The 50,600-nt window shown below is 35.8% G+C and overlaps 2 protein-coding genes and 1 long non-coding RNA gene across 5 annotated transcripts; all 3 read right to left on the bottom strand.

Moving 5' to 3' along the window:
* Positions 1-13,545: 13,545 nt before the first annotated feature.
* On the bottom strand, positions 13,546-19,555 carry LOC122036812 (probable RNA helicase SDE3). Its single transcript, XM_042596235.1, has 3 exons — positions 18,353-19,555; positions 14,896-15,120; positions 13,546-14,657 (listed from the first exon to the last, which is right to left on the bottom strand). Exons 1-3 carry the CDS (start codon positions 19,457-19,459, stop codon positions 13,725-13,727), a joined length of 2,265 nt encoding a protein of 754 aa, XP_042452169.1. The 5' UTR covers positions 19,460-19,555; the 3' UTR covers positions 13,546-13,724.
* A 4,267-nt stretch (positions 19,556-23,822) lies between these two features.
* Positions 23,823-26,166, bottom strand: LOC122036809. Of its 3 annotated transcripts, none has more exons than XM_042596232.1 (7): positions 25,879-26,166; positions 25,530-25,749; positions 25,025-25,242; positions 24,805-24,925; positions 24,640-24,725; positions 24,393-24,484; positions 23,823-24,248 (listed from the first exon to the last, which is right to left on the bottom strand). In XM_042596232.1, the coding sequence occupies exons 2-7, from the start codon at positions 25,614-25,616 to the stop codon at positions 23,989-23,991; spliced, it is 864 nt and encodes a 287-aa protein (XP_042452166.1). In that variant the 5' UTR covers positions 25,617-25,749; positions 25,879-26,166; the 3' UTR covers positions 23,823-23,988. The 3 variants fall into 3 exon arrangements, with proteins under 3 accessions (XP_042452166.1, XP_042452167.1, XP_042452168.1); XM_042596233.1 differs by having other exon boundaries at positions 25,660-25,749; XM_042596234.1 differs by lacking the exon at positions 25,879-26,166 and having other exon boundaries at positions 25,660-25,863.
* A 13,405-nt stretch (positions 26,167-39,571) lies between these two features.
* Positions 39,572-50,591, bottom strand: LOC122036811. Its single transcript, XR_006127441.1, has 2 exons — positions 50,290-50,591; positions 39,572-39,973 (listed from the first exon to the last, which is right to left on the bottom strand). It is a non-coding gene; the product is annotated as an uncharacterized LOC122036811 (long non-coding RNA).
* Between the last annotated feature and the right edge of the window lie 9 nt (positions 50,592-50,600).

The raw sequence follows: 50,600 nt of genomic DNA, 5'->3' as shown, positions 1-50,600 counted from the left end.
GGGATCAATGCTCTACTAGGGGTTTCAATTAGAGTTTTAGGAGTTTTCCTCAAGTTAATGTTAGGAAGTGGATGTGTAATTTAGGAACGTATGACCATAGACTCTCCGGTGCAACCTACATAGGAGTGCTAGGATTTAGTTAGAATTCCTACACGAGTGTAAGCTTAGAGTTAGGTAGATGAACAATGCATAGGGGCATTAACTAGCATCATAACAAAACTAAAATCTTAGCATCTATCATCCATCCCCTTCCAAGATCATCTCTTATTCCTTCTCTTTAATCTTTCTCTCACTCTCTCTTTTCCAACCAACCTTTCATTTGTCTAGGGAATTCACTGTACGAAATCAACTCGTGCTTAATCAACAGTTCCTGTGAGATTGATATTTTTATTACTAGCGATGTAGTCGTACACTTGCGGCTTTATAACAAGGTGCAGAGTACTTGATAGATGTTAAAGTCCTAGTTATGAACTATAGTAATTAAGTCCTAGTGGAGACAAGCTACGTCTTGATTGGGACAAGTAGAAAAAATGTCTAGTTGTAGGCTAGGTGAATCAAGTCTAAGTGATTAAAGTTTAATGGACAAATTCCTAATTGGAGGCTAGTGACCAAGTCCATGTGTGGAATCACTGGAGGATGATTGCTTGGTAAAAAGTCTAGTGTGTGAAATCATATGGATGTTATAGGATCAAATTAAGAAGCGTTAGAGGGGTGAATAGCGTGTGTTACTTTTTTACATTTTTTAAAAAATCAAGAGATAGTAGAAATAGAAATCAAATACAACGCTAACACAATTTCTTTTTTACTTGGTTCACAACATATGTTGCTAGTCCAAGGGCAACAATTATTGATTGCTTCCGATAGACAATCCATTAAAGATTCGATGTTTACAAAAATCTAAGTATGAAAAATAATTAAAGACAATAATAATAATATTGATAATAAAAGGAATGAAGCTTGATCATCTAACATGACAGTCTTGGGACTATCTGGTCTTGACTTTTGAATGTTTAATGAAACCTAGGTTAGACTGATGTCTACCATTCCCATTAAGGAAACACATCCTCACCTACTTCTCTTGCCTTATCAAACATCCGATCCTTCAGACCTATTTGGACGTCTTGCTCAACATTCGATCCTCCGACCTCCACGACGTCCTCTCGATTTTCAATCCTCTAGACCTATCGACCTGCTAGACCTTTGGTTCTCCGACCCGTCTAGACATTTCTCTTGGGGTACTCGATATGCCAAGTCTTCTATCTAGTATGCGGTCCATCCGACCTAGTAGGGCTTTCCCTTGCTTAGTATCCAGTCAACTTAACTTAATAGGACTTTTGTCTTTGCCTAGTATCCACTATGACTTTTGTAATACCTAGTATCTAATTAACTTGACCTACTAGGACTTTTTAGTTGAGCTACCTGAACACTTAATCAACATGATTAGATCACAATATAACTTAACTTTGAACTCTTTGCCAACATCAAAATCAGATTCAATTATCTAGTACTTCTTTCACCAACAGAGATTTTATCTTTTCAATTCCTATGAAACTTATATTCGAAATATTTCTACTTGGAAATAAAATTTTAACCAAAGAAAACTCTAACAGAACTAACCAACTATGATAAAAATTAATATTCAGTCGACCGTATACCCCCCCCCCCCTCCCCTTGGGTTGTCAATCGTATTCCCTTTATAAAATCAACATCGGGCAACCACCAAGGTTCAATCCAAAACCTATCTTTTGATTTGTTTCATGTTCAAGACTGGATTTGTATTCCTTTATCAAGTTCTAGTTCTCCTCCCTTCCAATCACCATGCCTAGTTAAGTCTTCTTTATTTAATTTTGCAAATCATTTTTTTCTCTCACTTTGATTATTTCTCTTATTAGATCTAGATGTCAATCAACTCAAGCCAACACATCAACAAATTTCGACTCTAGATTAGGCTTAGGTATAAACAAACCACCTATATTCTCATACCTCCTAAATTCCTAAGTCGATAATTCTTTTCAGATTATTGTTCAGACATTCTTGAAATTATTTCACACTTTGGTTTATATAAACTCATCTATTGCAACCAGACAATCAATCTTGATTTGTACTCTGAAATCTATAACAACTTGACTAGAATAACAATCTTTCTTACATATCTCTAGATGGTGGTATTGATATTACATTTCCACCCAATCTATCAAGGACGGACTTGAGCTTCATCCATCTTCCTCCACAATCATTTGTTTTCCGACTATGACATTACCCTTTCCTAGTCCTTTCTCTCATAAACATTAAGTCTAATTTATATATACTTCTTTGACGATAATCAAAATTCGACTGTCATTAACTTTCGATATGGTAAACTTCAAGCTAAAGATTATACTTTGTATAAAGTCCTTGTCTCATGTATCTTATCAATTCACGCTCAAAGTCTAGTTGTAATATGGTTCTTTCACTCATTTCTCTTATATGCACTTAGACAAAAATTGGATATTAACTTAACCTTACACATTTTCAAAGCCATCATTCATCATGGAACAACCAAGTCCTTATGCCATACTATCACATCTTGACCATCTTCAAATCTTTCGATATCCATGTTAACATAGGAAATATCTAACCCTTAAATAATTCCAACACGATAGGTTATCCAGTTTAACCTAGACAAAATGGCCCTCAGAGGAAATATATTAGTCTGGAAGAATAATAGACAGACCTATATAGAGATTGATGAGATCCCAACTGAGCTCATTATTGATACAGATTAGCTACCCACATCTCCAGCACCACAGGCACCTACCACAAGTTCATCATCTTTAACCTTAGAGGAACTCATGACTCAACTCGAGACAAACATCACTCGTAGATTTCAACTTATGGAAAAATAGATGATCTCAACCTACAAGCCAGCAAACCCTGCCTTCTGACTAGACCAACTTGTCTTAGATCATTTTGGAAGTTATCATTAATTATGTTTGACTTTATCTTGACATGGATTGAAGAAAATTTTAATAAATTGTTGGATTTATTTATTCATTACACTTGATCTTATTTTACCTTGATTTACTTATTTCTTCTTTCCTATTTAGCTCATTTTTATATAAAAAAAGGGGGAAAGAAATAAAATAAGTATTAAATATCAAGTAAATTTATTGTTTACAAATTTAAACAAACCTTATATGATTAAGGGGGAGCAATATTTAAGGAGGAGAAAATAAATTAAATATTCATGTATTATTGCATTTTCTTTCAATTATTTTATCATACATTGAATATACAACTCACAATTATTTATTATTAGCTATTATTTACTAACTTTAACTTAGTTTTTATACTATCAAAAGAAAGATATTATTGATGTTGAGTGTATGACATTTAACCTAGAATTTTGTTACATAACTAAGGTTAAACTTAGATTTGTTAGTGATCTAACAACTTGGTGCCAAGTATACATGTGTAGGTTACTTGATGGTTGCAAAGTCTAGGTGAGTGAAGCTAACTAATGATGAACTCATGATTGAGAGTTAAGTAGGAGCTAAGTCTTAATTGGGAACTGAGCAAAAAAGTCCTAGCTGGGAGCTAGGTGAATCAAGTCCAAGTGTATGAAATTGGCTAGGAGCTGATTGCTTGGCACAAGTCCAAGTGTGTGGAATCAGTTGGGAGATGATTGCTTGGAAAATAAGTCTAGTGTGTGAAATTAGCAGGGAGCTAATTACTTGGATACCCAAACTAGATGAGTTCAAATCTAGTCAAGTAAGTGTGAGTAACTTTAGATTTTATATCCTACTCATTACATGTAATAATTGTAGGGAATCGGTTCGACGGTTCCAGACAACCGAAGGAAGTTCGGGGTGACTAGCTGGTGGTGATAATTCTTGATGAAAGATTTAGGAATGTCTAGGAGATTGTAGTTAGGTGGGGGCAACTGGAGCGTATGGGCGACCGGAGCAGCTTCCAGGCCACCAGAAAGATGGCACTTATTAATAATCCAAGTAAGTCAGGTCAAGATCAAATTTAACCTCTAGGCAACCGGAGGATTATGGGAGACCAGAGCCCAGAGAAGCTTCAGTAATGTTATCTCATGAATAGAAGTTGTAGCCACATCAGCATGAATACAGATGCCTGGAGAGCTTTAAGCGACCGAGAGAGTGCTATAAAAGGAGATTCGAGACAAAGCTCGAAAAACACCAATCTATCATCATTCTTCTCTATTCTTGTGCTCTTTTGTAATTTTTGTGTTGCTACATGCCACAACTCTGCACTAAAATTCTAATCAACAACACCTGGAGTACATTTTCAATTTTTTTTTATGTTGCCTCATTTTATAATTATGTTTAATTTTTTAGATTTTTTTCTATAATATTTCTCCATTTATTAGAAATTACAAATAAGAATCACATTTTTATTATTATTGTATGTGTCTATTTCTTCTTTGTTTTAACTATGCATAATTTGTATTCCTGATTTAAAATTGATAAATTGTTAGATTAATATTTATTTCTTCTATGCTATTACTTTGTTTATCTATTATTTATTTAATTATTAGTTCATAAAATTTGTAATATTATTCACCCCCTTTATTTCTCAACCAAAGTTATGCTACTCAAATTTTGTTTTGCCTAAATTCATGCAAGCTTTGAGGCAAGAACAATGAGATGTTATAATACATACTTTATGATATCTAAACAAGAATAGGGAATAGGGAATCTTGCTCTAAAAGCTTTTCTTCCCAACTCATCATGCATTGTAACTCAAACTAGGCAAGTAGTCCATTGACTTAGTGCATCTTGTTAGATATTTTTTATTATTCTAGAAGGATTTCCTTTGTCTAACAAAACTAAAAAATAGATGATTGTCTCAATATCCTCTACGGAAGCATAGTGCAAGTTAATGACAATAGCAACAAGTGAATTGTAGCAACACTTGGAGTAGATTGCTCACAGCTAATGCACTTTTCATCGAGGTATTTGAGGGAATTATCCAGTCTGAGATCAAGGATGGGATGACTCAGCAAAGTAACTACAGCCGAGTACTTTTGGCCGACTGGATATCATCGGGTTGATTTTCTTTAGGTCAAGCTTCAATCAGGCTGGCTCTCCTCGACAAGCTAGCAGGATGGTAAATCTACAGATCAAGAGATTAGTCTAGAGATCGACAGGTCAGGAGACTGACAAGTCGGGAGATCGATAAGTCTAAAGATCGGCAACTCGAGAGGTTGGCAACTCGGGAGGTCGACTTCCAATTGCTGAGCACTAAAGGAATCTTTAGACAGAAGTATAGAAAGACTCAAGGGAAATGTTAGAAGGAGCCAAGGCGAACTTACACTCAAGTTAGACCTCAGAGAAAAGATGGAGAAAATGAATGGAGAAAATGAATAGTAAAGAGAGTAGAAAATAATTGAATTGTCTCCCTTGATGTCGCAACCCATTACCTTTAAATAGAGAGTGCAGGATAGTCTTAATTCTCAAAGGACATACCTCTTCCTCTCGATCAAGAAGACACCTCTTCCCTCTTGACTGAAACACACCTCTTGATGGTCAGTGAAATATCGTGTCGAATTAGAATTCCAAATTGTGGCAGGCCAAACTCTAATGTGACTTGAATGAATTTGATTTGAGGTCTTCTAGCGAGGGCCAACTCAACCCAAGCTCGGTTTGACTGAACTCGAGCTAACTCATCTTGACTTTTGACTTGACTATGTCACGTGGTGTTAACTTTCTCCACCACATTACAAGTCTATTGCCAAATCTAATTGGAGATAGTAATTCGACTAACTGGATGTTTGTGTTGAGTCAGCTTCGTCTGCAAGATGAATGATAGCAAGGCCTATGTGGTCACCTATTGTTGTCGAGCCACCTAATGTTGCCTCAGGAACCTGAAAATGGCGACTATGCTCGATGCAGAGGAGATAACAAGCAGTGGCATGGTTCCGAATAGTGGAATGTTGGAGGCGACCTCGTGCCAGATGGAGAAAAATTCAAAGTTACTTTGTCCCTAAGACCACTGTTGATAGTAAACAAAAATATAACTTCATTAGAAATGAGATGACATATTAAACTTGGAGATGACAACTCTGACAGAGGGAAGACAAAGGGAAATGTCGATGGACAATACATCTGTCAAGAGGATAAACTGAAGGAGGCCTCTATACTACACAAGAGGGAATATGTTGATGAATACCTCTATCTCAGATAGAAGGAATGTTTATGGACGCCTCTATCCTAGATAGAGGGAATTATCGATGGCGACTCTATCCCTAACAAAGAAAAAGTTGATGGATGTATCTATCCCAAATAGAGGGAATTATCGATAGTCGACTTTGTCCCTTACAAAGGAAAAGTCAGTTTGGAGGTAACTTGCTTGAAGAGATTTACATAGACTAACAATTCTCTTAAAGAAATATTTAGGGTAATAAAGCATTGCAGCATAAATATTTTGAGAGAACATATAAAAAATCAAAATAAATAACTTAACCCAAGAGATCCTTCTAAAATGCGGTAAGGTCGGGGATGGAAAGCATTCCATGAATGACCGAGTATAACAGAAGTGAGGGGCGATTGATTCTAGCCATGCGATAGGACTCCTTCCTTCGGTAACAGGTCCTCTTTTTTCGTGACCTTTTGAGGTGTCTCCCATCTCAACATTTTAGCTTAGATTTTTCACAAATGACACCAATTTAATTCAATTTGAGATAAAGGATAGGATGACTCAGCAAAGTAACTATAGCCGAGTACTATCAGCTAGCTAGATACCAGTCAGGTAGACTTTCTTCAGTTTCAAGTTAGGCTTCAGTTAGGTCAGCTCTCCTTGGCAAGTTGGTAGGATGGTAGATCAACATGTCGAGAGATTGGCATGTATGGAGCTTGACAACTCTAGAGGTCAGCAACTCGGGAAATTGGCTTCCAACTACCAAGCACCAAAGGAATATTTGGACAGAGGTCTAAAAAGATTCAAGGGAGACATTAAAGGGGAGCCAAGGCAAACCTTGGCAAGGTCCCTCCGATTCTCAAGTTTGACCTCATAGAAAAGATGGAGAAATGAACGGAGAAGATGAATAGTAAAGAGAGTAGAAAACAATTGAATTCTCTCCCTTATGATGCAACAAGCTACTTTAAATAGAATGAAAGGATGGTCTAGGTTCCTAAAGGACATACTTCTTCCCTCTTGATCGAGAAGACACATCTCTTCCCTCTTGACCGAGAGACACACTTCTTGATGATCAGTACACTAATAATTGTCGTGTCGAATCAGAATTCTAAATTATGATTGACGAAACTTGAATGTGACTCAAATGAATTTGACTTGAGGTCTTCTAACTTGACTTGACTTTCAACTCAGCTTCACTTTTGACTTACTCTGGCATATGGTGTTGACTTGCTCCACCACATCAGGGAAAATGATTTTTTTTCTACTAGGCAAAAGTTAAGTGGTGCTGACTTGCTCCACCACATCTAAACATTAAACAATATTAAGTATTGATTAAATATTTCAGTAAATATTTATATAAAGAGATGCAAGATAGCCTTTAGACAACTATTTATGTCTGACAAAATGTCATATCAGAATAGATGCTCAACGAGCTATATACATGTACTTGTATCTTCTTAAAAGTCAAACTGACATCAAAATAAAATTCTCTGATCACTCGGCCTGTCTTCTTGTCCGATCGACTTCTCGTCCAATTTACTCTCTGTCTGATCGAACTTGTTCGGTCTTACTGTCCGGTCGGTCAATCTACTGCTTGCTCGCTCGTCCATTAAGTCTGCTCGGACTTTGCTGCTAGGACTCGAAGCTCGGTCTGCACTCAGCAATTAGTAGAAACTAGCCTCTGCTGGCAGTCTGAGATTATCCGCTCAGGTCATCTCGACTGTAAGTTGAATTTAATTCAGTGTAGTCTAAATTCAGCTAATATCCCATAAATCTCCGGCAACAAATTGTTTAATCCAACAATCTTAAAATAGACTCGATTCTGTTGAGATGACCATAGAACAGATATTGAGGTGCAACAGACTCAACACCTGAAGGCTCCCTCCGCCCCGATTGAAACTATGTCAATCAATCATGGGGAAAAGCCAGAGAAATCAGTAGATTAAACTTTAAGAGGTGGCAGCAGAAGATGCTCTTCTACTTGACCATACTCAACCTGGCTTGGTTTTTGATCGATGACCCTCCCAAGCGTGCTGAGGATGCTGATGCACAAACCATCAGTGCAGTAAAGGCATGGACTCATTCTGAATTCCTTTGTCGAAACTACATCCTCAACTGCCTTGTCAACTCGTTGTACGCTGTGTATAGCTTGAAAAGAACGGCTAAGGAGCTGTGGGAATCCCTAGACAAAAAGTACAAGACGAAGGATGCAGGGGCCAAGAAGTTCATCATGGGTCGATTCCTAGATTACAAGATGGTTGACTCTAAGGCGGTGATCAGCCAAGTCCAAGAGCTTCAGGTGATCTTACATGAGATCCACTCAGAAGGGATGGTTCTAAGTGAAACCTTTCAGGTAGCTGCTATCATTGAGAAGTTGTCTCCCAGGTGGAAGGACTTCAAGAACTACCTAAAGCACAATCGGAAGGAGATGAATGTGGAGGAACTCATTGATAAACTTCGCATCAAAGAAGACAATAAGAGTTCAGAGATGGAACTGTTCTCTCAAGCTACTGTGAAAGCCAACGTGGTCAAGCACGGTCAAAGCTTGAAACGGAAGAACCCCAAGTCTTCCAAGATAGGACCCAGAGGAGGCATCAGCAAGAAGAAGTTCTCTAGGAAGTGCTTCAACTGTGACATAGTGGGTCACAAATCTTCGAAGTACAGGAAGTCAAAGAAGAAGCAGGAGGTCAACCTGAATGAGGGACCAGAAATGGACGACCTCTGCGCAGTGGTCTCAGAGCTAAACCTGGTCGGTTCAAACCCGCAGCAATGGTGGATCGATACTGTAGCCACCAGGCATATGTGCTGCAACAAGGAGCTGCTCCACAACTTTGAAGAAGTTACTAAAGACAAACTGTTCATGGGGAACTCAACAACCTCGGACATTATAGGCCAAGGAAAGGTGGTGCTGAAGATGACCTCGGGCAAGGACCTTACTCTAAACAATGTGTTGTATGTTCCGGAGATTCGGAAGAATCTAGTGTCCGGATCACTGTTAAGCAAGCATAGCTTTCACATTATTTTTGAGTCAGACAGAGTTGTATTATTGATGAATGGAATGTTTGTAGGAATGGGTTATGTATCTGATAGGCTATTCAAGCTCAATGTAATGGTCATTAGGCTCAAAATAAATAAGAATGAAAGCTCTTCCACTTATATGCTTGAGTCTTCGTGTTTGTGGCATGGTAGACTAGGACATGTTAACTATGATGTATTACGTAGATTAATAAATATACAAAGCATACCTATATTCCACCTTGACCCAAAACACAAGTATGAGATTTGTGTTGAAGCGAAAATGACAATGTCATCCTTTCAACATATTGAAAAAAGTAACGAACCACTTGACCTAATCCACACTGATGTGTACGACCTAAAAAGTATGTCAACATGTGGTGGTAATAAATACTTCATTACTTTTGTAGATGATAACACAAAATACTATTATGTGTATCTTCTTAAAAGTAAGGATGAAGCTATAGAGAAATTTGCTCTCTATAATAATGAGGTTGAAAACCAGCTTAATAGAAAGATTAAGGTGGTTCGAAGTGACCGAGGCAATGAATATGTATCACCGTTTGTTGAGTTGTGTGTTGAACATGTGATCAGACACGAAACAACAGCTCCTTATACTCCTCAGTAAAATAAAGTTGTTGAGCAAAAGAATCGAACTCTAAAGGAGATGATGAATACTTTTCTATTGAGCTCTGGATTGCCAAAGTTCATGTGGGGGGAAGCTGTATTAACAGCTAATTACCTTTTAAATAAGGTGCCCCAAAAGAAAATAGATAAGAGCCCTTATGAGTTATGGAATGGAAGGCAACCGTCCTACAAATACTTACGAATGTAGGGATGTCTTCCTAAAGTGTTGGTGCCTGATCCGAAAAGGATTAAGATAGGATCAAAAACTGTTAATTGCATATTTATTGAATATGCACAAAACAGCAGTGCTTATCGATTTGTTGTGTATGAATCATAAATACCGGAGATACACAAGAACTCGATAATATAGTCGAGAAACGTCTCATTCTTCGAGCATGTGTTTCCGTATAAGACCCGAGAGGATGCTAGCTCTTCAAAGTAGACATATAAAACACAAGGTGAAGATGATGATGAGGAACTAGTGGAGGTTGAGAGCTTAGACGGAGTAAAAGAGCTCGGATAGAAAAATCTTATGGATCGGATTTTATCACCTTCATGTTGGAAAGTGAGCCCCGAAGTTACTCAGAAGCTGTAGGCTCTTCTAATAGACCTCACTGGCGAGAGACAATTGCATCTGAGATAGACTCTATCTTACAAAATCACACTTGAGAACTTGTAGATCTTCCTCTGAGAAGTAAACCACTAGGTTGCAAGTGGATCTTCAAGAAGAAAATGAAATCAAATGGCATAATTAATAAGTATAAGATCAGAATGGTAATCAAAGGATACCGACAACAAGAAGGTCTTGATTACTTTGATACGTATTCTCCGGTATCGAGAATAACTTCCATTAGAGTATTGTTGGCTATTGTCGCTCTATGGAATCTTGAAATACATCATATGGATATAAAGACTGCCTTTCTAAACGGGGATTTAGAAGAGAAAATCTACATGGAGCAACCTGAGGGATTTTCTGTACCAGGACAAAAGAACAAAGTTTGTAGATTGGTGAAGTCATTATATAGCTTAAAACAAGCACCAAGGTAGTGGCATGAGAAATTTGACAATGTCATGAGGAATGTAGATTCAAAATTAATGAATATGATAAATGTGTCTACATGAAAGCTACAGAGAATGACTATGTCATCTTGTGCATATATGTAGATGACATACTTATGATTGAGAGTAATGATAAGATAATCAAATTTACTAAAGATATGTTAAACTCAAGATTTGACATGAAAGATATGGGCCTAGCTGATGTGATTCTAAGAATCAAAATTCTTAAAATGACAGAAGGACTTGTTCTTAGTCAGTCATATTACGTGGACAAGATTCTTGAAAAATTCACCAACGATGATACTGCATTGGCACAAATGACGATAGATACGAGTCAACATCTATCGAAAAATCAAAGTAAAAGTATCTCACAGATAGAGTACTCTTGAGTGATTGGAAATCTGATATACCTGATGAGTTGTACACGACCAGACTTAGCCTACGCAGTAAGTAAACTGAGTAGATACACGAGTAATCTCGGTGTTGCGCACTAGAAAGGGATAACAAGAGTACTAAGATACTTGAGGTATACTGGTGAATATGGACTGCGCAATACGAAACATCCTGCTGTGATAAAAGGATATAACAATGCGAGTTGGATATCTGACATAAAAGACTCCAAGTATACGAGTGGATATGTATTCACTCTTGGCGGTGCAACCATTCTTAGAAATCTTCTAAGCAAACCGTAATAACTAGATCCATGATAAAATCTGAGTTTATAACTCTTGACAAATGTGGTGAAGAGACTGAATGGCTACATCAATTCTTAGAAGATATTCCACGATAGTCGAAACTTGTGCCGACAATTTGCATACATTGCGATAGTCAATCAATAATTGGTTAGGCACAGAACCATCTATATAATGACAAGTCTAGACATATACGTCGTACACATAATGTCATTAGACAACTACTCTCAACGGGAGTTATCACTGTTGACTATGTGAAGCTAAAGACCTAGTGGATCTGCTAACCAAAGGGTTAAATCGAGAGTTAGTTGCAAGTTCATCACGAGGAATGAGCTTGATGCCGTTATCAGCGATCAGTGCAGAGGACACCCGACCTATGTTGACTGGAGATCCCAAGAACTAGATTTAAAGGGGTAACTAATCTGCACTGACTAGACACATTGTGGGGGATAGCCCAATGAAACAGTGACTAGACCAGGGTAAGCCGATGGGCTTTTAATGATCAAGAAGAGTATATGACAACTCTTGAGGGATCACCTATGTAAGAAAGAGGTGGGACCACTTCGAAGAGAATTGGAGGTACAATTCTTAGAGCTTCTCACAGAATCAGGCGTGTTCATGACCAAGAACAAACACACTTATGAGAATTGAGTTGTATCAGGATTAGTCTTGGGTGAGATTTGCCACTGCTTATATAGACGGCATTATAGTTCAAGGACATCGTGTCTACTATCAGCCAGTAAGCAACCAAATCTTCACAAGGAAAGGTTCAAATGGAAAAACCTACCTATCCTATACTTGACTCAACTGTTGAATGTTATCACATACCCTATCTCCATTCGTATGGGGGATTGTTGAATACGTGTGAATGGAGAAGATGTGGAAGAGGATAGATGCTCCATTGTGAATGGAACTTTAGTCCCACATTGGGAGTTTTATGGCATGTTGGTTAGTTTTATATTGATTCACATGCATTAAGGATGTGAACAAATATGGGGAGAGGCTCTCTCTCACGCGTGGGTGCGCAATGGGTGCAAATCCAGGGTCCGTATTGCACTGAACCATGTTGACTCGTGTGCGGGCACGACCTGCGCGCCGAATGCCCAAGTGGAACAACTAACATTTTGCCACGTAAACCTTTTGTTGTTGTGTAACGGATGCATTAAATTCAAGATTAATGCAGAATCAAAACGGTCGAGTGATAATAAGTGAAACGGTGAACGTTTCATTGCTCGGCGAGTAATGGTCATTAATCGACCATTAACGCTGTCGTTGATCTGAGCTCCTATATAAGGAGGTTCTGATCACAGACAGAGGACACTCAGCAACACAAGCAGAAGCTCTCCACCTTCATTCCCTCCTCCTCTGTCGTGCAACTCCTGCTCGGCAGAGTGCCCGTGATAGCAATCGAGTGTCACTCAGTTCGCCGTCACTACCAGTGCTTGGTGGGAATCACGGTCAACCGTTGTATCCTGAGAAACAGACGACCCTAGTGAGCCTCGAAGTACAGCCGGAGGTGGGTGAATCTGTTTCAAGGAAATTGCGACTCTCGCAAGCCTCAGTCCTTTTTCCCGCTCGGGAGGTTGTTCGCCCGCTTGAGCTCCTCTGCTCCTTCAGCCGCTTGACCTGCTTCGCCCGACCGGCCTCTCTGATCGCTCGGCCTGTCTTCTTGTCCGACCGGCCTCTCACCCAGTCTGCTCTCTGTCTGACCGAACTTGCTCGGCCTTACTGCCCGGTCGGCCAATCTACTACTTGCCCGCCCGTCCATTAAGTCCGCTCGGACTCGAAGCTTGGTCTGCACTCAACAATTAACAGAAATCAACCCCTGCTAACAGCCTGAGATTATCCGCTCATGTCATTTCAACTATAAGTTAAATTTAATTCAGTGTAATTTAAATTCAACTAATACCCCATAAATCTCCGATAAAATATTGTTTATTCCAACATTTCTAACCGGTAATACTTACTAAAAATGCTGATAAATTTGCACACATTGCATGAAAACAAATAAAGAAAAAACAACCTCAATGGAAGACTTGTCTTGAGGTTTGCTTATAGTGTGCAAAAACATGTACAATTGTCGTGATTATGCCATGACATAGTTTCAGTTCTCATCTGAGGATCAATATACACATACAACTTATTTTATATATGAAATGACACTATAATTTTACTATATACATTCTGCTAGCCAGATCTAATACTGGCTGCATGCTTAGAATCTATAGAAGAGTAGGGTTCAATCTCCATAAGCCTATGGAACAATGATCTCCTCAGTCCATTCCTTCTCCTCCCAATTTCTGATCTCACCCAACGTGGAAAATCATTCATCGAGCCTGTAATTACGATGACAGTCTTCTCACAAACTAGATTTGCAAGAGCCACAATCGCTTCAGGCTCCATCGAAGAAGATGCATCCACCAAGAAAATGTGACTAAAATGGTTGGCTTCAATTCCCGCATTGTGAAGTCTGAAACTACTCATGTAGGTGGAAGAAACAATGTTGAATTCTCTGAGCCTATCAACAGGAGGGCAAGTGAAGCACTCCCCTTTAAACAGGCATGTTGGCATAATGTCATCTGGCACAAGTTCCATGTCTCGGAAGGTAGCATTAGCTCGGAACAACTTGGTCTTTGGAATCTCGTCGAGTAAACTCCTCATCAATGCATCGCACGTCATGTTCCTCGGAGTGCATATTAGTATTTTGGAGCTAACAACATTCCTGTGTATTTGGATGACTGCTTCTTGAATAAATTTCCCAGTGGCAGTGAGTTCTCCAAACTCGTAGGCGAGGGGTCCTTCTATGAGATAGGGGACAAGACCTTTACGGTTTAGGATTCTTCGAATTACATGATAATGCTTAATGGAAGACTGGATGGTTGGAGAAACCATGTTCCCATCCGAGCTTGCATAATCAGTAATGCCTTTGGGATTTGGGAAGAGGATCTTACACAGCAAAGGATTTGTTGCAGCTGAGATTGCAATATGAGATCTTTTCAAGCAAACTCTATTGAAGGAGAAGCTAACATTATACTTTTTCGTTGATGAATGTTGTTTGTGAAAATCGCGTCCAAACTCTACTAAAACAGTTCTGCTCTTTACCACACAAACAATGACTCCCTGTTTTTTTTGGATAAAATGGAAAAAAGAGAGCAAGAGATCTAAATGTTAGATGATAAACCAAGACTACACAAGTATGTCGCAGGTGAAAAGATAAAATTGTCTCGAATGTTGTGTTAAAGCATAGCACCTTCAAGACTATCTTTAGGGCACATAAAATATCTAAATATCATGATGCAATGCTGGAAGTATAGCTCAACATTTCCATTGCACATTAAGAAGAATCTGAGAAACAAACCTTGAAACGTTCAGCAGATATCTGGTCTGAGGGCTGCACAAAGACAAAATCTCTTGATAAAAGATAAGGTCTTTCACGAACAGCTTCAATCTCGAATGCTACAAAAGAGTGTTGATCATTCCGACGGTTTTTTGTCTTAGAAGTCTCTCTCAAATTATGAATTTTAGAGTCTTTCTTTTCTCGCAACTCGAGAGTAACTCCTTCCAGTAAATATTCGCTCCATTTCTATGTAAAAAGATCAGCGTGGTAAATTGAGACCAATAGCATGAAAGAAACTGAATTAAACAATACATCCAAGATAGAAACTGATTTGAAATTTTTGAGGTAATAAGCTATATAGAAATGCAATACTACAGTAATGAAAAGAATGTGCAAGAGTTCTGTGTTGACAATATTTCAGTTTGGTAAGAATAAAAGAATACCACTTGACAACATTAAAAAAAATTTGCTTGGATTTAGCAAATTATACAACAAACCCCAGGTTTGCTATTCAGCATTCCCAATCTTTGGAAATAATGTTCTAAGGTGTATAGATCAAAGAGAAAATGGAGGAATAGAAAGAGAGGTGGGTGATCGCTGATAGCAAACATAAGTATAGATAATATGGATCAATATATGCACCTTCTGACCAGACCATGTTAATGAACATATGCATCTTTTGATTGATGCAGACCAAAATTTGTAAAAGAAATTGCAAAAGGCTACAAGATAATTCTTTTTGACTACATCCTCTTGGGTTGAAGAATATCTCTATATGTGCTTAGCTGTATGGGAAAAAACATCAAAATTGTAAAAGAGTCCAAAACACAACCACACAAATTATTTTTACAATTTGGTTTGCGAAAAAATAAACCCCCCCCCCCCCCTTATAATGGTGAACAAATAACTTAAAGTGGACTTCCACCCATCCTCTTTCCCTTTCATGTTTAAATCTGAAGAGTATACTATCATCCTCAAAGCATAGTGCTAACCTATCATACCTTTAAAACACTTGAAGATCCACTTAGTTTACTACCATAGTATACATGCGTGATCCAATTGAAAAGGACTACAGAATCTTTGCCATCTCTACTTCTGAGATCTCCCTAGTACCTTTAGTCAACTTAAAATGACTGGATAAGAGAGTTGTGACTGCCTCAGCATCTATATGTTGAACCTTTCTAAAACTTGTTCAACATATTTCTCTTATAAGAGCCACAACTGTCTAGCTTTTCTATCTTGAGGAATTTCTATACCTAGAATGCATATGGTTAGCACCAAATTCTATATATTATATGATCTACTAACTCTTCTTCAACTAATCAATCATAATACTATCATACCATATAATTAACATATCATCCACATAGAGGAATAGGATATCAAGATTACCATGTGAGTATAATCTAAAATTTACACATGAATCAAAATCTTCTCTTTAGTAGCCTAAGCTAGTAAATGGGAGTCTACCTTTTCATATCAGTTTCTAGTTGTATACTATAACAAGCTCTTCTTCAACCGTATGTTTCTTCCTCTTATCTTAAAATTCAGATGGCTTCTCCATATATATCTCCTACTCAAAGTCCATGCAAGAAAGCGAACTTGGCATCACACTGTCCAAGCTCATGATTCAAGCTAGTTTCCCGACCCAACACAACTTGAATAGATGTTATCTTCATAAGTGGAAAAAAGCTCTGAACAAAGACAATACCCTTCTTTCGACCGAACCCTTTTACCATTGGATGAGCTTGTATTGAAACAACTTATTGTGACCTTTCTTCAACTCAATCACCCATTTGTTCTTTATAGATTATATATCATGTGGCAACTCAACAAAGAGATTTCATCTCTTCTTGCATAATTTTTATCCAAAGATCTTTATTTGCATAGCATTGTACCTCTTGCATTCAATTTGGCTCCATTTGTTCTATTCAACCTCTTTACTATAAGGTTAACAATTGGTGGAAGTTGCTCCCCAGAGCTACATCTTTTTCTGACTATATTGTCACATTTTATTCCACACCTAGCCACTTATATATAAAAACTCCAGGTCAGTTATTGATTCAGGAGTAGACTATAAATGAGTAGAAACTGCTGGGAGATCTACAATTTTACTTTAGGTAAATTGCAAGTCTTCTTTGACCTCTCTATATCACTATAGCCTCATGCTAATGGAGGTCTATTTCTCTACTTCTTATTATCTTCTTCTATTCAGGATCATAAATGTACAACTACACACTACATTTCTATATAGAATGAATATCAAGGTCCTCATGGCACAGTGAATAAAAGCCCTACAACCAACTATTCTCATATGATTATAACATATATTATTTTCATTGTAAGCTCACTCTAACAAACTAATAGAATTGATGGAGGAACTATTCAATTGATGGGGGAACTAGTCAATAAATATGCTATTTCATTGTCTCCCTTCAAAGAAACTCAGGTGATTGTGTCATCATAACATGCTCCTCATTTTCTCCACAATGGCCATTCATCCGCTCGACAACTTTATTGTATTGAGGTGTCTTAAATATTATCAGCTCTTCGCCTTTTGACCTGAGCACGTGATGATTACATGGGACTCCAATTTTTTTTCCTTCTATTTTGAACATCCATATCCTATTAATGACACATTCATCAATTTTTCTTTGTATAATCTATCCAACATTTCTAAGACTCCTTTAATTGCCATATGCATACATATTCCCTGCCTTTCCTTTTCTTATAATCAAAACTATAATTCATATATATATGTATATATATCTTAGCTCCACTTAATTTAAATTTTTACTTCCAAAATTTCTCTCCACATTTTCAGCTTTTAACTTTATTCTATCTATACTCTTATCAAATGAGACAACATAATTTCTAAGTAAAATACATCAAAATTGCTTATCTTCTTTAGGAATAGCAAGTCAATCTAATATTACTGAAACATAATCTGTGTTAAGCTAAATCTTTCTGTAAACCTATAATTATAGGAAACTAATTTATTTTCAATATCCCTCACACTAATAATTATATTATTATTCTTATAGCATTCATTACATTGATATAATTGCTATATATTTCATCTAAAATCCACCATAATAACTATGTAGAAAGTCCATCACAAACCTTTTTGTCAATGAAAAGTTATGTGCGAATGAGCATACATACACATATTCCTTTCTCAATATTTCTCCATTAGTAATCTCTTTTAGAAAGAATCTATAGTTGATCTGTTCAGCATATAGTCAAATTATGTTTCAATAGTTCATTTTCCATATCTTATTCTTCTCACGCTTTCTAAGAGTTTCTCATGATTTGATTCATCAACTTATTCCCCCTATAATTTGAACAAAATTATAGATCACCTTTGCATATTTGATTCAGAAGTGACAACCTCAAAAGCTTAAACTGTTAGAAAAGTGATCAGCCTTAGTAATATTACTGCCAAGAAATGAGGATTCGCTTTGTGACAAGAGAGTACCTCGAGTTCATAATCTTCTGCGTAAAGCAAAATACGGAAATAATCAGCATAACCGTGTGGGTTTAATGGCATCATTGCAGGCAACTTATCGATCTTGATCAGCTCCTCGATATCCTCAGGGATCTCGTATCTTTCAGCAAGTGTACGTTTTTTGGAAAATGGAGAAGCCTCGGATGAGTGGGGAGTAGTAGATGATGAAGAGTCGGAAGAGTAGTCCTTAAATATCATAGTAAAATCATGACGACTAATCTCAGGTTTCCGTGTCTGTTGCTTTTGGAAAGAAGATTCAAACGTATCTGTGAAGTTGGAGGTATTTGATGGAAGAGTAGTCGATGACAAAAGCGAAGATTTGTCATGGTAATTCCAGGTCGATTGACGCTTTTTCCAGACTAGAGTGGAAGGCCCATGCGATGATGAGGCAGGATGTTTGGATGAGACTGAAGAGGTCAAGGGAGAAGCAGAAGCATTTAAGGAGGGTTTAGAGGGCTTCGTCGTGGCCTGATGCGTAACCCAAATGTGAGTGGAATCAGGCACCTTGGCAGAAATCTTCCCATTCAGTTCAGGATTTCCGTCTCTTGCGTCAGGCGTGTGCTTTTGCTTGCTCGTGGTTGTTCCCGGCGATCTCCAACTGGCATCAGCCTGTTGGAACTGTGAACTGAAAGGTAAAGTCTTCGATTCCGATGGGCGAGATGAAGACAGTGGACTGAAAGGCAAAGTCTTCGATTTCGGTGGGGAAGAAGAAGCTCGGGAAGCTCCGGAAGAAACTTTTGGGGCAGAATCGTTAGGCTGCTTCGATGGGAGAGGACCGGAGGCGGTGGAAAACCTAGATAGCAAAGAGGGGGACGGAGAAACAGAAGCATTTAACGGCGGAGAAGTCACTGAAGGCTTGCACGGATACAGTAAGGTGGTAGTTGAAGGATACGACACCGACGATGAGGAATTTCTAGATAGCAACGGCGATCGTATCGGAAAATCCTCGACGCGATGGTAGTTTCCCCAGTGGTTGGCGCTACTGCTGCTCCTCCTACTCACGTTTAATCGATCGAAAGCGTCGTCGTCATCTATGCAGCAGAAGATGCAGCGCAACACATCGAGGAAGCACCCCATGCTCGATCTCGATCTCGATCTCGATCTCTATTCTCTAGTCTGGAGAGACGAACAAAGGAGCAGAGAGTGGAGACAGTCACTGCTTTTTCTCATATATGAGAATGCTTCCGCGGACTTGAAACAGTAAGTCTTTGTAGCGAAGGAAGAACAGATCGCCTGTTATAATTCGATTGCCAAACAAACAATAATGATTTCTGATTGCTCAACTTTTCAATGATTAGATTCAGTTGCATTGCTGTCTGTGTTCGCTGTTGTAGATGTAGGAGAGAATCATTGTAGACTTTGACTGAGCGCGCGTCATGAATTCTTTTTTAAAAAAAAAAATTATTAAAGGCGGAGTTTGTTTTGATTTATCTTCGAAACTATGTTCGGTTTGATTTTTTCGAGTATATTTACTCTTCTAATCTTGCACTCTCACCTGCGCATAACGATAATAGAAAACAACAATAACAGGTCGGTCACCTTTTATTGTTAGAGCTTCCGCAATAAAAATTTCATTGTCTACGCGGCTCCCGTGAAGAAGCCTCCTCTTGTAGTGAGAGGAAGCTTCCTTATTTTTGACCAGAAGCGGCTCTTTATTTAAGGAGCCGCTTCTTCACTTTTTTTTTTTTTTTTTTTTTTTTAATTTTTTAATTTTTATTTTAAGTTTGTTTTTTAAAATAATAAAATATTAAAAGCAATAATTTATAAGAAAATGTGGAACCCATCCAAATATTGTTGGAAGATTTTAGTTTTTTAGCGGAGAGATATATTTTTTACTTCTAACGTAATATGAATGGGTCAATGAAGAAACTTATGAAGAAGTTTCACAACTATCGATACTTTTATACACACAATTTTCCCTTCCCTTTTTTTCGAACTCTTACTTTCAGTTCTCCTATTTTTTCCGCCAAGAGTTCATATGTAAATAAGTGCAAAAAGAATTAGTATAAAGAAATTCAATAGCGAATATTATTTCACCTAGGCCACACATTCGATCTGACATATGTCAAGATATAGGATCCGAAATGTTAACTGCACAAGAAATGTGTTGTCCAAAAAGCACGTCACACAGGCCACACATTCGACCTGACATATGTCAAGATAGCTCGATAGCATATTGCATAGGATTTTAACTATGCACTTACTTTAGGAACATCTCTGACTGGTAATTAGTGATACTCAGAATATCATATTAAATCTATGTTTTGATGCATGACTAAGTTTAAAGTTAGTCTATGTGTATACTAATGGAGTGTCTGAAGATTGAAGGTACAGGTTACTTGACAAGGCGCGAAGTACTTGTTGGGAATAAGGTAATGGCAATGACAATTAGGGTTGTAAATGAACCAAGTGTTCGTGAATAAGCTTGGTGTTCGGCTTAATAAAAGTTTGTTTATGTTCATTCAATATACACAAAATTAATTAAACAAACAAGTTTAAACAGCTTGTTAAGCTAAACAAACAAGTTTAAACACATATGTAGTTAGCTTGTTAACGTTTGTGAACAAGAACAATGTTCACAATCCATATTCATTAATAAAACTCTTTTTAATATGCTAAATAAATAAATTTAAATTATCAAGCTCAATAACTAATTAAACAACTAAAAATTTTAAACAATCAAACAAGCTTGAATTGAGAACTCGATAACATCTAAATAAACCAAGCTCGAACCAAGCTCAAGCCAAGCTTGAATTGAGAACTCGATAACATCTAAATAAATCAAACTCGAACTAAGCTCAAGCCAAGCTTCAAACAAGCTCAAGCTCATACAAATAAACTAAGTCAAGCTTGAACAATCATTTCAAAAACTTGGTTTATTTTAAACTCGACTCGGTTACCTTATCAAACAAGCTTGAACACCCCCAAAGCTCGGCTCGACTCGGCTTGTTTACAGTCCTAATGGCAATGGCAAAGCCCTAGTGGAACTAGACAAGGAAGTTCTTGTTGGGAACCAAACAGTGGAAGTTCTAGCGGGACTAGATAGTAGAAGACCTAGTTGAGAACCATGCAAAGAATATCTAGTTGAAAACTAGGTAAACCAAGTCCAAAGGAGTCAGCTAAGAGTTAAAGTCTTGACAGCAAGTCAGTTGGAAGTTGAGTCTTAGCAACTAAGTTTAGATGGGTTAACTGAGAGCTGAATATTTAGCTAAGTTATGTGAACCTAATCATAATATATTTTATCATAAGGATGAAGAAATTGAGAAAGATGTCTTAAATAGAATACATACAATATTATTGAAATAGAGGAAAATGTCAGATTTTTTTTTTATCGTAAAATTCTTTTAAAACTCAAATGAAAGTTTTACAAAGCGATAGTTAAACTAGTTATGTTAAAGTTGCAGAGATAAAGATGTTAAAGTAGATGTGCAAATATATAAGAATAAACAAGAAAATAAATGAAAATATTACAGAGAACGTCAGGATTACACCTATTAAAGGAAAACTCCGAGAGACATAAGAGAAAACTCCGAGAAACACATTTAAAAGAGTATGAACATATACTTAAATGATTAATAAATGCTCAATTAGGCAATGTGAAATTATAATAAATGTGCACATCAAACAAGAAAGACCCAAAAAATACTTAGTTAATAAAAATCAAATAAAATAAAATTTATGTAAATATAAATTATGATATAATAAGGGATGAAACCTAATAGTATAATATAGAATGATCTATATAACTGACCTCATTTAATAGGATAAAATTTAATTGTTATGGGAGCTTATCCATGACCGCTAAGAAGGTGAGGCAAGAGGAACTCAAAATAACATTGATACAACAATTCTCTTCTTGCTCTTGTTCTTCCACTATAATTATTGTATTTCTTTTTATCTTGCTTTTAGTTTTTTAGCTTAAAGTTTTTACCTACCAAATCCATATTTTTATAAATTCTTTCAATGCACTTTATTTCATATTCATTGTAAACAAAAATGGTAAAAGGTTAGATACGCTATCTTAGCAGCCCCTTACTATTGACTTCACAGATATAGAATGAGATACATACAGGTACATAGACTATTGACGTATGATGGGATAAACCTCATGTCGTCAATTCCTGATAATCGATCCATGACTATTACGCTAGAAATATCATACATCCGCAGTCTACGCTACGCTCTGGGACGTTTTTTTTTTCTTACTAAAGAAGGTTTTTAAGAAAGTGGTTTCTATGAGTTTGACTCACCACACAAGTTCATCTGCAGCAAGGGGTACCAAACTACGTAAATATATGTGTTCCTTGTATTTATATTTCCACTACATTTATTATTTTACTTCTAAATTTCTCCTATTGCACTATTCACCCTTCCTATATCATCACACTCGATCTTGCTTTTGGCAGCAAACTAAATTCTCCAAAATATCAAATCGGCATCACATCGAAATGGCCAACTACTTTTATCTTCCACCTCTACCATATGAAGAAGTCTCTATTATTAGTAAAAGATGATAGCGCACTACTTCTACATTCACTTTGAATGTTAGATAAGCATAAAAAAAGATTTCAAGCACCAAAAGTCAAAGAAGGGAAAGCGCTCGAGAAGAAGAAGATGAATGAGCAACAAATCCAAAAGTTCAAGGTAAAAGGTAATGAAACTATTAGGCTGTACTTTGCTTAATGAAGATTTGTTCACGATTGGTATGTGGACACAAAGAAGTTGTAGGACAAATTAGTTATGATTCATGAAAATCCCACATTAGTGCATGAATCACCAAAAGAGTGCTACAACAGAAGAACCACTTGTTACTGATGGAGTAGTCGAAGACGAAAGACCATTGACTCCCACCTCCACCTCTAAAGAGGAAAGCCAGAACTTTAAATCTCATCGAACCAGTAGTAAAGGAAAGCACCATAGTTCCTTCAAATCTCAGTCTCAACTATGGAAGGTACTCTAAATTTCAAAAACATATTATAGGCTTTGCTTACAGGGAAAAAGGTCACTATCAAGATCGATGTCCTCAAGTAAAAAAGCCAAATTAAACAAGACGTCAAAAAAAGGGAAACTCCGAACCACTACAAGTATCAAGGAAGATAAAGTAACCAAATCACAGAAAAAAAAAACAAGAAAGAAATGTGTACTCGAGAAGATGTACAATTTTAATTTTATACAAAAAATGAATGACTTAGTTAGATCTAGAAATATGATTCAAGGTTTGGAAGATCAATTGAAAGGACTAACTATCATGGGTTTGTTTGTGTTACGAACCAATACCCAAAAGGAAAGTTTATGCACACTCCTTCCATAGAATGTTATATAAGTGCAACAGATCTCAGTTCATTGGATTTGTCCAAGGAAGTCATTCCTAGACTATCTAATAAATTCAGTTGGGACCAAAAAAACCCAAATGTTTTTTGATCCCAAAGAACCACATCTGTTGAAAAGAATAAATGAGCCTCTACTTCAGAAACTACTTTAAGATTTAGTTCAGAATAGCTGCAATGGAGAAAATCTATAAACATATCTAGTCTAGAATTTTCTGTTTCCTGTAATTCAAACACTCAATTATAATCTAATAGATTCCTTTCACTAATTCTATATGCTCAAAGAAAGTGTGTGGTAAAGTAAGTGAAGTCATGGTGTTGGACTTTGAGCTTCTTCAGCCATGAATCTGCAGCAGTAAATAGAGAGGTGATTCTTTCCTGGTCTCCTGATTCTGGCATTGTCCAAAGGTTCCCCTGAAGCTTGTAAGTTGCCAATCCAAATGGAGGAAGATAGATGCGGCTGCACTTTTCCTTAGATCTGAATTCATTCTTCCCAGATTGGATAAAATTCAAATCAGTTATGCTTCCATGAACCTCATCTGTAAGATTCCAGTAATTCAGTTGATAATCTCATACACATTACTAGTTATAAACTAGAATGTTAGTTGATAGAAGGCTTTCCGAGATAAATACTTACACTACTTTTACTAAGTACACACCTTGACCTCAAAACAAAGACATACCTTGAAAGAAAGAGGACAAGGTATGATAAGTCAAGAAACACACAGACAACTCCTTTACGCTACGTCTTGTTGGGATATGATAAATAGGATACCTGTTCGACAAAAGTAATTGAACCTTGAAATAAAATAATGCTCATTTATAACTTTCAGATCAAAGCATTTCCTTTGTTATACTTCCAAACATAATCAACGATAAAAGTGAAAAGTTGTAGGTAACATTCAGTGAAAAATTGTAGGTATGGCATACCAGGCTACAGACATCCAACTGGCTGGTGAGAGTTCTGTACTCTTGAAAGAAAACAAACCTGGGTGTGACTGAGACAACTCGAGTACCTAACCCGAATAAGAGAAGAATTAGAAAGCAAGAAATTGAAAATGTTTTAGAGGAACAAACCTCATAAGCACAACTTACCTTGTCTAGAAGAGGAACTCTTCCATAAGGGGAAGTACTTTCAGAAAACTCTAAGTATAAGTGTCCAACTTGCTCACCATTCCAACTAACAGTATTATTCCCACCATTCTGCTTAACATGCCTAATCCATAACAACAACCAGTCCAACTAAATTGCAGCCTTCCATTGAATCTGAAATTATAACTACTCAGTAATCAATGAATAGGTACAGATGGAGAACCTGGCATCCGCAGGAGCTTTGTTAGTGTAAATCTGAACACTAGATAGGTATGGCACATAATATTGCACAACCATCTCCTCACTTTGTAGGCAGACCGGGACGCCGGCGCCATAAGCACTCCATTCACAGTACTGCTCCCATAAGTCTCCAAGGTTGAAGAACTCGACACTGTCCTTTCCGACCATTTGCCAAAGATTGTTCAGGTCTCGACACCATGACTGTGAAGAGTTGTAACTCAGATAACTAAAAGCACATGAATTGTGTGTAGTAGAAGTAACAAGTGAGCATCAATCAGATAGTTTCAAATGTTATTCTTAACTACTAAAACTATGCGTTCTTACACACACACACACGCGCACACAATAAAAATAAAATGATAGATTTCATCATAAATTTGTGTAGATATGCGAAGCGTCTTAGCAAAACCAAAAATATCTTAGGAAAAAGATCAAACAGTGCGGAGGCATGTTTATGAGATACCAGCAGGTCAAGAAAAGAGTGAGACCTTGGGGAGTTTGTGGGACGGTATCGAAGGAGTGGTGGAGTCGAGGAAACTCTGGAGATTGGAGCGGCCTTGCCATTTCTCCGTCATTATGAGAGGGAAAGAAATAGACTAGCGTTACAGGAGCGCAAACCTTACGCAAGATTCAACCTTGACAAGCTCGTCGCCTCCCAGCGTCATTCTCGTCTCCCCTTGCGAGCAAAAATTAATTCTTTCGCTCCCACTAACGAGAAAAAGAAGAATTAGAACAAAAAAGAAAGCTTTTTTTTCCTCCGTTTTAGGGATTGAGGAATAAGATCTCCTCTCTCCTATTATTCTTGCAAAGTTGGGAGCGAGATTTAAGCTGCTTGACCTTGTCTCCGATATTGCTCCCAAAAGTCAAATTTTGGAGGAAACAGATTGGTGTTCGGCGATTGGTCATTCGCTCAACATGGGGAGAAAGCCAGAAAAGCTTACGAGGCAGTCAAATCTTTTCTTTTCTCCGTCTTAAACTGGAAGATAGGAGATGGAGGTTGCAGGAATCACCGAGTGTAAACGTTTGACTTTGGCTCAGCATATGAAACTGATAGGTTTCAGGAACTGCTGTTGGAGAGGAAACAGAGACAGAATTGGAGTTATTAATGGCATCAACAAGTTGGTGGAAAAGGTGAAGAGCATGGAGTTGAAAAACAATTAATTAATGCTGGTATTTGAATTCAGAGTGATCGATCAGGTCAGGATAAGATCTTCAACCATGTCTTTTTTCTCCAAATTATCCGATGATTTGGATTAGTTTCTTAGAGAAGTATGATAACTTTTTTGAAATGTATATATATCCTAGAAAATTTCATGAAAAAGTCAATAAACTCGGCAAGAGTTGATATCTATTGAGTTGGCATAGCGTATCAGGTAATCCAGGAAGGGCAAAAAAAAACAGGGAGAGAATGGGATTTGCTCTTGCTTAGTATTAATAAATCTTTTTGAAATAATAATAATTCTTTGCTTTTTTGTTAGAGTGAGAAATGATTATTTGCCCCGGAGTGGCACAATTGGTATTTGTAGTGATTGTTGTTCTAATATATCTTAGAAGTTAATAAATCTTTTTGAAATAATAATAATTCTTTATTTTTTATAGTGAGAAATGATTATTTGTCCAGTATATGAGTTAGGGCAGTTGATATTTATGTTGATGTTTGCCCTGGTAGAACTTTAGTTAATTCTAAAATAGACCTATAAAAGGTTATTGTACTATAATAAATGTCCCTCTTATTTAACCATTCTAGAAAATATGGACCATCCTAAGAGCAACGGTTTCACCTTTTATTCTAATAAATAATAAGCACATTTTTCATGCACTCAAGATTCAAAATATAGAGAATACAAAATATTTAGATTAATAATAATAATAATAATTCATTAGGATCGATTTTAATGACATGTTGACTTTGATCCGGCTGTTTTAAAAAATTCATTTTCGATATGGGTTGATATTTAAATTTTTACAATTTTTTAAATACAATGTTTCAGAGTTGCATGGGGCATCAGATCTATTTAATAAATTATAAAAGGATTAAATTCTGATGACCGCAAGAGATTTAAGCTTTAAAATTTAATAAATTTTGGAGGCAGAAAGCATATATTTTTATCCATATAGTTAAAAAAAAAAGCTTTTCTTTTTTAAATAATTATTAAATCAGCACTCTATCTATAATTTAATATTTAAAATAGTCCTCTATACTCTTATCTTAAAATAATTTTTGATTAAAATTTCATCATCTTAAAATAACTTTAACTAAAGTTGCATCACCTTAAAAGAACTTTGAGTAAAATTACACAACTTTAGAACAATTTTGATCAGTTTTAAAAAGTTACGCCGCTTGAAGTAATTTTGATCAAAGTTGTTGTTCCATGATGATGCAATTTTAATCAACTTGATCAAAGATGTTGTTCGAAAATGCTGCAATTTTGGTCCAAATTATTCCACGAAGATATATTATTCTAACGGCATGGATAACTTCAATTAAAACTGTACCACTTTACAGTAGTTATGATGAAATATTTTTTAAAATGAGCACAAGGATATTTCAAATAAATAATAATACCCTTTTACGATATAAATAGAGCATGCTCTTTTTTTAAAAATAAAAAAGATCAATTTGGAATGGGTGTAATAATTTGTTTTAATATTATTAATATAACCCTAAAATTTTATCAACTCATGCTAAAAATTGTAATTAATCTTCTAGCCTAAAATACAATGAGCTGTCTGAAAAAGGTCAAACGTCACTTTCAACATCTCACACGGTCAATTTTACAATCATCTATGAAGAGATTGATGGTTTACGGTCAATCTCACAATCATCTATAAAAAGATTGATGATAATCAGATTATTTCCGAATTAAGTATTTTTAAATATATTTTTTATCATATTTCATTCAACTTTGATCTTAAATCCGACTTGAAAGAGGGGCATATGATGATAACTAGATTTATCTCCAAATCATGGGATTATCTTTTCTCAAATTTAGAATTATTTCCATCCAAATATTTGAGGCAAGATCTGCCGAGTAATATAGTCAAAATCTACCGAGCAATAGGGTTAAGTTCCTCCGATCAATATGACGAGGATCCTCTAGGCAACCTAGATCAACAAGCAATAGGATAAAATTTTACCCAAGCAACCAAAATGCTTGGAGCTAGAGTAACTATCAATTATTATCCGAGCAATAACTGCTACCAATTCCTCCAAATATTATCCGGGGAATCGCTGCTACAGTACGTCCAATTATTATCTGAGAGATAATTGCTACGGTAACCTTAGTTGCTATAGAAACCTCCAATTGTAATTCGAGGAATCATTGCTATAGCAACCTCTAAGTATTATCCGAACAATCATTGCTACAATACCCTCCAATTATTATCCAAGCAATCACTATTATAGTATCTCCAATTATTATCTGAGCAATCACATTCTCTATGATACATGATAACCTCCCGTTATTATCCGAGCAACCATATTCTCTATGTTACAGGATCACATTTAGGGATGTTCATGAATCGGATTGATATAATTATTGAAGTAAAAAATTATTCGACCCTGTTAGATCAGATAATGTAATATTAGGACTTTACATCTAACCTTATATTTGACGATTCTTATGTATTAGATATCCGACAGTTTGTCAGTTATTTAGATATCCGGCTCTATATCCAATGAAATATAAAATATAAATATAATAAAAAAAATATTTTAAAATGATAATAGACATTACTCATTACACGTTGTAGCAGCTAATTAGTAATAGCTGCTACAACATGTAGCAGTTTATCGACAGTAGCTGCTATAAATAGGAGTGATCACGAATCGGATTGATTCGATTATTGGGATAAAAAATTATCCAACCCTACTAGATCAGATAATGTAATATCATGACCCTACATCTAACCCTATATCCAGTAGTTTTTTTCGGTTCGATTTGGATCGATATGAGCGAGTTGGTCGGTTTGACGAATTTACTGCTCACCCTAACACACTGCTACCGTAAAGCTATAGTAGAATAAAGTTATGATGCTATTGAAATCAATCTATTCTGCCAAGCAATATAATTAAGTCCTTCCGAGCATCAAAAGCTCAGAAGTTTTTGGTTAACAATACATAACGATTAGAGAGTCGAGAAGTAGACAATAGGTGTCATAGGTGATTTCTTTGATTCCTTATTCTTCACCAACTCATGAGAAAAAGTGGGAAGAAAGAATAACGTGAAGATCCCTTTATGATAGTTATATAAGCACTAAAAGAGATTACACTGATCTTCTTATTCTTGCAAATAGAAGTAACTTTTCTCTACCAAGCTCTTCTTTTTGTCTTTCTTCTTCATCTTCTTCTTGACTGACTTAAGCATTAGAGAACAATAAACCGGCCTAAATTTTAATATATGTTACATCTCAGGATACAGGATCTGATCACGAGTTGAAAGGTGGATCCAAACTTTGGACAAAAAAAACTATAAGATATAAATTAGAAAATCGAGCAGAAGGATAGACTAGAATGAGCATATTCCTTATGGAAGAAGCATCATTTCCCTCATTTTATTCGTTATCCAATTAGTGCTTGGCCGAGTTCTACTCCGTACCAATAACGAATTATTTAGCATTACATATCGCTATCATGGGAATAGACAGTGACTCGAAACCTAATCAACTGTGAAAATCCATATATAATAATTAGGTTATTTTGTTTCTTTTCCTCATATAATAATTAATTTATCGGACGCGAAACAAGAACAGCAAGTCAATACATGTGCATATTGGAGCACTTTGTCAGTGTTTTAGATCTAGCATGAGTAGGAATTGGTGTATTTCTTTATACTTATTTTGAAAATACAATAATGACGAAATGGAATAATATAATAATAAGGAGAAAAGGAAGAACAAAATGGCTTTGTAGCTGTAGCAATCTTTAGAAACGGTTGATAGTAATTTTTGTTTGAATATTCTTATAGATCGATTTTATAGGCTTATTCACGCACATACATACACACACAAAAACACATTTACGGCTTTAGAGTCGGTAAGCATTTAGCATTGTGATAGAGTTGAGACGAACCTGAGAATCTTGAAGAAGACTTGACTATATCCTCCTTGAACAAAGTCAGTATCAAGCTATATATATGTTTCTCTACCAAAGCTATCCAGTAACAAATTGTAATGAGTATCAATTTTTGTGCCAGCTCGACTAGTCCATAGTCTGCAGGAGATTGCCTTGCTTCATTAAAAAAGATAGATGCGCTTTAACGGCTTGCCTTGCTTCATTAAAGATATTGCTATTTGTGTATGCCTCCAGACGTGCCAAAAGGCCAAGCTTGGCACATGAGATCGAGGTAGCATTTTATGATGCTTGACAAATCTGAAATCCATGAAGAAGTAGGGTTACTGACATTAATGAATATCAAGGCATGATTTACCACCCTTACTGAGTGATCAGTATAGAGTGTTGGGATTGTCATGGCAAAAGAAGCTACACCGTTGAGGTGGAAGGAGTATAGCAATTTCAAATTTTACACCTTAATCTCCCTCCTACGAGATTAGATAAAACACAAAGAAATGCATGGAAAATGTTTCAGTTAGATTATATATATATTTATTTATTATAATTTTTAGGATAATTTAATCTTTTATATTTAAAGTTTAGGGTTTCTTAACTGAACTATATAAGACCTTATACTCTGTATTTTTATACATCAATTTTTAGATTCAATAATATGACTAGTTTTTTCTTTTCTTAATTTCTACATTGTATCAAAGCAGTTCTCCTTCTCTGACCTAATTTTTTTACCGCCCCTTGTTATTGTTTCCTGTTGCCGCTGTTGTCTCCTACTACCGCTATTAATTTCGATGCAACATCTTTTTCTGCTGATTTCGGCACCAACACCTTGTGCTGCCAATTTCGATGTCACACTCTATCCTGCCGATTTCGGTGCCGACGCTCTTTTCTGTCGATTTCAGCAACGAAGCTCTTTTCTGTCGATTTTGATGTCGACCCTCTTTTCTGGCGATTTCGGCACCGACATCCTATGCTACCGATTTCAGTGTCAACGCTCTTTTCTATCAATTTCGGTGTCGACACCCTGTGCTACCGATTTTGGTATTGACGTCCTTTTCTACTGATTTTGACACCAACACCCTATGCTACCGATTTCTACGTTTGACATCCTTTTTTGTCTCGAATTCTTTATGTGACCACAGGTTGTCTTGACACTAGGTTTTACGAATCGTACATATATATATCCTTATTGTTTGGTTATTCTGAGCATTATTCGTTCTGTCATCATGCCTGGTCACACAAATGTTTCATGGAAATCTAATCCGTATATGTTGGAGTAGTTTCAACAGTTCCTTTCTTCACAGCCCTCTGCCATGCCAGCTTCCTCTTATAGAGGTTTGTCATCGTCTAGTATTTTAGGTATATCTTCATCCTTATGCAGGATTTTGGACTCTGGTGTCTCTCATCATATGTTATCTAATTTATCATCTTTTGTTTCTTTTTCTCGTCGTCCATTTATATCTATTATGACTGCTGATGGTACTCCTATGTTATTAGTAGGTGTCGATTCAATTGTTACATCTTGTTTATCTCTTACTGATGTTTATTATATTCCGAGTCTTACTTTAAAATTACTTTTGTTAGTCAATTATATGAGTCTAGATATCTAGTTTCTTTTTCTTCATCCAATTGTTATAGTCAGGACCCGCAATCTGAAAGGTTGATTGGGATAGGTCGTAGGCAAGGAGGACTCTATGTTTTAGATCAACTCAATGTAACAGAAGTTGTAGCTTCGAGTGTGGTTTATCATCTTTTCATCTGACTCGTTCATCTTCTAATTTTTATTTGTAGCACTCTCGTTTAGGTCATATTTCACAATCTCTTTTGTAGTTTTTAGCTTCTATAGGAGTATTAGGACCTTTAAAAAGTTCTAATATTTCTGATTGTAGTGGTTATAAACTGACCAAAGTTTCTGCCTTACCATTTTCTAAAAGTCTTTTTTTCTTCTGTTCCATTTGATCTTATCCATTCTGATGCGTGGGGACCCTCTCCTATTCCTACAAAAAGAGGGGGTCAAGGTATTATGTTTCATTTATTGATGATTGCACTCATTATATTTGGGTCTATCTTATGAAACACAGGTCTGATTATCTTATCATTTTCAACAACTTTAGAGCTCTTGTGAAAACTCAACATTCCAGTGTCATAAAGTGTTTTCGTTGTGATTTGGGGAGTGAATACACTTCAAATCATTTTTTATAATTACTTGCTTTTGATGGTGCTATTAATCAAACATCTTGTACAAATACTCCTGAACAGAATGGTGTGGCTGAACGAAAACATATGCATCTTGTTAAAATAGCTCATTCATTTTTATTGTTTGTCAGTGTTCTTAGTACATTTTTGGGGGGAAGCAATCATTACCGCTGCTCATGTGATTAATAAAATTCCAACCTCACACAATTTAAGCTTGTCACCTTTTGAAAATTGTATGGGCATGCTCCTCTTTATTCCTTTTTGCGTGTTTTTTTGTTGTACTTGCTTTGTCCTTTGTTCACGTGTTGAGTGTAATAAATTAGCCTCTCAGTCTGCTCTTTATGTATTTTTGGGTTACAGTGTTACTCAAAAAGGATATCATTGCTTTGATCCCGTTAGTCAAAAAATATATGTCTCTCATCATGTTGTATTTTTTAGCATATTCCATTCTTTTCTATTCTAGCTAGTTCACATAATATGACAAAGTCAGATTTTCTTTACATTGATCCTTTCAATATCAACACTGAGAAAACTTCACTCACAGTTCCTACTGATATCTCAACTGAATCTGATACTTTGATTCCTGAGATATCCACTCCACATGCTCCTCCTTCTTCCACTACTCAATCACCTCCTGAGGTTGTAGATGATACTTCTCTCCACCGTTGTCAATCCACTCATGTTTGTAAGTCTACTAAACTACCAGATTTTGCTTACTCTTGTTATTCTCATTCTTTTGCTTCATTTGTTACATATATTCATTGTCTTTCTGAGCTTGTATCTTATAGAGAAGCTATTTGTAATTTCGCTTTGGCAGAGTGCTATGGTTGATGAACTAACTGCTTTGCATCATACTCATACATGGGATTTGGTTCCGTTGCCATCAAAAAAATACACTATTGGTTCTCGTTGGGTGTATAAGATCAAAACTAAATCTGATAGATCTATCAAATGATATAAAGCTCGTCTTATTGCTAAAGGTTATTTTCAGGAGTATGACATGGATTATGAGGAAACATTTTCTCCTGTTGTAAAAATGACGATTGTTCGTACTCTAATTGTTGTTGCTTCTGTGTGTCGATGGAGAATATCTCAGATATATGTCAAGAATGCATTTCTAAATGGTGATCTTCATGAAAAAATTTATATGACACCTCCTCCTGGTATTTCACACCAACCTGGTGAAGTTTGCAAACTTCATCAAACGTTTTATGGTCTTAAACAAGCACATCATGCTTGGTTTGAGAAGTTCACTATAGTGATTACTTCACTTGATTTTCATCCTAGTAATCATGATTCAACATTATTTGTTAGATGTATGAGTGCAAATCATATTCTTTATCATTATATGTTAATGACATAATTATTATTGATGATGATTCTAATGAAATTGCTTCCCTGAAGTCTAAGTTAGCTCGTTGTTTTGCTATGAAAGACTTAGGTATACTGTGCTACTTTCTGGACATTGAGGTTGCTTATTCCTCGAAATATTATTTTTTATCCCAGTCAAAGTATATATCTAATTTGTTCGAGCATGCTCGTCTTACTGATAATAGAGTCATTGATACTCCTATTGAGACTAATGCTAGATATTCTCCATCTTATGGCTCACCTTTGTCGGATCCTAGTTTGTACAGAACTATTGTTGGAAGCTTGGTTTATCTCAATGTGACTCATCCAGATATTGCATATGTTGTTCATGTGGTTAGTCAATTTGTCGCTGCACCAACTACAGTTCATTGGGCTGCTGTTCTTCGTATTCTCAGGTATCTTAAGGGCACTTAATTTCAAAGCCTTTTATTTCCTTCTACTTCATCTCTTGAATTCAGTGCATACTCTGATGTGGATTGGGCTGGTGATCCTACGGATCGTAAATCTACTACTGATTTTTACATTTTTCTTGGTGACTCCCTCATTTCTTGGAAGAGTAAGAAACAAGATATTATTTCAAGATCTTCCACAGAAGCTGAGTATCGTACCATGATCTCAACTACTTGTGAGATAGTTTGGTTGTATTGGTTGCTTGCGGATATGGGTGTCTCTCTTCATCAACCTACTCCATTATATTGTGATAATCAAAGTGTTATTCAAATTACACGCAATTCAGTTTTTCATGAGCGAACGAAACATATTGAAATTGATTGTCACATTACTCGTCACCATCTTTAGATTGGCATCATCATATTGTCTTTTGTTCTTTCAAAGCTACAGATTGTTGATATATTTTTCAAGTCACATTCCACTTCACACTTCCATTTCCTATCTGACAAACTCTCAATGCTTTTAGCTGTAGCATCGTGAGTTTGAGGAGGATGTTAGGTTATATATATTTATTTGTTTATAATTTTTTGGCCAATTTGGTCTTTTTTTTCTTTTTATATTTAGAGTTTAGGATTCTTAACTGAACTATATGAGACCTTATACTTTGTATTTCTATGGATCAATTTTTGGATTCAATAATATGGCTAATTTTTTCTTTTTCCTAATTTCTACATCAACATGAAAGTGTGATTAATATTTTTAATATATTTTGATATTACAAGGATGATGATAAAACCATTGTAATACGTCAAGTGGCTAGCAGGTGAGAGGACAAAAATTGATCTATGTCCCATTATAATAAATATGTCACCCTCTAACCAAATGATCATTAACACCTCTGTGGGCACAACTAATTATTATTATTATTATTATTATTATTATTATTATTATTATTATTATTATTATTAGCATTAGTATTTATGTAGATGGATAAGTAATTTTATTTTTAATAACTTTTATTTATGAAGTTACTTACAATTATTCATTTTTGATAAGCAAGTTAGTTATCAAAATGGCAACTATCTAATATTCTCTCACTCAGCCTAAATGAATTTTAACTCTTGTTTTATTACATTAATCTATTTTTTAACTCAAAATCTTTTATATTTGTGGAAATAAAATGGATCTTTAGATCTAATTCATGCAAATAAATTCCATAACCGTTTGAAATAGTTGTTTTTTTCTTTGGGATCTTCTCAATAACATTTCTTTGTAATAGTTCACAAATTAAACAACTCACAGTTTAATTAACACCAAGAACAAAGATAAATTAATAATAAATTAATATCATAAGAATATGCAAATGAAATCATATTAAAAGGCTCATTATGAGATACAAATTCAACCTTCAATTTTACTCTTTGGCCTAATTTATTAGTAGTATTCTCTAATATAGCTCAAATTTTAATTTACTACATAATGTGTCTTCCTTTGAGCCGCCCCATTATGAGCATAATAAGGCACTTTATATGAGTTATATAATAGTTCATAGATTACAATAATTTTAATCAGTCATGCAATATGTCTTCTTTTGGTCCGACATATTTTGTGCATGATCTGAAAAATAATATTTTATTCCTTAGTTGTAAGCTATTTTTTGTATTAAAAGGTGATTATACTCACTCTAAACGTCCCTCACAGTCGTCTTCAGATTAATGTAAAGAAATATAAATCATGGGGTCCACTTATAGCTGACCGTCAAGTGATTAGGAGGTAGGAGAAATTTTTTTCGAGGGCATGTGTCAACCGAGAATTGATCTTTATCCTATTGCAATAAATCTATCACCCTATAGCCAACTAGGCACCCCTGTAGAAACAATTGTAAGCTATTCTTAAACATATATCTGGCATAAAAAAAAATTCATTTGGGTCAAATACTTTTAGCATATATATACACCTATTTACATAAAAGACACTAAACATACCTAAGGTGTCTTCCTTTAGGTCAACACAATAGTTCAATTAGTAGTACATTTACAAATAGACTTACGAAATCCCTAGGAACCTTAATCGAACATATAATCACTTGATCGGCCTTAATAGCTCAAATTTAGGCTTATCAATCGATTAATGCTATATGGAAATCGATTGGTTGTTGTCAGTCAATTACCTCAATCGATTTGAAAGCCCATTATATCCGACTTTACCACCATTAATTGATTGATGATGTGTATCAATCGATTAATATCACTCGATCGATCTTGCTAGTTGATCACAGAACTTACTGTATTCAACAACACAAGTATCAATCAATTGTTGAATCATGGCAATCGATTGGTGATCACGAATCGATCCACTAGTTGATCCTAGAGCTTCTATACTCAATCTCAAGTCCATCAATTGATTGATGAAAATCACCAATCAATTGGTGACTTCAATCAATTTGGTTGATCGAGTAAAATCAATTCTGTATTGATTTCAAGGCTATCAATCGATTGCCAAAATGGTCAATCGATTGGTAGCTACAGTCAATCTAGCTAATTAATCAAAATTGATTTTGTGCCCAACCCTTCAAATGGCAATTGATTGGTGCTTGACACAAATCAATTACTAGAAACAATTGAACCTCAATTCAATCATATAACAATCGATTGGCTTCAACTTATTGACTTGGTCAATCGACTCCAAACAATTCTGTTTGTAAATTTTGGCTTGGTAATCGATTGGCTGACCATGGCAATCGATTATGTCATCGCGATTTGACCTAAAAATAGATCAAACGCGTTTCACTGTTCTTCGTGTTCTTCATAAAAATACAAAAAATGTGGAAAAATAAGGCTATCCTAGGTTTTCTTTTATAAGATTTTCGACGATCAAATACTAGTAAAACTTAATCTAACATGAAAACAATAATTCAATGAAAAACCCTAACTTTATTGCCATAAAAACGATGAAACAATAAGGCTCTAATACCACTTATTAGATATGGAGTTTTCTCTTAAGCCACATGAATTCTACAAACAAAAAGAACTTGAACAAAAGAAAACAACCTAATCTAGTTTCATAGGAAGCATGGCATAGAAAAGAAAATACTAAAATTGTATACGACAATGGAATCTAAATGCAACAGAAGAGCTATCATCGTAGAGAGCCATCCTAGAGATCCCGAAATCCCTGCAAAAGAAGAAGAGGAAGGAGAGGTCTTCCGAAGGAGCTAAGGTGACGGCGTTGAAAACTCTCGTCAATGGGAAATGAGGAGTTCCGATCCTTAATTCAAAGGGGACCAATCCAATATATAGAGGATCCACACCATTATTATCCTATTATTAATGATGAATTATATGTTCTACACGTACAAATCCAAATCCAATAGCTAAAATCCGAGTTAAATTAAGTTGATCATTTATTGGGTTTGGATTTTTAACAGCATAAATCTGTACGCTAACAAATAGCATGTGAGCCCAGCTAAAGAAAATAAAATCCAACTGGTGGAGTCTAGCAATCGATTGTTAGGCGATTTTTACCTAGAAAGTGACCCTATAAAAGAGGATTTCGTGAAGATTTGAAGGTGTCAGGTTTTGAGAGATTGGAGATGAAGTGTTGCTGCATTCCTATCATTAAGAAGCAATCCCAAGTGACAAAGAAGCCAAAGTAAAGTTTTCACATTGAAAGTTTGTTTATTTTGATTTCATCTGCATCTTTGTATTTGGTTGTATTGTTTGTGTTTGTTACAAGAATCATGTTGTAAAGCCTTTTTCGCCTCCAGAACATATCTGAGAAGAAGGTTACTGGTGATAATTCGCTAGGACTAGGACTAAGATTTAACGCCCTTGGTAGGCGGTGAACAAGTAAAATCTGTTTGTCTTTGTATATTTTCTGTTGTGTTGTATTATTTTGTTTCCACTACGTATTAATAAATTGTAGATGAGCACACGAAATTGAATCAAAGCGATTGAAACTATTCAAGTGCTCTCCTAACACCTATTCAACTCTCTTATTTAGACACACGATAGCCTGGTTAGCCTTCTTAGAAAGCAATCCATTGAAAGCTTAATTTGAAGCCCACTCATGGCCTCTAGTGGTTAATCCTTATATCAGGTCGTTGAACCTTCAGAGTAATCCGATTTCATCTTGTGCAATACGATCATTTGCGCATTTATAAGTTAGCGCACACATATGCAAGTCTATGGAATATACTAATATATAAGTTAGTACCTCTGCTCATTACATATGAACCCAATTCAAAATTTACTTGTGCTTTTCTCCATTGCTCGAGTAACTTGGAATCAAACATTAATTTTTCATTCACTCTAAAAATTTAATTTGTAATAATTTAGTTATAAAATAGATCATTCATGTTCTTAATGAACTTCATTAGTTATTAACATTTTAGTCTCAGTGAATGGCTTAGACTTGCATGTCTTCCCTTTTGCCTCTTCTTCCTTCCCTTTCAAGAGTATTGCCAAAGCTTCGTATCCAAAGAGGAAGCACGCAAAAGGCTTGCACATCATTCTCCAAATATGAAGCAGGCAAATACTCGCACAGGTAATAATTGGACTCATGACTTATCAAAGTAGTCAATCATCATCAGTAGTTGGGACTCATGACTTATCCTTGTTGTTATTGCGATGATTGCTAATATAACTGGCTAGTGATCCGAGCTAGATGAAATAGAACAAGCCAGAATTGCAACTTGTGGCATCATCTGAGAAAAAGCAAAAGGTCTGGAGAAGATGAAGAAGTCTATTACCGCAATCTTCGTTGATATAGTAGTTTAGGGATCTGAACTTGACAAAGTTGGTGGTGCACTAGAGCTGCAACTGCATCTCGGCATCATTTAAAGATCAATTGTCCGAAGAATTAGTTATCGGAGAGAAGGCAATGGAGTTGTGAGAAGAAAGTGAGAAGTTGCTAGTAAAAAATTTGATAAATGGTGTAGGGGAATTATCGTCGTTTGAGTTGTTCAAAGATTCCCATTTCCAGATTGATGTCAATAGATTTCTAAAAAGTCAGGGAAGATATTTGTTATTATTGAGACGGTAAAGAAATATGCAGACATAAGTCGCAATCTTTGCTCCCTATCAAAGCAAACAAGAAAATAAAAGGCTGAATACGAAAAGAATTAACTATTCACATAAGCTTGTTACTCCCACTGTAAACGGAGAACAATTTCATTCAATTACAACAACAATAGGCCATTCAGATACAACTCTTACACCTACAAATTTCATTTCATCTCAATTCACAACTCATACAACTAAAACTTCATCTCGTCTCAATTGATCAGGTTGCTCCTAAAGCATTCTGTGCGAGATCTTCATAATCCAAAAGTGCATTTGGAGCTGTAAAATTGCATATGATACAATGGATGGACATTTAGGATTTCATCCAAACCATACCTAATTGAGCTTGCCACCAGACTTAGACTGGAAGACAACTTAGAAATGCTGGAATTATGAAGGCAAAACTAGCACAATCCTAAAAGTAGAAAATGAGAAATCTCTCAAGGGTCCCCTGCCGTAACTCTTTTTTTTTTTTGGTAAACAGACAGCATAGTAAAACAAAGACGTTGTTACCCTGGTTCAAGTAGAAACTGATCCCAAACATGATGGCTGCAAACTAAAACAACACTCGCGTGAGATGTATATACATGGTTCCTAATTATATATATTCCACCTACGTTGGTCAAGAATGGGCAAGATTCAGCTCTTTTGGCATCCCCGATTAGTCAGTTCACTATGCCTCTGCCTAAGCTTCCTAGGCAGTGGATAGGCTGGGAAATGACCAAAGGTGTAGCTTAGTCATGGGACAGGAGTTTCATTTCTGGAATATCTTCAAGATGGAAGTTGGTGAAATGACAGTGAAATTCCTTGCCTGAAGCGCTTATGTGGAATTGTAGATAGTGACCTAAAATTAAAATGCAGTAAAAAAAGATGAGGAAGTTAATCATTGGAAGTATGTACATAAGACAGAAAACATTTCGAAAGTAACATAGAAAAGGAAGGAAAGCACAATTACTAGCAATTGAACCTGTATTTGTTTCTATGAGAAGTAGGGGTATAAACCAGCTGAGCTGAACTAAACTGTGTTTTTATTTACTTATCGAGTTTGTTCAAGCTCGTTTATTAGAAATTTTATCGAACTCAGCCAGAGAGCTCCAGTTTTTTATCGAGCTCAACAATGAGCATTATTATCCTTATAAGTTGGGTTAAATGTTTATTTAAGACATGAAACTTACATTATTTTCTTATTTTGAAATCTTATTGAGCTCAGGTCGAGCTCAAGCTCTTTATCGAGCTCAGCTAACAACTTTAGTATCCTTATAAATTAGGTTAATGTTTATCTAATATATGAAACTTATATCATTTTCTTATTTTTAACATATCATAATTAATTTACAATTATAAAAAAATTATAAATTACTATACTTTTATATATTGGAATAAAAAATTTAAAAATAATTTTTGCAAAAGTTAATAAATAAGTTTATTCATAAATTATTAATGAATTTTAAGCTTGTTTATTTTATATTTTTTTTATTATTGAATGAACAAAACCAAGTTTTATCGAATTAAATATTAAACTTGTTCACGAACATTTAGTTCATTTGCAACCCCAATAAAAAGCATTGATTAAAAGTACCAAGTTTTATTGGCTTAGACAGTTTAACAAGTATAAACTTAACATGCAAAAACTCAAAATGCTTCTTATCAACTTTCCAGTAATTTGATAACTAAAGTATACACATTGAAATTGCAACCTAAGTATTCATTTAATTTGAAGCATTAATTGCAGATGAGACGGCCACTATTATAATCAAACACAATTAACACTATGAAACTGACAATGCAAGTCAGGTTAGTCTTATTTTATGTGAATCTCATTTTTGAACTCATGTAGCATGAAGCATTCAGTTTATGATAACCTACATTAAACAGTAGCTTCAAGTACTAAACAAATATAATTTGACCAATAGTAGACAAAAGTATTTTGGCGAGCGCAATTATATTAACATGTTAGGATTTTCGTGTACCTAACATTTTGTTTGTTTGAAACAGGCTTCATCACATATGCAGGGATAAATGAAGCAAAGAAAAGAATTCTGGATTTCCTATCATTTGTTGATGACAACTATGAATACGATAAGAAGCATCGACTAAAAATACCAACACCGCTTACAGACAGTTTTACAAGTATAAACTTAACATGCATAAACTCAAAATGATTCTTATCAACTTTCCAGCAATTTGATAACTAAATTATACAAATTGAAATAGCAACCTAAGTATTCATTTAATTTGAAGCATTAATTGCATATGAGACCGTCACTATTATAATCAAGCACATTTAACAGTACAAAACTGACAATGCAAGTCAGGTTCGTCTTATTATAAGTGAAGTTTTTTTAAGTTGACACCACGTATCCAACTCTTATAGCCGATTATTCCCGGGGTGTCCGGCCCAATCCCACGAAAGTTTTCCACCAGCACCAGACTCATCGAGAGACGAGCATTTTTAGGCCCGCTTCTCAATGAGGGGAAAATCCCCTGCTGCGCCACAGCTGAAATTCGAACCTTAAATCCCTTGTTTGGAGGGCTTAACCATTGCATCATTGCTCCGGGGGCAAGTGAAGTCTCATTGTTGAACTCATATAACATGAAGAATTTAGTTCATGATGACCTACATTAAACAGTATCTTTGAGTACTAAACAAATATAATTTGACCAATAGTAGACAAGTATTTTGGCGAGCAGAATTATATTAACGTGTTATGATTTTTGTGTACCTAATATTTTGTTTGTTTGAAACAGACTTCTTATCACATATGAAGGGATAAATGAAGCAAAGAAAAGAATTCTGGATCTCCTATCATTTGTTGATGACAACTATGATTATGATTGCAATTCCTTGTAACGACAGAATACACGCTGGGTATACAACTCTTTGCCAAATATTATCAGCTTAAGGTTTAATCACTAACTATATAAATAGACCCGTTCAATATTTGTTCAAGGTGGAACAGTCCAAATATGAATTCTTTCAGTTTGCATGGTAAATATCAAGGCACATGACATCACTCTCTAGGTCAAGGTGCTTGCCCTTTCAGTTTGGTGAACAGGGATACAGCATATGCTCCTTGTCCCATCTGCAACCAATTTACCCACATCAACATTGGATAAAGAGTTCAATAATATATCTGAGTTCTATTAGTCGTACTAGGATATACAGACAAGTGGATTTAGACATTGATTCTGGCATTGCATATTTATTGCATTTTTGCTGGTTGAGGCTTTTATATCCATATATGCCATGGTTCCTTAGAATCAAGAGATCTGATTAAGTTATAGGTGAGATATGTGAAAAGCTGAACAAATGCAGTCTTGTTACAGTGATCAACTAAACATATGTGCAGTCCTCTTGAGAACTGGTTAAGAAATCCACCAGTTCTACGGGTGAGCATGGATAAAGTGGGTTTATAAGAAAAACTCCATCGTACCTGAAATCAAAACCAAAAAAATAATATATAATAATAACAAGCTAGATTTTTTTTTCATTCATTCGAGATTAGGTTTTTGATGTCTTCAAGTTTTAAGATACCTGTTATTTAACGAAAACATATTATATTGTTACATAAATAGTATTCCTACTATTACTGGTTTGGATGGGGATTCTAAAGGGTCTTGTATCCAGGAAAACAGATCCAAACTTGAATTTGAACATGTAAGTCTCAAACCCTAAAAACTCCTGAATTTTCAGGTTCGCTATGTAGGTTTTTATTGCCCATTCCTAACAAGTCCTAATTATCCCCTCCACCTTGGACAAATCATTGTACATGCCCACTATCCCCATTGCCTATGCACATATCATCAGCTTTCGCTTTCGACCTAGCCTTCAGGGACAATAACAATTGAAGCAACTACTGAGGAATCTATTGCAGCAACAGAGTCCAGATCCCACTGAAAATAAATGCATTCACTCCCCTCCACTTTAAAAGTTCATAGTAACACTATCTTCATCAACAACCGCCACCAAAGATTCATCACCATTCGTTACTTATCATCTCCCTTTGACAAGACTGGGATACTGGTTGCCCTTACCAATTGCCAATGAGAACCATGGCATGCTATCTACCCTCCTATAAGTAGAGTCGTCAATTTGGGTTGGTGCCGTCGGATTGATTGGTCTAGTCGAGTTGGCCTGCCTCACCCAATAATTTAAGCAGATTGGGTTGAAATTTTATCAATCCATTTAAAAGCAGGTCTAAACGGGCTAACCTGCGTGGGTTATGAGTCCAAGCGGGCTAGGCTAACCCATGGCGGACTTGCAGGTTGAGAAGAAAAAAAATAAAAAACTTAAAACAAAAGTAGAAAATTCAATAAGCTCGGTTGACCCGCCTAATCTGTAACTCAAACTTTGAAATTCTAACATTTTCTATATTTTTTTTATTTTTGGGTGGGCTCGAGGACTTGCACGCCTAACCCGCAATCCACCTTGAATTAAGTTAGGAATTTCTAATGTGAGCCTGCAAGTTGTCGCCAAGTAATAAAATATCGATCCCACGAGGATTGTTGATTCAGCACTAGTTAACTTTACACGGCAAATTATCTAGACAATTAGAATATGGTTCACAAACGCAAGAAAGAGAGAATAGAGAGAGAGGAGCGTAAGTGAATGAAGGATGATAGATTCTAAGATTTCGGTTTCATTATGATGTTAATTAATGTCCCTCTGCATTGTTCATCTACGTGACTCCATGCTTATACTCGTATAGGAATTTTAACTAAAGTTCGACACAACCCCGGGAAAGTCGCACCGAAGAGTCTACCCAAGTTCTAACGCCAATAAGTAAAGAAACAACTATAGAAAATCCGATTAAAAGAATACCCTCTGTCACTGACCCCTAGTCATACAATCGCTATAGTTATCCAATTTACTACCTAACGATAGATTAATGCAATTAAGTAGGAAAGGTAACCTAGAAAGTCCGGTTAAAGGAATACCCTTTGTCCCGGGCCCCCGGCCATACAATCGCTAGATTACACAAGTCACTTCCTAACATTAATTTGGGAAAAACTCCTAAAATTCTAATTAACCTCCCTAGTAGAGAATCGATTTCTGTTTCAAGAAAATGTCGTAGAAAGTAAGGGATACCTCCTGTCATAAGATTCCATGGTCTTACAATCCAAGGCCCTTCCTCTACATGGTGATCAAAACTCTACATCTGAATGTATTGGCCTCACACACATTTTGTCAAACACATACAAGGCACAACACACAGAAACAAGTCATAAAACATATCATAGCATAAGAAAATGTCCAAATACATAATTCATACATCCACAACACATCATAACTACTTCCTACATCCTAGATCTAGAGATCTACTCCATTATGAAGGAAATACAACCAAGAGACAAGAAGTTAAGCAATCTACAACTCAAAACATGGATTGAAAGAGAAGAGAATGCTTATCGGTGTGTCGCCGGTCTTCTTGGATGCAATCCTTGCTCCGGAGGTGGACGGATCGGTGAAAATGGAAGATCTAGGGCTCCCCCAAGAGGGAAAATCCTTCCCCAAGGAATGGGGGCAAGCCCCAAGTTAAAGATGAGTAAAAGGGGGAGAAAACCCCCTTTTATAGCACTAGGCACGGGCTGGGCACGACCCGTGCCACGGCCGTGTGAATCCACACGAACAAAGTCTGCTTGGTTTCTAGAAATCTCATACGGCCCATGTGGTTCACACGACCTAACTTTGCTTCTCTGGAAATTCCACACGATTGTGTGGATTCCACATGGCCCTAGCATGGCCATTACATGGTTGTGTTGCGGTCGTGTGGATTCCACACGGCCCTAACTTGATCCTAGCATAACCTTGGCATGGCTCTGCATGGCTGTCTCATGGAAACGTCTTTTAGACGATCAAGATGTGGTTTTCTCTAGTTGAAGTCTATGGCAAAGTTATAGATCTTGAAGTTATCTACATTTTGATATAAAGAACAGCCTGTAACTCCAACCGAGCAAAAAATTATGGTTGCTTTACTTTCAATCTGCAGTGTAGAAAATTCCACACGATCGTGCCTGTTTTTAGACACGACCATGTGAAATCCACATAGCCAAAGCATGCCAAAGACTTGATTGTCACATGGCCGTGTCTCATACGCACGGCCCGGATCTTTTGGAGACTCTAGACTCTGTTTTCCATCAAATTTCTTCCGTAGGATCATACACGTGTCAAGGAACATGGCTAGAGCGTATTCCTTGATTAAATCTCCAATTTAAAAGTCTTTTAAATGCCTTTTCCTTCATGTATGTTTCGTGTGAGCATGCTCCTTCCTTTAACTTCACGTTTTAAGGCATTTTACTCCATTTTTGCTCCGAAAACACATCCTATCAATCAAAGTAAGCAAAGAGCAGATCTCCGAACAAAATGAGTAAAAATATGATATTATAATGAAATAGAGTACAATAAACATAAATTATGCTCATGAAATACAAGTATATATACGTTAAAATATGCATAAAAGTGTATATAATATACACACATCAATTTCTCAGCCCGCCAAGTTGGCAGCCAACACCATGCCAGAAGATGGGTTTTTGGTGGGCTGACCTATTTGATAGCTCTACCCATAAGACAAGGTTTGATCAACGACTTGCATGGAAGACAAACTCACCTCCTTGCGAAACCACCTTCCTCTTGATGAAAAGGCTACTTATGGAGAACAATGGCTACCCAGACGATGATTCTCTATTCACAAGACATCACTAATATTGCTAGGGATCATCTGGGTAGTGTGTTCTTTGTAGTAACTAACATCTATTCACATGCTCCCACCAAAGTTGTAACTCTTAGTGGGTAAACCGATGCAATCTCCACCTTTCCTTTGCTCGAGAAAAGTGTACAAGAGTTGGCTTCTTGAAAATATTTGCAACTAATTAATTTAATTTTTAGCTTTAGTCTTATGCACTCTAAACTACTTTCATTTTATGATAATTTATCCTTATAATCTATTTAACTTTTATAGATAGAATGCTAGAACAAGCAACAAGAGAATGAAACTTTCCATGGTTTTATATAAACCGAGGCATGCTTTGTTTTCAACTTCTACAACATTGAAGTGATTTCATATTTAAAGGCTTGAAAGATTTTCATTGTTGAAGATATATTTTTATAGGTTTGCATATTACATTATAAATTTGTTAATTAACATTTGATAAAACAATTTTAGCATTAAATATTATTTTGTTTATTGTAATTTGTTTGATAAAATCCAAACAAAACTTATGGATGCAATGAAATAAGAATAACACAAAATTATGTTTTAGATTTTAATTTGGTTTTTTTCTTCCACATGACTACAATTATTAGAGTCTAAAAAAATTAAGAGATTCGGGTGTTAAAATATTATATTTTAAATTAAAATTAAATTTTAAATTTTGTAATTTTATTTGTTTAGTTTTATAAGCATACAATTTTTAAGTAATCAAGTATGAAACTCAACTCAAACTTGTCTCGATCAAATTTAAGATTTTTTAGAAAAGAAAATTTGAATGTGAATATTTTTTTCCTTTAAATTTAGATGAACAAAATTTTTTTCAAAAAAATTAATCTAGCATGATCAATGCACACATATTTGTAACCATCATCTATTTTCAATGATATTCCAATAAAATAAAAATAGTAAAATAAATTTATGAATTATTTTCTTAATCAAATAAATTTTAAGTTAATCAAAGTGTTATGTCAAACCTTAGTTGTTGTTTAACCTTCGACCCAAAGTTGAGAGAAGATATAAAAGAAAAAGAAAAGTAGAAGCTTAACACAATCTCATTGAGCTTAATTTTCTCCTCACTTACTCACACAATCTTTACGTGTTTCTCGATGTCACAAGGTTAGAACTAAAAAACAATTCACTAATGTGATAAGTGTATTTCATATAGGGTTTTTATTAGCATTTTATACACATCTTGTGGTATTTTAGGAGCATACATTACATGGTTTATTCCCTTTTAATATTGTTTTGCTATTTTCTTGTAAATTTTAAGTTAATCAAAGTGTTATGTCAAACCTTAGTTGTTGTTTAACCTTCGACCCAAAGTTGAGAGAAGATATAAAAGAAAAAGAAAAGTAGAAGCTTAACACAATCTCATTGAGCTTAATTTTCTCCTCACTTATTTTATACACATCTTGTGGTATTTTAGGAGCATACATTACATGGTTTATTCCCTTTTAATATTGTTTTGCTATTTTCTTGTTCGAAGATTTGCTCGTGTTTTTTCATTGTACAAAACGAAGAATCGAAGCTAAAACAAAGTTAAAAGAGCATTGGAACGAAGACATAAAGCAAGGAACACCCTCTCACCATGTCTAAGACACGGGTGTGTTCCTCAGAACGACAAAGAGCGAAGACAGAGTGACCTTGTGCTTTCCAAAGCTACACACGGTTGGTCCGTGCCCACGGGCCACGTCTCAGAGAGACCCACAGCCTGACCATGCTTGCCAGGCATGATCGTGTCCCAACACACGGTCCGACCATGTGTAAAACACATGATCGTGTCCTATTTTTGTCGAGGTCACAGAGAAAGACACGGTTGTGTCGTCCTACCGTAAAATTCTCAGATTTGTATTTTTGGAAATTCCTTCTGATTCTAAAGTCGGAGGAGGGTACAAAAGAATCCCCAAGGCTCGTGGAGAGGGGAGAAGTTCCCGTGTGATAAGGAACCCTAGGAGAGTTATTCCAAGGAGTAGGAGGAATTCTAGTTCGTGTTTGGAGCTTATTCAAATTATGTCTTCTTGTTGTAACTCCATGTCCGAGTAGTACTTTTGATTCTAGAACTAGAGAGTAGCCCATAGTTTGTAAAATCGTGATCACGCAAGACCAATTTGGAGTCTGAATCGGATCAGTCATAATCGGATCGTAGAATCGTATGATCCAACCATAAACCCTTAACATTTTATGGTAAATGATTAATATTTAGAAAAAAAATCAAAAAAGGTCATTTACATATAAATAGATTAATAATTTTATATATGCATACAATCGTCGGTACCCAACACCACATTTGACATTATTACATATATAAATTTAAATTAATTAGTACTTTAACTATCATTCTAGCACTATAGCACTCACTAATATTTATATTTTTCATATCACAAATTAAAGAGCATAACATTTCTACCAACACAAATAACAATAATCGCATCAACCTCAAGAATGTTACGTTCACAGGATAACTTAGTTTAAAGGTCAACAAAGCAGCTGACGTATCGGAAACTAAAACAGCTGACGTATCGGAAACTATTGAAACATTTGATTCAAACAAGAACGTCGGAGACAATCTTTTAAAGACATGTTAATTCCGCAGAATACTAGAAATCAGGCACCCACTAAAAAAACAATTCTGCAAGATCCAGGATCGATTCGGCGTTCTAGATCGTACGATTCTACGATCCAAGATCACAATTTTACAAACCATGGAGTAACCCTTTGACATGCATACATCCTATTTTTTTCCGTAGTTTGATATATATATTTGTGTTTCTTTATTCTATGATTTGATTGCTTGTGGTTCGGCTCTACTATGCATACGCGAACTTGATGCCAAAAATGAGTTTTCATATCCCAAGGGGTGCGGGGAAGGACCGAAAGGTGAACATAATCCTCCAACTCGTAGAATACCAAGATGTGGGGTGTCAGTCACGAAAGTAGATTGGGTTACCATGAGGATTCCGTGGGCAGTCACATAGCTCAATGGGTTCGTCTCGATTCGGCATCATGCAGTAAGGGAAGGCAACTCGAGAATCGTGGGGCATCGTGACAGGAACCTTCATGAGAAAGCAATTCTTCAACAATGCTGTCCTAAAAGTAGCCATTGTGTTTGGGTGGATACACCGGTGTAGTTCCAAAAAAACATGTCGATTAAATCGGGATTGTCTACCTACCTAAACAACCAATGAGAATTTGGAGACCAAAATATAAATTAGATTGTCAACGGTGATTGTGGTGAAACCGAAGTCTTAGGATCACTTCTTAACATCGGATTTCTCCCTATAAACTTTTTCTTGCGATTTTCTCTATTTTCTAAAGACTTACACATCTTTCAAATTCTCTAGATAACTGTTTTCACATCGTAGATCGGTACTCGATTTCTAGTCTTTATGGGATCGATACTTTTTATTACTTGACGACGATCGTGCACTCGCAGTTGCGAGATTATAATGTTAGATACCAAATTTTATCATATTTTATTTTATTTTTTTAAAAAAAATAATTAAACTAAATCAAATTAATATTTTGAGTTTTAAGGTGGAGTAGAAGTCAATTTAGGATTATATGTAGCTCATGGAGTAAATATGATAACTATGATCAAGTGGGCTAAAGTCGAACTAGAATAGGATCTATTATGGCAAAATTAACATTAAACCAAGTTTATATATAGAATGAGTTGGTTGAATGTATTTAATTAAGATAGCGGTATTTTTGAAAAGTTAAAAATTATATTTAATTCCCTTTTCTCTCTCTATATGCATTCATCCTCCATTTCCTCTGATCCCTTGGCTCTTTCCTAATCCATCTTATTGCCCGCAACACTTGTCATCCATTGTTGTGCTCATTGTGCCCACTTTTGCCCATCTCTCTCCAAGGTACTCTTTCTCTCCCTCTCTCTCTCTCCTCTATTTCTGTCGTGATTCGTTGGTTTAGTACAACATGGCACCTCAATCCATGCACCATTTTATTCTCTAGTCTCACATATCCTATTAGTAATTGGCTAGCTAGATCCTTTGGTGGAGTTATATATGAACTACTTCAACTCACATTTAGACTTTTGACTAAGCCTATACAGCTAACTCCTATGGACTTTGTCTATAACTACCTACATTAACCTGTGACTATCTTGGTCCATTACTAATCAAGATCATGATACAAGACCATATACAAACTATTTCAACTAAAATCAATTACAATTATGGCATAGTGACTTCAAATAAAAAACGTTTAAAAAAACAAGTATTAAAACACACCACGACAGTGCTGTGTAAAAAAGTTGAAAATTAACGTGATATATCTCAACTAGTTTTCCATGTCAGTTCTTTCCTAATAAGTAATATATTATCTCCTGAGACCTATTGCAACTTCTCTCTTGCTTGAGAATTTTCAATCATTAAAGTTTAAAACAGAGTACATATCTTGAAATTCCAAAATAAAATAATTTTCTCACCTTGGTGAACTAGAGAATTTATGAGTGAATTGATCAAGCATGGACCTCAACATTCCATGGGCTTCATCAGCAACCTGTAGGAAAGATGCAATCTTAAGATTGGATAAATAAATTTATAATGATGACTAAATATACAACATTATCCCATGGAATAGCTGCAGATACTAGCAATTGAGCCTCTATAACAGAACCATAGAACCACTAAGTCACCCCTCCCCCCAATACAATTGACAACAGGAATAGTGACAAATCAGAGGCAAAACAAGAATAGTGACTATAGGATTCCTTCAACTCATCATCATAACGCTAAT

Source organism: Zingiber officinale, unplaced genomic scaffold, assembly GCF_018446385.1.
Source record: "Zingiber officinale cultivar Zhangliang unplaced genomic scaffold, Zo_v1.1 ctg214, whole genome shotgun sequence".
Classification (NCBI taxonomy): domain Eukaryota; kingdom Viridiplantae; phylum Streptophyta; class Magnoliopsida; order Zingiberales; family Zingiberaceae; genus Zingiber; species Zingiber officinale.
Note: the sequence above shows the minus strand (reverse complement) of the source record. Positions and strands in the feature narration are given on the sequence as shown.

Coding starts and splice junctions, on each gene's coding strand:
- LOC122036812 (XM_042596235.1), bottom strand. CDS start 19,459: ATGGGGTGCTTCCTCGATGTGTTGCGCTGCATCTTCTGCTGCATAGAT. Junction 15,121..18,352: donor CAGAAGATTATGAACTCGAG/GTACTCTCTTGT, acceptor CTTTTTACATAG/AAATGGAGCGAATATTTACT. Junction 14,658..14,895: donor TATCTGCTGAACGTTTCAAG/GTTTGTTTCTCA, acceptor CAAAAAAAACAG/GGAGTCATTGTTTGTGTGGT.
- LOC122036809 (XM_042596232.1), bottom strand. CDS start 25,616: ATGACGGAGAAATGGCAAGGCCGCTCCAATCTCCAGAGTTTCCTCGAC. Junction 24,726..24,804: donor GAGTTCCTCTTCTAGACAAG/GTAAGTTGTGCT, acceptor TATTCGGGTTAG/GTACTCGAGTTGTCTCAGTC. Junction 24,249..24,392: donor CTTGTCCTCTTTCTTTCAAG/GTATGTCTTTGT, acceptor GGAATCTTACAG/ATGAGGTTCATGGAAGCATA.